This window comes from Staurois parvus, unplaced genomic scaffold, assembly GCF_062004578.1.
Source record: "Staurois parvus isolate SC_StPar_1 unplaced genomic scaffold, SC_StPar_1.0 ptg000453l, whole genome shotgun sequence".
NCBI classification, from domain to species: domain Eukaryota; kingdom Metazoa; phylum Chordata; class Amphibia; order Anura; family Ranidae; genus Staurois; species Staurois parvus.
In genome coordinates this window covers 1184701-1256789 of record NW_028318249.1, presented here as the reverse complement: position 1 = coordinate 1256789, position 72089 = coordinate 1184701, and the positions used below count along the sequence as shown (strand labels likewise).

Below are 72089 nucleotides of genomic sequence, written 5' to 3'. Positions count from 1 at the left end.
CTGAAATTTTTTGGCTGGTTCCTAGGGAGCCAGTTGATATTCTCCCTTTGTGTTGCCAGCTTTTTATCTAAGTATTTAAATCAAAGTAAGAGGCCAGAGGGTATAGGTGCAGACCAGATGGATCACTAGGCTCCATGGGGTCTGCACTGGGTTCCAATATCTGCATCATGGCCACTAGATGGCGCTGTGGAGCACAGAAAATACATAAGTCTTTGTAACAATTCTAGAGAACCATTGGTTACATTCATTTCTTAATTCCCTCTAGTGTTCTCTAGAATTGTTACATTGTATCTCTTTTTGCAAAGACGTAAAAGTGCCTGTTTATCCTATCAGAAATCCTCAGAAACCGATAACTTCCTGTGATCTCTGCTTGTGCAGACTGTTATCTGTTACATCCTTTCCTGTTCTCCTAACTTCCGGAGAGAGAGAGAGGGAGAAGGGAGAGGGAGAAGGGAGAGGGAAAAGGAAGAGGGAGAAGGGAGAGGGGAGAGGGAAACGAGAGAGAGGAAAGAGAGAGGGAAAAGGGAGAGGGGGAAGAGAGAGAGGGGGGGGGGAGATTGGGGAGAGAGAGAGAAGAGAGAGGGAGGGAAGAGAGACTCTCTCATTCTCTCATTGGAGGGGGGGGGGTAAATTTTTGTGTTGCCTAGGGCAGCAGAAAATCTAAATACACCACTGCAAATGTCCATCTCTCAACACAACCACCTGTGTGAATGATGTGGACTGCATAGGTCACCAGAAGTGCTGCAGCAAGTTGTGCATCAACAAATGTCGGGATCCTGCGGGTGAGCCAACAATAGGTAGGTCTGCCTTGTGCCATACAGAGATAAGATGGTCGTCTAATGGGGAGATGGTCATAGACTGACTGCTCATATGTGATTCTATATCAAAGAGACATTTTGGGGTTTACATTTTGTTTATAAGTTCCTGAGGTAGAGCCGTGTGACCCAATGAATGAGTTCATGGCAAATTATGCTTCTCTTTACTCAAGTTAAAAAAATGGGCAGTGTCCTCATGTGGGACTTCCTGGTACGGTCATACGGTATGCATGTAAATCAATACAACCGCTTGTGTGAGTGATGTGGACTGTGAAGGTCACCAGAAGTGCTGCAGCGAATTTTGCACCAACAAATGCCGAGACCCTGTTGGTGAGCCAATTGTAGGTAGGTCTGATATGTGTCCTATAGAGATAATATGGTAGTCTGATGGGGAGATGGTCTTAGACTGATGGTCCATATGTGAATCTATATCAAAGGAACATTTTTTGGTTTCAAATATTTCTCTAAATTCTGGGCTACAGTCATGTGACTCAACAAATTAATTAATGGCAAATATATGTTTCTGTTTCTTCTAGTTGAAAAAAGTGGGCAGTGTCCACATTTGGGGCCTCCTGGTACCACCATACGGTTTGCATGTAAATTTATCAACACAACCGCCTGTGTGAACGATGTGGACTGTGAAGGCCACCAGAAGTGCTGCAGCGAGTTTTGCGTGAACAAATGCCAGGAACCCAAGGGTGAGCCAACCTTACCCATTCTCCCAGAGATAAGATGGCTGTCTGATGCTAGCAGTCAGATGGAAGGATATTTGGCAAGGTGGTGCCAAAGGGACACCCGTGGCTGAAATTTTTTGGCTGGTTCCTAGGGAGCCAGTTGATATTCTCCCTTTGTGTTGCCAGCTTTTTATCTAAGTATTTAAATCAAAGTAAGAGGCCAGAGGGTATAGGTGCAGACCAGATGGATCACTAGGCTCCATGGGGTCTGCACTGGGTTCCAATATCCAGTCAAAGGACACTATTTAGATGATACTAATTATTTATATACATTTGTATCAGAACCTGCCGCTTACGGAGGCTTAGGGAGGAGTTAGAACAATTTTTTCCTACAAATGAAACAAAGGAATTATCACAGGCCACTATATGGGAGGCTCACAAGGCTTATATAAGAGGAATTTTGATAGCCGCAGGATAAAAAAAAGAGAGATTGAGAGAGGAAGTTAAAAGGGGTAATTGAAGAATTACATAAATTAGAACTGGCACATAAATTAAAGCAGGATCCAGATTTATATGGGAAGATTATTCTTAAAAGAGAAGAATTGAAGGATCTAACTGAACAGGAAACAAGGAACGTTTATAATAGAGTCTCAAAGGAAAGACGCCAGTGGGGGAATAGGCCTGGAAAATGTATGATGCAGAGACTGAAGGAAAAGAAGTCAAAAAATTATATAGAAAAAATTAAAGATGAAAACGGGGAGCTGCTCTACACTACCACTGGTATAGCCTGTGTATTTCAAAAGTTCTATAGTAAGCTGTATGAGGTGAACCCCATAAATTTAAAAGCCACAGAAGAAGACATGAGGAAGAGAAGGCAAGATTTTTTAACTGTAGCAGATTTGCCAAAAATTGCGAAAGATAATTTAATATCCTTAGAACGAGCTATCTCCCAGGATGAATTTATATTGGCTCTGATAAACGTGGCGGGGGCAAAGGGCCCGGACCCTGATGGTTATACAGTGGGATATTATAAAATGTTTAAAGAGCTATTGGTCCCTAAGCTTTGTAGATATATGAATGCGTTGGGAGAAGGAACGGAAATGAGAGGAGAATCTTTACACGCACATATAACAATCATTCTCAAAGAAGGGAAATATAGCTCACAATGTAATATCATTATTAAATATGGAAAACAAATTGTTTGCAAAAATATTGGCTACCAGGTTGAAGGAGTTTATGCCGGAATGGGTACATTTAGATCAGGTAGGTTTTGTTCCAGGAAGAGAGGGAAAAGACAATGGCTTGAGGACGATACTCCTTCTACAGAAAGCAAAGAGTGGTAGGCAGTCAACAATAATCCTGTCAATAGATGCAGAAAAGGCCTTCAATAGGGTAGATTGGGGGCTTATGTTAAATACATTGGAGGCCCTGGGAATAGAGGAAAAAATGTTAAAGTAGATAAAAGGGCTGTATAATAGCCCTTCAGCGGTAGTGAGGGTTAACAGGACCTTGTCTGGTACTTTTAGAATGCATAATGGAACTAGACAGGGATGCCCATTGTCCCCGTTGTTGTTTGTGCTATCTCTGAAACCTCTTTTGGCTGCGGTAAGATAGAACATTGATATTATAGAAATTAAGATAGGAGAAGTAGAACATAAGGTAGCTGCATATGCAGACAACATGCTGTTTTATACAGTGAACCCTAGAGTGGCATTGCCTAACCTAATGACACTATTGAAACAGTACGGCAAACTATCTAATCTAAAAATAAATCCTACAAGATCTGAGATTTTGAATATCAATGTGCCGAAGGTAGAAACGAAGAACTTACAAGAAAAGTTCCCATTTACGTGGAGGGATAGAGATTTAAAGTATTTGGGAATAAAACTAACCTCTGCTGTAAAGGACCTATGCCAGGCTAATTATATCCCACTAATTAATGAAATTAAAGAGGAATTGAGAAGACTCTAAAGAGGGTGGGTTTCATGGATTGGGCAGATAAATCTTGTTAAGATGGTAATAGTCCCAAAAACCCTGTATAAATTTCCCTATAAAACTACCAGGATCCTTTTTTAGGATATTAAAAAAGTTGATATCGAGGTGTATTTGGGCTAATAGAAAACCAAGAATTAAGTATGAAACCTTATGTTATCAAAAAGAGAACGGAGGACTAAACTTACCAAATATGATGAAATATTATTTGTTGTGTTATTATCACAAGTGGTGGATTGGACACATAAAGCACAAGAAAAAAGTTGGGTTAAAATTGAAATCATATTAAGTAAAACACAGTTGGAGAGGATCATATGGATCCCACAAGAATTTCAGGCATTGGATGAAAATAGTAGTACACTGACACGGGATGTATTGAGAGTTTGGGATGGTTTACACAATGTTATGGGTTGGAAATATAATTCATTATTGTTACCATTGGTGGACACAGAATTTTTTCCACTAGGGAAGGGAAACGTTTCGGGAAAATGGTTTAAAGATAGAAATGCACGTTTGGGAGATATATTAGATAAAGGGTAGTTATGCACTTTTCAAGAATTGAAGAATAAAAGGAATTTGTTTTCTGTTTTAGATAAATTGAGATATTACCAATTGGGACATTTTGTCTCAACACTTCCTCAGCCTCTGAGGATGGCGGGGGACATGCTCCCATTTGAAAGACTGCTGAGTTCAAAGACAGATTGTGGACATATAATATCCAGGATTTATAAGATCCTGGTTGAACTGGGGGGAGCTGGATCCCCGTTGTTCTTGGAGGGTTGGGAAAGAGAACTGGGTACAAAATGAATGATCACCAGAAGAGGAAAATGTTTAAGTTAATGCACGGGATGATAAACACGAATATAGTCGAGAGGAATTATAAATGTATATCTAGATGGTATTGCACACCAAGTGTGGCACATAAACAGCAAGAAGAAGTATCACCTTTATGCTGGAGAGGGTGTGGAGCAATAGGGACAATGGCTCATATATGGTGGGAATGCCCAAAAATTCAGTTATTTTGGCAGGAGATAATTCATCATATACTGGAGATTTGGGGGACATCTATCCAGAAGGATCTGTGGGTGTATCTTGTCTATAGAACAGAGTTGTCGGTAAAACAATATAAAAACAGTTTTATATACAATCTGATTGGTGCGGCAAAGGGTTTAATCCCTAGGTTTTGGAAGGCCCAGGATTCACCAACAATGAGGGATTGGATAGACACAATAGAATGTTAGTAGGATGGAGGAACTTTGTTACATGGAGAAATATGAAATGGAAAAGTTTAGAAAGATTTGGGATAGATGGTATGAGTTTAAAACATCAGAAAAATACATAAAAAAAGGTCCCCGATAGTAGTACCAGAGAATTTAAATGGTTAAAAAGATCTACATATATGATTAAATCAATAGGAGGGGAAAGAGAGGATAAGACGAGTTTGGACAGGGGTGTTTTGGGGTGGGTACGGTGATAAAGTTATACGTGTATGATGTAACAAGGTTATTGGTGGTTTTTCTGCAGAACTATGGGGGTCTCTTTTGTAAAAAAGCCATTCATCCAGTATGTACATCATTCTGTGCAAAAAAAACAAATGTTCTTTAGGCTATTTTTTTCTGAATGAATGTTCTTTTATTACAGACAGTGTTAATATACCACATGCTAGTGACTAGATGGAGCTGAGGAGCATAGGAAATAGATATGTCTTTGTAATGTAGTTCTTACCCCCTTAAGGGCTGCTGAATTTGCTGGGTCACCCTTAGTTCTGCACAGCCAGGCAACACGCATTTTTCCACAATTTCTTTCAGAGTCAGTAAAACAGTCCTTGAGCTTGTGTTTGTTGTTTTTATTAGGGGTTAACAACTTAGATGGGGTCTAGGGGTATATGGGATGGCCAAGGAATTGTAAAACTTTGAGGACAATGTCTTAGCAACACTGTACACTGTACAAAAATGTGGACCAAAAAAAGTAGCAACTGTCTCTTTAACCACTTCCCGACCGGCCGTTGTATATAAACGGCCGGACGGTGGCACTGCAGGGTCGGGTGGCCGTCTATAAACGGCCTCCCCGCACCCTGCTTGTGCGCGCTCCCTGGGAGCGCGCAGCACCGCGATCCGGTGCCCGCTGTGTCCTCCGGACACAGTGAAACACCGATCGTCGGACGGGACCTCTGTACGAGGTCCCGATCATGTGATCACTGATTGGCCAATCAGTGATCACATGCAAAGTAGTAAGCAAGATGTCACTTCTGACATCATTGCTTACTATGTGTGAAATCTGTGAATGATCACAGAGGTCACATGGTACAAGGCTATTCACAAAAGCCTTGTACCATCTGACAAGCTGTGACCAATCACAGCTCACTCAGTTCTCCTCAATGAGTGCAAGAATGCACACAGAGAGAAAGAGAAATGATTGCTTTTACATCCTATATGGGTGTAAAAGCAATCAGTGTAGAAAAAAAAAAAAAATCTTCATCACCCCTTACAAGTAGTACAGTATCACCATGGTGACGCTGTACTGCTAGGGTGACAGTATGTTAAAAAAAAAAAAAAAAAAAAAATAATAATATAAAAAAATAAAATAAAAATGTAAAAAAAAATGTTTAAAAATTATAATTTTTGCTTATAAACTAATTTGGATTTTTTTTTTTCTACTAAAAAGATAACGGAATAAATTTTGGCTAAGATTTATGATGAAATATTATTTATTTGCAAAATTTTATAAAAAAAACACTTTTTTTTCAAAATTTTTGGACATTTCATTTACATAGCAAAAAAAATACAAATCCCAGTGGTGAATAAATACCACCAAAATAAAGCTTTATCTATCTCAAAAAAATGGTAAAAAATTCATTTGGGTACAGTGTTGCATGACCGCGCAATTGTCATTCAAAGTGTGATGGCGCTAAAAGCTGAAAATTGCCCTGGTCAGGAAGGGGGTAAAAGTGTCCGGTCTGGAAGTGGTTAAGGAGCACTGATGTCCCCTTTTGGTGTACCTCCTCACACCCCAGATGAAACCTTACTCTTTCACACGGCTGTCCTGAGGGTATCCCTGAGCAAGAGATTTCAAGATCTGCAATTAAGTAGTCCCAGATGAGGACTAGTTGGATATTGCACCTGACTGCTCTCTCCCTTCTCTGGCCCAGGGGGTGTAGAAGTACTCACTGTCCTGTCCTGTTAGCTTGTTGTGTTGCAGATGCTCTTAAGCCTTATGCTGGGCTGGCTCCTTCCCTGCTGACAGAATGTCCTCCCTAGGAGAATTAGGGCACATTGGAGATCCTTCCATCCAGCACAAGCCTGTAGGCAGGCCCCCCTCCTTGGGCCCCCCTTCCAGGCTCCACACTCCAGCACCTTCTCTCAGTCCATCGTCCACTCGACTCCTCTGCTGCACAGGATCTGCCACATTTAAGGGTTGCTCTTAGCCACCATGTCTGGGCTTCTGCCTGGGGATTGGCCAATTTCCCTTAAACATGCAAATCTGGGCCTCCTTCCCTCCTCCACCCCTCATCCAGAAAGTTCCAGCAGTTTCTGGAAGGGTGTGAGGGCTGCAGAAGCCCTGACCCGTAGAGCCTTCAAGCCTTTCCTGAGGTGACCTCTCTACCTCACTCCCAGGCTGACTCATCCCAGGCTTCTAGCAAGCCTCTGACTCACAAAATTACTATCTAGCTGAACTAGAGGGCACTACAGTAAAAAAAGATATAATAGTATTTGTACAAATAGACATGCTTGCAAAGGAAAAACATCTATGCTTGTGGGTTCATACGAGGCTATATTTAGGAAATGTCACACCCCTATCCCTGCCACTTTGCTTGCGTAGTTGGAGAGTGCCAGCCATATAAATGGGGTTGTGTAATATCAGTGGTTGTTGAGGACACCCGCTGCTTACTTATCAGGAAGCTGTCAAGGGAGTCCATGCTGAATGCCGTAAATATCCAGCATTTAGAATTCAGCCTATCCCTACCTACAACCCACAAAGCTAAGTAAGCACACCTTCTTTGTGAATGGAGGAGACTTCCAACCACCTTATCCTCCATGTGTATGTTCTGGGCACACACCAATGACCGTGTCCTGGGAGCATATTTTGGAAATATATTTCAAGTTATCATTTTCCCCCCAGATTGGCAAGGCAATGTCTAAAGAGATGGTGCAATCATTTCATTATAGGAATGTTATTGAATAGCCAATTAGCCGTCATGTCTATTCTGGTGAATTCAAAGGCTTGGAAAATGTTTTTATTTGTTGCCCTCAGAAGTTATGATAGAGAGAGACATAATCTGCCCCTGTACAAAGCATTAGTAATACCTCATCTGGACTATGCAGATCAGTTTGGAACCCCAGCTCACAAAACAAGGATGTTAGGGAACTGAAGAAAGCACTGAGAATGGTAACAATATAAATAATGGACATTAAAGACCTATGCAACTGTTAAAAAAAGACGTCAGAATTAAAAAATGATTAGCTGGACTGAAAAGCATTTCCTATTTGCTGGCTCTTCCATATTGAAGTTCTTTCTTTGGTGGTCATCATTATACATGAAAAGCCAAAAACTTTAATTCCATTTTGGATTAACCCTCTTTATGCTTTTATTGCCATCTTTGTCCCTGTTGGGGAAAAGTCTCCTCATTCCTATCAGAGCAAAGTTCCTCAATAGTGACATTTCAGAAACGCGGAAAAGGAAAAGAATTTCAGAAAATGTTTTTATCGTTGTCCGTGCCTTACCACACCCTTCATGTCTTGTTCTGGTATCCTATCCCCAATCCACTCTTCCTGTCTGCCATGGTTCGTTTCTGCCCACCAAATTCAGCCCTAAATCCAAACCCCTATTGAACTCCATCCTACTACAATAATAATCACAAACTATATGCTTGATGTAGAACTACCCACATGGAAGAAAATTATATTTGGAATATATTTTAAAAATATTCTTCCCAAATATGCTGCCATATATTTAAATTGCTACAATTTTGGCCATATTCAATATATTTCTATATATATATATATATATATATATATACATTTTTATTACAAAATATATGAAAAATATTTGAAGAATATATTTTAAAAAATATTTTTTTAAATATATTTTTTTAAATTATATTCTTCACATTTTTTTAACATATAAACAAGTAATTTTAATATATATTTGTAAATGCATTCCAAAAATGTAAATTTGTAATTTTAAAGACATACAGTATATTTGAAATGTATGTTGAAAAATATTTTTCATATATTTTGTAATAAAAATGCATTTCAACATGCAGTGGATTGTGAGCGGGATGAATTGTGAGCGGGATGGATTGTGAGTGGGATGGATTGTAAGCGGGATGGATTGAGCGGGATGGATTGTGAGCAGGATGGATTGAGCGGGGTGGATTGTGAGCAGGATGGATTGTGAGCAGGATGGATTGTGAGCTGGATGGATTGTGAGCAGGATGATTTTTTACTCAACAAGAAACATACAAGTGTCAATTTATATAAAAAAGAAATAATAGCTATTTGTCAGCGAATCTGCATTTGTTTTGTACGAATTGGGCAAAAATGAATGTTCCTTAGGCTGTTTTCTCTCTTGAATGAATGTTCCTTCATTATGGACAGTGATAAAATACTGCATCATGGCCACTAGATGGCGCTGTGGAGCACAGAAAATACATAAGTCTTTGTAACAATTCTAGAGAACCATTGGTTGCATTCATTTGTTAATTCCCTCTAGTGTTCTCTAGAATTGTTACATTGTATCTCTTGTTGCAAAGACGTAAAAGTGCCTGTTTATCCTATCAGAAATCCTCAGAAACCGATAACGTCCTGTGATCTCTGCTTGTGCAGACTGTTATCTGTTACATCCTTTCCTGTTCTCCTAACTTCTGGAGAGAGAGAGAGGGAGAAGGGAGAGGGAGAAGGAAGAGGGAGAAGGGAGAGGGAGAAGGGAGAGGGAGAAGGGAGAGGGAGGAAGAGAGAGAGGAAAGAGAGAGAGGGAAAAGGGAGAGGGGGAAGAGAGAGAGAGGGGGGAGAGGGAGACGAGAGAGAGGAAAGAGAGAGGGAAAAGGGATAGGGGGAAGGGAGAGAGGGGGGAGATTGGGGAGAGAGAGAGAAGAGAGAGGGAGGGAAGAGAGACTCTCTCGTTCTCTCATTAAGGGGGGGGGGCGCAAAATTTTTGTGTTTCCTAGGGCAGCAGAAAATCTAAATACACCACTGCAAATGTCCATCTCTCAACACAACCACCTGTGTGAATGATGTGGACTGCATAGGTCACCAGAAGTGCTGCAGCGAGTTGTGCATCAACAAATGTTGGGATCCTGCGGGTGAGCCAACAATAGGTAGGTCTGCCTTGTGCCATACAGAGATAAGGTGGTCGTCTGATGGGGAAATGGTCATAGACTGACTGCTCATATGTGATTCTATATCAAAGAGACATTTTGGGGTTTAAATTTTGTTTATAAGTTCCTGAGGTAGAGCCGTGTGACCCAATGAATGAGTTCATGGCAAAATATGATTCTCTTTACTCAAGTTAAAAAAATGGGCAGTGTCCTCATGTGGGACTTCCTGGTACGGTCATACGGTACGCATGTAAATCAATACAACCGCTTGTGTGAGTGATGTGGACTGTGAAGGTCACCAGAAGTGCTGCAGCGAATTTTGCACCAACAAATGCCGAGACCCTGTTGGTGAGCCAATTGTAGGTAGGTCTGATATGTGTCCTATAGAGATAATATGGTAGTCTGATGGGGAGATGGTCTTAGACTGATGGTCCATATGTGAATCTATATCAAAGGAACATTTTTTGGTTTCAAATATTTCTCTAAATTCTGGGCTACAGTCATGTGACTCAACAAATTAATTAATGACAAATATATGTTTCTGTTTCTTCTAGTTGAAAAAAGTGGGCAGTGTCCACATGTGGGGCCTCCTGGTACCACCATACGGTTTGCATGTAAATTTATCAACACAACCGCCTGTGTGAACGATGTGGACTGTGAAGGCCACCAGAAGTGCTGCAGCGAGTTTTGCGTGAACAAATGCCAGGAACCCAAGGGTGAGCCAACCTTACCCATTCTCCCAGAGATAAGATCTGATGCTTGCAGTCAGATGGAAGGATGATACTAATTATTTATATACTTTTGTATCAGAACCTGCCACTTACGGAGGCTTAGGGAAGAGTTAGAACAATTTTTCCTACAAATGAAACAAAGGAATTATCAGAGGCCACTATATGGGAGGCTCACAAGGCTTATATAAGAGGAATTTTGATAGCCGCAGGATCAAAAAAAGAGAGATTGAGAGAGGAAGTTAAAAGGGGTAATTGAAGAATTACATAAATTAGAACTGGCACATAAATTAAAGCAGGATCCAGATTTATATGGGAAGATTATTCTTAAAAGAGAAGAATTGAAGGATCTAACTGAACAGGAAACAAGGAGCGTTTTTAATAGAGTCTCAAAGGAAAGATGCCAGTGGGGGAATAGGCCTGGAAAATTTATGATGAAGAGACTGAAGGAAAAGAAGTAAAAAAATTATATAGAAAAAATTAAAGATGAAAACGGGGAGCTGTTCTACACTACCACTGGTATAGCCGATGTATTTCAAAAGTTCTATAGTAAGCTGTATGAGGTGAACCCCATAAATTTAAAAGCCACAGAAGAAGACATGAGGAAGAGAAGGCAAGAATTTTTAACTGTAGCAAATTTGCCAAAAATTGCGAAAGATAATTTAATATCCTTAGAACGAGCTATCTCCCAGAATAAAATTATATTGGCTCTGATAAATATGGCGGGGGCAAAGAGCCCGGGCCCTGATGGTTATACAGTGGGATATTATAAAAAGTTTAAAGATTTATTGGTCCCTAAGCTTTGTAGATATATGAATGCGTTGGCAGAAGGAACGGAAATGAGAGGAGAATCATTACACGCACATATAACAATCATTCTCAAAGAAGGGAAATATAGCTCACAATGTAATAGCTATAGACCCATATCATTATTAAATATGGATACCAAATTGTTTGCAAAAATATTGGCTACCAGGTTGAAGGAGTTTATGCCGGAATGGGTACATTTAGATTTTGTTCCAGGAAGGGAAGGAGGAGACAATGGCTTGAGGACATGGCTCCTTCTACAGAAAGCAAAGAGTGGTAGGCAGTCAACAATAATCCTGTCAATAGATGCAGAAAAGGCCTTCAATAGGGTAGATTGGGGGTTTATGTTAAATACAAATACTGGGAATAGAGGAAAAAATGTTGAAGTGGATAAAAGGGCTGTATAATAGCCCTTCAGCAGTAGTGAGGGTTAACGGGACTTGTCTGGTATTTTAGAATGCATAATGGAACTAGACAGGGATGCCCATTGTCCCCATTGTTGTTTGTGCTATCTCTGGAACCTCTTTTGGCTGCGGTAAGATAGAACATTGATATTATAGGAATTAAGATAGGAGAAGTAGAACATAAGGTAGCTGCAAATGCAGACAACATGCTGTTTTATACAGTGAACCCTAACCTAATGACACTATTGAAACAGTACAGAGAACTATCTAATCTAAAAATAAATCCTACAAAATCTGAAATTTTGAATATCAATGTGCCGAAGGTAGAAAGGAAGAACTTACAAGAAAAGTTCCCATTTACGTGGAGGGATAGAGATTTAAAGTATTTGGGAATAAAACTAACCCCTGCCCAATGAAATTAAAGAGGAATTGAGAAGACTCTAAAGAGGGTGGGTTTCATGGATTGGGCGGATAAATCTGGTTAAGATGGTAATTGTCCCAAAAATCCTGTATAAATTTCCCTATAAAACTACCAGGATCCCTTTTTAGGATATTTTTAGGATATTAAAAAAGTTGATATTGAGGTGTATTTGGGCTAATAGAAAACCAAGAATTAAGTATGAAATCTTATGTTATCAAAAAGAGAACGGAGAACTAAAGGAAATATTATTTGTTGTGTTATTATCATGGATGGTGGATTGGACACATAAAGCACAAGAAAAAAGTTGGGTTAAAATTGAAGTCATACTAAGTAAAACACAGTTGGAGAGGATCATATGGATCGAACAAGAATTTTGGGCATTGGATGAAAATAGTAGTACACTGACCCACCAGGGAAGGAAAACATTTCGGGAAAATGGTTTAAAGATAGAAATGCACGTTTGGGAGATATATTAGATAAAGGGTAGTTATGCACTTTTCAAGAATTGAAGAATAAAAGGAATTTGTTTTCTGTTTTAGATAAATTGAGATATTACCAACTGGGACATTTTGTCTCAACACTTCCTCAGCCTCTGAGGATGGCGGGGGACATGCTCCCATTTGAAAGACTGCTGAGTTCAAAGACAGATTGTGGACATATAATATCCAGGATTTATAAGATTCTGGTTGAACTGGGGGGAGCTGGATCCCCGTTGTTCTTGGAGGGTTGGGAAAGAGAACTGGGTACAAAAATGAATGATCACCAGAAGAGGAAAATGTTTACGTTAATGCACGGGATGATGAACACGAACATAGTCGAGATGAATTATAAATGTATATCTAGATGGTATTGCACACCAAGTGTGGCACATAAACAGCAAGAAGAAGTATCACCTTTATGCTGGAGAGGGTGTGGAGTAATAGGGACAATGGCTCATATATGGTGGGAATGCCCAAAAATTCAGTAATTTTGGCAGGAGATAATTCATCATATACAGGGGATTTGGGGGATATCTATCCAGAAGGATCCGTGGGTGTGTCTTGTCTATAGAACAGAGTTGTCGGTAAAACAATATAAAAACAGTTTATTATACCATCTGATTGGTGCGGCAAAGGGTTTAATCCCTAGGTTTTGCAGGGCCCAGGATCCGCCAACAATGAGGGATTGGATAGATAGAGTAGAATGTTAGTAGGATGGAGGAACTTTGTTACATGAAGAAAGATGAAATGGAAAAGTTTAGAAAGATTTAAGATAGATGGTATGAGTTTAAAACATCAGAAAAATACATAAAAATGAAAGGTCCCCCGATAGTAGTACCAGAGAATTTAAATAATTTAAATGGTTAAATAGATCTACATATATGATTAGATCAATAGGAGGGGAAAGAGAGGATAAGATGAGTTTGGACAGGGGTGTTTTGGGGTGGGTACGGTGATAAAGTTATACGTGTATGATGTAACAAGGTTATTGGTGGTTTTTCTGCAGAACTATGGGGGTCTCTTTGTAAAAAAGCCATTCATCCAGCATGTACATCATTCTGTGCAGAAAAAACAAATGTTCTTTACTGTATTTTTTTCTGAATGAATGTTCTTTTATTACAGACAGTGTTAATATACCACATGCTAGCGACTAGATGGAGCTGAGGAGCATAGGAAATGGATATGTCTTTGTAATGTAGTTCTTACCCCCTTAAGGGCTGCTGAATTTGTTGGGTCACCCTTAGCTCTGCACAGCCAGGCAACACACATTTTTCCACAATTTCTTTCAGAGTCAGTAAAACAGTCCTTGAGCTTGTGTTTGTTGTTTTTATTAGGGGTTAACAACTTAGATGGGGTCTAGGGGTATATGGGATGCCCAAGGAACTGTAAAACTTTGAGGACAATGTCTTAGCAACACTGTACACTGTACAAAAATGTGGATCAAAAAAAGTAGCAACTGTCTCTTTAAGGAGCACTAATGTCCCCTTTTGGTGTACCTCCTCTCACCCCAGATGAAACCTTACTCTTTCACACGGCTGTCCTGAGGGTATCCCTGAGCAAGGGATTTCAAGATCTGCAATTAAGTAGTCCCAGATGAGGACTAGTTGGGTATTGCACCTGACTGCTCTCTCCCTTCTCTGGCCCAGGGGGTGTAGAAGTACTCACACTGTCCTGTCCTGTTAGCTTGTTGTGTTGCAGCTGCTCTTAGGCCTTATGCTGGGCTGGCTCCTTCCCTGCTGACAGAATGTCCTCCCTAGGAGAATTGGGGCACATTGGAGATCCTTCCATCCAGCACAAGCCTGTAGGCACGCCTTCCTCCTTGGGACCCCCTTCCAGGCTCCACACTCCAGCATTTTCTCTCAGTCCATCGTCCACTCGACTCCTCTGCTGAACAGGATCTGCCACATTTAAGGGTTGCTCTTAGCCACCATGTCTGGGCTCCTGCCTGGGGATTGGCCAAGTTCCCTTAAACATGCAAATCTGGGCCTCCTTCCCTCCTCCACCCCTCTTCCAGAAAGTTCCAGCAGTTTCTGGAAGGGTGTGAGGGCTCCAGAAGCCCTGACCCGTAGAGCCTTCAAGCCTTTCCTGAGGTGACCTCTCTACCTCACTCCCATGCTGACTCATCCCAGGCTTCTAGCAAGACTCTGACTCACAAAATTACTATCTAGCTGAACTAGAGGGCACTACAGTAAAAAAAGATATAATAGTATTTGTACAAATAGACATGCTTGCAAAGGAAAAACACCTATGCTTGTGGGTTCATACGAGGCTATATTTAGGAAATGATGTCACACCCCTATCCCTGCCCCTTTGCTTGCGTGGTTGGAGAGTGCCAGCCATGTAAATGGGGTTGTGTAATATCAGTGGTTTTTGAGGACACAGCGGGTGCTGGCACCTGCTGCTTCTTTATCAGGAAGCTGTCAGGGGAGTCCATGCTGAATGCCGTAAATATCCAGCATTTAGAATTCAGCCTATCCCTACCTACAACCCACAAAGTTAAGTAAGCACACCTTCTTTGTGAATGGAGGAGACTTCCAACCACCTTAACCTCCATGTGTATGTTCTGGGCACACACCAATGACCGTGTCCTGTGAGCATGTTTTGGAACTATATTTCAAGTTATCATTTCCCCCCCAGATTGGCAAGGCAATGTCTAAAGAGATGGTGCAATCATTTCATTATAGGAATGTTATTGAATAGCCAACTAGCCGTCATGTCTATTCTGGTGAATTCAAAGGCTTGGAAAATGTTTTTATTTGTTGCCCTCAGAAGTTATGATAGAGAGAGACATAATCTGCCCCTGTGCAAAACATTAGTAAGACCTCATCTGGACTATGCAGATCAGTTTGGAACCCCAGCTCAGAAAACAAGGATGTTGGGTAACTGAAGAAAGCACTGAGAATGGTAACAATATAAATAATGGACATTAAAGACCTATGCAACTGTTAAAAAAAGACCTCAGAATTAAAAAATGATTAGCTGAACTGAATGTATTCTCCAAAAAAAGGTAATTAAGTGCGGAAGATCACCTTGTGTAAATATATTAATGATTCATACAGTAAACCTGGTGCAAATTTGTTCACTTTAGGGTCATTGAAAAATGATGAGAAGGCACTCCTTGTGCCTGGAGGAAAAGAGTTTTAATCTTCTGGGAGGCACTGGCTGGTGGGATTGTGGAAGTTGTATATACAGTATATCATTTAGGTTTCTCACCTACTATCAGGACCTGGGTCACTTGCTGATGGCACTGTGGTTCCTAGAGCGGAATAGTGTAGTTCCAGTGGCCACCAGTGAGTGTCTCCCAGTAGCCAGCTGATTATAGTAGTCAGTCTCACCTGTAGAAGTTATATAACTCTTTCCCTTACTTTCTTCACAGGCTTAGTGTTTTGCCTTTGTGCCTTCTAACTGGTTCTTGATGTGCTGCTTCAGACCTTGATCCTGACTTCATCCATCCCATAATTGTCTTACCCCATTTATCTGGGTTCCCCATTTTGTATTTGTAACACCCTCCTAGTGTAGAGTAGGCTGCTAGGTAAATTTAGCTGGCTCCACTGTAGTTAGAGGAAGAAAGATTGATTGCTTAGTGCTGCTCAATGTATCGCAGGCTGCTGCTTTGTTACTTCCTCCTGTCTTCTATAGTATTCTAGAAGCATAGTGGGAGGAAGCACAGTGCTTGCAGCCTGAATATTTATAGAACTCTAGCCAATCCCTGGGGAGGTGTGTTCAGTAGGTAGATCGAAAGCCCCTAAAAAGGCTGAGGCCTGAGCAACAGGGTGCAGTATTCCTATGTTCAGTCCTGCAGGAGGAGACCCCTGTGCAGGAGCTCTGCCCCTGGGGCAGAAGTCTGGGTGGAAGCCTTTAGGAAGACGCTGAGGTCCCATCTAGGTTTAGCTGAGAGGCCTACTCACAAGCTTGAGACCAGGGATCTGGAGAAGCTCACTGGAGAGAGCCAGGAAGAAGTTGGTTTGAAAGAGTAAAGCTATTCCAGGGTAGCTCGTCCACCTTTGCTCCCCACCTGTCACTCAGCTCTCACTTGTGGCTCCTAGTAGCTGTAGCATGCACAGCAGCCACACCCTGGGCAACAGTTTGACAGGCTGGCCAAACCAGGTTGAGCGTAGTCGTTGGGTCATTGACCTTCTGTGAGATAGGGACTTGTCTATCCCGAGCATGTGAAGACAGATTCCTGCGGATTGAACCTACTAGAATAGGACATCGCTCATGAAGGTGGTCTCCATAAGTGATGTGGTACGCTAAGAGCATGGCAAGACATAAAAGGTGCCCTGGTCAACCACTGCACCCAGCCCATCTCCAACTGTCTCGGCTCTTGTCCTGCCATTGGAGCAAGATGGAGTCTGGGAAGAGAGAGAGTGAGGCTGACTATGCGCACGTCTCCCTCACTTTAATCTAATTCATGCGCAAGTATTGACTTCCCCCAACTCCCATAAATCTTCAAAGTACTGTGTTGATGGGCAAGAGATGAAGCAACAGGTGTAGATACACTAGGAGCTGTAGCCGTGGACCTACACACAGGTGGCTCAGGTCTAATGGTCGTCTTCCTGCTGACTGAAGCAACAGCTGGTTTTGGCGTCTACCTGAGTGACTGAGCAGCCCTCTTTAGGACCACACTGCTCACCTTTGTATTAAGAGGAAGGGGCTAGAAAAGGTGCCCTAAACATTGTTGCTTCAGAGAATCCTGGCCAGCTTACCGTGGCTGGGGGGGGGATCCCATTTCATGCGGTCGAGTAACAAAACTTCAAAGAAAACATAAGGTGACACCACTCACTATTGGCACATGGAACTTACACACGCTTCAAGACAACCCCTCAGCAAATCGACCAGAACGAAGAACAGCCCTGGTCGCTAGAGAGCTTGCAAGATTTAACCTCGATGTCGCGGCCCTGTGTGAAACTCGTCTAGCCAGCGAAGGTCAGCTTACAGAAACAGGAGACGGTTATACATTCTTCTAGTGTGGACGCAGCAGTAATGAACGCCGTGCATCTGGAGTTGGTTTTGCGGTTAAGAATCATCTTGTCTGCAAACTTGCCAGTCTTCCCAAGGGCGTGAACGACCGACTCATGACACTGCATTTTGCATTACCGAGAGGAAAACAAGCCACATTGATCAGCGCCTATACACCCACAATGACAAATCAGGATGAAGTAAAAAAAAAGTTTTATGAAGCCCTACTCTAATCCGTGAAGCGCACCAACTGGCTGATTCTACTTGGTGATTTCAACGCGAGAGTAGGATCCAATCATTCTGCTTGGTATGGCGTCACTGGAAAAAATTAAATCGGCAAATGTAACAGCAATGGCCTATTACTACTGAAGACCTGTGCAGCTCATGATCTGGTCATCACCAATACCATCTTTCGCCTGCAAACTCACAAAAAGATGTCCTGGATGCACCGACGCTCCAAGCACTGGCATCTTATTGATTATGTCATCGTGCGGAGGAAAGACAGACAGGATGTAAGGGTGCTGATTGTTGGACTGACTTTTCATCTCCAAATTAAGCTTTAACATCAAGCCAAGGAGACATCCGCAGGGAAACAAAGCTGTGAAGAAATGGATTAACGTCACTAAACTAAGGAACCCAAACACAGCAGCTTCACTAACAGAAGATCTTGACTACCAACTCTCAGAGCTGCAATTAGAGGGAAATGCTGAGAAGGACTGGGAACGCTTCTGGGATATTGTGCACTCTTCTGCACTAACGGTTCTCACACAGGAAACTCCAGGACTGGTTTGATAAAAATGTTGATGAGATCAAGGCCCTACTTGCTGAAAAGCACTGCCTTCACTGTGCTCATCACAATGATTCGTCGTCAGCTAAGAACACTCGCAGGACCATACAGAGCAAGTTTCGCAAGATGCAGGACACCCGGCTGAGTGCCAAAGCAGATAAAATTCAGACGTTTGCTGATAGAAACAATGTCAAACAGTTCTATGAAGCCCTCAGATCCTTGTACAGACCTTTATCCCCCAGGGAGCTCCGCTCTACTAGACTCAGATGGTGCAACTCTCATTACTGAGAAGGCTGTGATCCCACAGGGTTTGGCTGAGCACTGCCAATCTGTACTGAACCTCCCATCTTCCATCAACAATGAGGCGATCGACAGAATGTCCCAGGTGGATATCAACCACAGCCTGGACGCCCCACCAATGAAGACTGAAACCCTACAGGCTGTCAGCCAGTTGTCCAGTGGCAAGGCCCCAGGATCTGATGTGATCCCAGCAGAAGTTTATAAGAATGGCGGTGCAGTGCTTGTCGAAATATTGACTCTGCTGTTCCAGTCCATCTTGTATCAAGGATCCATTCTTCAGGAACTGAAAGATGCATCCATCGTACACCTCTACAAGGGGAAATGGAATCAACAAGTCTGCGATAATCATAGAGGAATATCACTGCTTTCCATCGCAGGCAAGATCCTTGCACAAGTGTTGCTGAACCACCTGACTGACCACCTGGAACAGGGTTTATTACCCAAGACACAGTGCATTTTCTGCAAAGAATGTGGTACTGTGGACATGATCTTCATAGCCCGACAGCTCCAAGAGAAGTGTCAAGAGCAGAACCGTGAATTGTACACCACCTTCGTGGATCTCACCAAGGCTTTTGACACTCTCAGTCGCGAAGGTCTGTGGCGCATCATGTCAAAGTTTGGATGCCCTGACAGATTCATGCTAATGGTACATCAGTTCCACGACGGCATGATGGCTCATGTTTTAGACAACGGAGAAGCTTCAGAGGCCTTTCCCATTACAAACAACGTCAAGCAAGGTTGCATGTTGGCACTGACACTGTTCAGCATAATGTTTTCAGCCATGCTGTCAGGCGCCTTCCACAGCAGTTCCTTGGGAGTTAGCCTGAGCTAAAGGACCGATGGGAAACTGTTCAACCTGAGAAGACTCCAGGCTGTCACCAAGGTAAAGGAGACTGTGCTACGAGACCTCCTTTTTGCTGATGACTGTGCCTTAATGCTGGATCAGAGCAGGAAATGCAAGCCAGTGTGGACAAATTTGCAGCAGCATGTGACAACTTCGGCCTCTTTATCAACACAAAGAAGACCGAAGTGATGCATCAGCCAGCTCTGAAAGCCCAACACCAAGAGCCCACTGTCATGGTGAAGGGACAAAAGCTGCAAGCAGTGGACCAATTTACATACCTTGGCAGCATCCTCTCCCTCGCAGTCACATTTGACATCGAGGTCACCTGCAGAATCTCCATGGCAAGCTCTGCATTTGGCAGACTACGGACCAATGTGTGGGACCGCCGTGGAATAAGCCTTGCCACAATGCTCAAAGTCTACGAAGCAGTAGTGCTAACTACCCTGATGTATGCCAGTGAGACTTGGACTTTATACAGGAGGCATGCTAGGCAATTGAACCACTTCCACATGACCTGCCTCCACAGACTTCTGAGGATCTGTTGGCAGGACAAGGTGCCAGACACAGAAGTCCTCTCCAGAGCCGGCCTGCCATCAGTTCACACCCTGCTGATGAAAGCCCAGACACTCTGGCAGGCCATGTTGCAAAGATGCCAGACCACCGCATCCCTAAACAGCTCCTCTATGGTGAGCTGTTTCAAGGAAAGCGATCGCACAGAGGACAAAGGAAGCGATACAAAGACACATTGAAAGCCTCCTTCAAGTCCCTGGATATTGACAGCACCTCCTGGAAATCCCTGGCACAAGATCGATCGACATGAAGCATGCTGATCCACCAAGGCTGCCAGACATTTGAGGAGAGAAGAACAACCACAGCACAAGAGAAGCGAGCACTCCACAAAGCCAGAGCTGAAAATGCTGCAACAGTGGTCCCCACATGTGTCTGCCTGACATGTGGCAGAACATTTCGTGCCCATAAACGCCTTACCAGCCACCTACAGACAGCCCACTACCTGTTAGAGGTCCAGGTCCTCTTCGAACACGATGGACCAACATCATCATCATTTTAATCTTACTCTAATTCAAGTTTCCTAAGTACAGCTACACTGAACACTGATACTTGCACTCGGTATACCTTTCACCTACACATGGTGAGGGGCTCCAGGATTTCTGTTATGGAAAAAACAATCTTTTTGTTTTCTCACAATCTCAATGCATCCTGTTCTTGGTCCTGGAGCCCGGAGGCTTTATAGAGCTTTGAGTGGAATAAAACCTCCATTTCTAGGTCCACATCTTACCTGTTAGCCAGACCTCATTGATTTTGCACCTTGTTCAAGAAATAATACATTCTTTGAGAACTCTGTAAATTGTTCTAATCCCAGCTAAGGCAGGGTTGGCAGGGGTTTTACTTCTTCTCTACTCTTCTCTATCTAAAAACTAAAAAATAAAAATAAAAAAATAAAAATGTTTTGACCTGAGCTATACCTTAATGATTGCATAGATATGCTCAGGTAAACCACCTACAGACTTTGGATGGTGGGCAGCCATGTACAAAGAATCCGGCATTCATAGGAATGATAATCATACTAATTGGCATGCACGCATGGGAAGAATGCCCATGCTTGTGGTTCAGGAGGAAGAAGGGGGAGCACCATATACATGTCCCCAGAGTTAGCTTCTATTGGGTGATAAGCGTTGAGTCAGCTAAGAACATCCACCCAGACAATTAACTTCTCCCTTGAAAAGATTCAGCCATATAGATGTAGCGCTACCCTCGTGAGGGCCGCTATAAGAAATGGGCCCCCAATGGTTGCCCTGACCTTGCACGCTACTGGACACCTCTGACACCCTGGGTTCAGACATAATGCAAACAGAAAACAGTTACACATACACTTGAATTCAGTAATGAAGTTGAGTTTTTACTAAAAATGATTCAGTCAATAAACAGTGAATAACAGTTACAAGAATATCTCTTAAGCTGCAAATGTCTTGCTAGAAATTCAAAACCATGACCACAGGTGAACTAGGAAGAGATAAATACAATAACTCAAGCAGGTTTCAAATATGGTCAGTAAGGGAGGCTTCTGACTTTAGGTAGGGAAGGTTAGAGGAAGATTTAATGATGTCAGCCTTTTCCCTCAGAATCCTGAAGCCAGAGACACTCTGTATATGAAATGTATGAGCTGTGATAGAAAAAAAAACAGTTTTAAATAGAATCCTGGGATTGAGGAGTATCAAGGAGAGTCCTGGTGGAAAGGATGTCCTGGGTCTTCAGCTAGCTCAATGAGGGCCCAAAGGATTGCTGTGCAATGGCAACCAACAATAATAATTATTTTATGTAGATGATTCCAGGTAAAGGTCTCAAACTTGTAAGAAGGTGTAAAGTATAAAAGGTGTCTGCATTTAGTGTCCCTTAGTGAAGAGTGTACACAGTATGGGCTTCTGCCCACTCACCAATCCTGACGATATCACGGCTCAAGGGTTTCGGGATGTCCTGGAAGGCTCCAGCAGAATCTGCTACCGGTGTGGGACACTCGACCTAGTGCCTTGTGATACTGGGACTCCGCTGGGGATGAGATGGTGACGATGTTCACACCTCAGCTCAAACATGTCTGACAACAGGAAACTGCAGATGGATGCTCTAATGGATGGTCAATAGCTCACACACCAAAGACTCCCGCTCTGTCTGGACCACGTGGCCTGCTCAGCTCTTCACAGTACCCGGGCTTGCAACTTCAGCCCATAACCTCAAGAGGAAGAGCATTCTCCCAGGTTCGGCTTATATATCATCCCCTAACATGCACCTCTCCTTCTCCAGCCAGCTGGATCCAGTAGTTCCCAACAGCATCAGTTCTTGACAAGTCCCTCCTATCCGACGATGTGCCCCACAATCCCCTGCTCTCTATGACAGCCTCATCTCTCTTGGTGTCATTGAACACAATGTGACTATTGCAATTGAAGACTAGAGGGGGGCATTAGTTCAATATAGTCATTATTATAGATGTCTGGTGGTGGTACAGGTAAGATGGCCAGCACTGGGCTATGTGCCATGCATAGGTAAGGTTGTCGTCTGATTAGCAGATGTCATAGACTGAACGCCCACATTGGACTCTATATCAAAGAGATATCTTTGGGTTTAAAATATTTTTATAAATTCCCAAACTAGTGTCCTCCGGTGGGGCTGTCTGATACCATCAAGCTGTACAAATGTCCATCTGTCATCACAATCGCCTGTGTGAATGATGTGGACTGTGAAGGTCACCAGAAATGCTTACAGAAACAAGATGGTTTCCTGATGGGGAGATGGTCATAGGTTGATCCTTAGATTTGTACAGAATATATTCTTTTCAGCAGGCTTAAACCTGACTGGTAGGGTTGTAGGAGGGGCTTTGTGGTTGGCTGATTTTGGAAGCAAAGCACAAGTTCCTACCCCCGCTCCAGCTCTGCTAGAATACTGTCCCTCCTGCTGTGGCTGGACTCTCCACCATCTTGTGCCCTTCTCCATGCCTTAGACCTCCTCATGACTTTCCGGACCATAGTCCTTCGTATCCAAAGGAAGGAATATCCACACATCACTGCACTGTGCTGGTGTTGTTCAGGGAATGACAAGACATCACAATGACATACTGTCCAGAGTCACTTGACATACACAACCAATCACATAAATTGGACGGTCTGCAGTAGTCTCAGGTGAAAGCACATGCAGCATCTCACAGCCATTTCCCTACAGTCTCTCCTGTGCCCGAGGTCATTAGTACTAACAGGACTGTGTTTTCTGTAGACACACGTCTAGCTGGATACAAATCTTCCAGGAACCCTCCAGGGAAGCAGCATCATACAGGGATCTCCAACTTGGCCTAAAAGCCCCCATCTCCTTAAGGGACAAAATGTCTGCTCCTCCTGTATACAGGCGTACTCCACCCGGCCTCCTGTCATGTCCAGTTCCCACGTGTGGAGATTACATCCTCACAGTTTCTAGTGTCTACTGCCTACCTAGCTTACATATGGGTGCTGACTCACCCCTGACATCACTTGTGGGAGGGCTCTACCTGAAAAGGACCTAACACCTAGTGTCACTACCTGCTGTACCTATTCTGGCACAGAGCGACAAAGTGGCCAACTGCACCTGCCAACAGGCTAGCACTGAGAGAGAGGAACAACATAGGACCATTCCTGAGCAGCAATGGGAAATATAACAAAGGGCAGGTTTATGGTGGAAACAAGACCTTACATGATCAGTGTGCCCTTTCCTAAATTCATTTTTATGTATCAGCGCACATAATGTACCTTTCAGGTCACTGGTGCGGTCGCAGGCAGGGTGTTAGAGGACCCTACAGCCCACAAAGCTATGGAAGAACACTATCTTTGTATGTGGGGGAGACTTCCAACTACCTTGGATTCCCATGGGGGTCTAGCATAGCTTTCAGAAACGCTTAATTCTCTCTACAGAAGATCTCTCTAATGAGATCTTTTCATGAGCCTGAACAATTGTTTTATCCACAGATGAATGTATACATCCCGAGGAAATAGTGTCTCAAAAATCAGTTGTAAATTAATCATTTTCCCTAAAGATTGGCTGGAGATAGACATGGAAAAGCGATGGTAGAAAAAGACTGAGTGGTCCATCAAGTCCATTTTTTTTTGTTTTTGTTGGGGTTTTTTTTGGGGGGGGTGTTGTTTTTTGTTTTGCTTCTTTTTTTTTGTTTTTTTCCTTTTGGTTTTTTTTTTTATAGAGTATAGATCTATGTTTGTCCCATGCATGTTTGAAGCTATTTAGCCTGGGCTCACACTGATGCGGTGCAGAATTTGCACCTGTTTGTGTACAAATTCCACACCGCATCACAATCGCATCATGTTCACCCCGAGAACTATTGCGGGTGTGTGTTAAGTTAACACCCCAAAATCAATTTGCAAAATGTGCAGAATCGGATTGCATGGGTGTGAATACCCAAGTGATCCGATTCTAGTGTGGACCAAAAAAAGGGTCCTGCACAGGGGCGCACTGACAACTCATGGGGCCCCCGGGCAATTGGGGATCATGGGGCCCCTGTGTCCTTGCCCAAACTCAAAAAAGCCTATGAAAAAGGTACCAGGGGCATCTCATGGGGCCCCCTACTGACCCCGGGCCCTCAGGCAGTGCCTGAGTTTCCAAATGGTCAGTCCGCCCCTGGTCCTGCACCTTTTTGGTGTGGATGCATGCAGGGTCCTGGGTTTGTAACACTTTAAGTTCCTGAAGTCGCTGTGTGCGATTCGTTTTGTTAATAATCAAACTTCGGACAAAAGTTTTGTTATTCGGAGGTTTGCATATACAAATTTCTTAATCACAATAGTAAACAATTTCAATGAAAATAAAATATAACTAAACCAGTTATTAGAATTTGAAAATGAAACATATTGCAATAAATACAGTAAGGTATATACTTATACTGTATGTGAAATAAGATGATGATTTCTACTTAGGCTGCAGAATAGAATAAAACAATAGACTAGAATAGAATAGAACAAAACAGAATAGAACAGCCTAGACTAGAATAAACTATAAAAGAATAGAATAGAACAGAATAGACTAGAAAAGAAAAAAATAGAATACAATTAGATAGAATAAATAAAATAGAAAAGAATAGAAAATAAAAGAATAGAAAATAATAGAATAGAAAACAAAAGAATAGAATATTATTTTAAAAAAATGAAATTTGAATTTCAGAAGAATTCGTTCTCTTCTATTCAAAGTTCAAATTTGAATTTTGAATTCAAATTTCAAATTAGAATTTTAAGTTAACTTCGGACAAATGTTTTGTTATTCGGAGGTTTGCATATACAAATTTCTTAATCACAATAGTAAACAATTTCAACGAAAATAAATATAACTAAACTAATTATTAGAATTTGAAAATGCAACATATTTCAATAAATACAGTAAGGTATATACTTATACTGTAAGTGAAATAAGATGATGATTTCTACTTAGGCTGCAGAATAGAATAGAACAAAACAGAAATGAACAGCCTAGACTAGAATAAAATATAAAAGAATAGAACAGAATAGACTAGAATTGAAATAAATAGAATAGAATAAAACAGAATAAATAAAATATAAACAAATAGAATAGAAAATAAAAGAATAGAATATAAATAAATAGAATAGAAAACAAAAGAATGGAATATTATTAAAAAAATTGAATAGAAGAGAAAGAATTCTTCCGAAATTCAAATGTAAAAGTTCAAACTTTGGACATCTCCTCCACCTAACCTCCTCCTTTGCGTTCACACAATACACCCAATCCTCCACCCACATCGATGGGAACACCCTGGACCTTGTCTTCTCCCACCTCTGTACCCTCAACCAGTTCACTAACACCCCCTTCCCTCTCTCCGATCACCACCTCCTCACGTTCTCCATCTCCCCTTCCCCTAACTCCCCCCCCCAAAGCGCCAAACCATCACCAGCCGCAACCTCCGCAACCTGAACCCGGCCCCCCTCCGCTCGGCTGGCGACCGCCTACACGACAGCATCCTCCCACTGTCATGTCCTCACCTAGCCACCTCCACGTACAACGTCTCACTGTCAGCTACCCTAGACTCTCTGGCACCCCTAACTACACGTAACATCAAACCTAGACCACTCCAACCATGGCAGAACGACCATACTAAACGCCTCACACGTCGCAGTCGCGCGCTGGAGAGACTATGGCGTAAAACCAGGTCCCCTCGTGCGTTCTCCCTCTACAAATCTGCCTTCCTCACTTACACCTCCTCCCTCCACACCGCCAAGCAGGCCTACTTCGTAAACCTGATCAACACCCTCTCCACATGCCCTCGCCGACCCTTCTCCACCTTCAACTCCCTGCTCTCCCCCCCCCCTCCTCCACTCAGTACCTCACTCACCGCCCACAAGATTGCCACTCATTTCCACAACAAGATTGACACGATCCGTAAGGACATAGTCAACTTGCAATCTACCTCCCCACCTAGCCTCCCCCCCCCATCACCACCCATCTCTCCCCTCCTCTGACCTTGCAACCGCACTGCCCCCCACCACACCCAAGGCCCCGCTTACCGTAACCCCCCCAACAATGTACTCCTTCAGCCCTGCTACCACTGAGGAAGTCACCAGGGTCTTCTCAGAAGCCCACCTCACCACCTGCCCCCTGGACCCTATCCCCTCTCAACTCCTCCGGTCACCCCCCTCTTCCCTCACCCACTCCCTCACCCACATCTTCAATCTCTCCCTCTCTACTGGCGCATTCCCCTCTACCCTAAAGCATGCGCACATCACCCCCATACTCAAAAAGCCCTCCCTGGACCCCACTGACCCAAACAACCTCAGACCCATCTCCCTGCTGCCACTCACTTCCAAGCTCCTTGAGCGCCTAGTCTACGATCGCCTAAGCGCCCACCTAACTGACAACAACCTCCTTGATCCACTACAGTCCGGCTTCCGTCCCCTACACTTCACCAAAACCGCCCTACTCAAAATCACTAATGACCTGCTAACTGCCAAAGCCAAAGGCGACTACTCTGTCCTCCTTCTCCTGGACCTCTCCGCGGCCTTTGACACAGTTGACCACCCCCTCCTCCTTAATAAACTTCTCTCCCTTGGCATCAGAGACACCGCTCTCTCCTGGTTCTCCTCTTACCTATCCCGACGATCCTTCAGCATTTCCTACAACGGTGCCACCTCCCCTTCCCTCCCCCTCTCTGTCGGGGTCCCCCAAGGCTCTGTCCTTGGACCCCTTCTCTTCTCCATCTACACCTCCTCCCTTGGCAAACTGATACACTCCCACGGCTTCAACTACCACCTCTACGCTGATGACACTCAAATTTATCTCTCCACCCCTCACCTCACCCCCATATTCTCCGCCCGCATTACTCACCTCCTAAACTACATCTCAGATTGGATGTCGCTCCATTTTCTCAAGCTTAACCTCTCCAAAACCGAGCTCCTCATCTTTCCCCCTGCCCGCGCCCCCCCCCCCATCCTATCCATCACTACCAACAACACCACCATCAATCCCGCCCCGCAAGCCAAAGTCCTTGGCGTCATTCTGGACTCTAACCTCTCCTTCCTGCCTCATGTAAAATCACTTACAAACACATGCAGGCTCCACCTCCGCAACATCACCAAGATACGTACCTTCCTTACCCCAGACACCACTAAACTACTCGTACACTCCCTGATCATCTCACACCTGGACTACTGCAACTCCCTCCTCACCGGCCTACCCCAGTGCAGGCTCTCCCCGCTTCAGACCATCCTGAACTCAGCGGCCAGACTCATCCACCTCACCAGCCGCTCCACCTCTGCCACCCCCCTCTGCCTATCCCTCCACTGGCTCCCGATTGCCCAACGCATCAAATTCAAACTAACTAACTTTGACCTACAAAGCCATTCACAACACTGCCCCTGACTACCTCACCAACCTGATTCCCAAGTTCCACCCAATCCGTACCCTTCACTCCTCACAGGACCTCCTTCTATCTTGCTCTCTGGTCTCCTCCTCCCACGCACGACTGCAAGACTTCTCCAGGTCCTCTCCCATCCTCGGGAACTCACTGCCCCAGTCCATCAGACTGTCACCTTCCCTCCTCACCTTCAGGCGCTCCCTGAAAACCCACCTCTTCAGGGAAGCCTACCCCTTCCTCACCTAACAGCCGTTCTCCTTCATTCCTCCTACCACTCCATCCCCCACAGCCACTTCCTCCTGTGCTACTACCCCCTCCCTCCTAGATTGTAAGCTCGAAAGAGCAGGGCCCTCGAACCCCTCGTGTGCTGTTTGTTGTTGCTGTTCTGTTTCTTGTATTGTTCCCCCCCCCCTCTCTTGTACAGCGCTGAGTAAACCCTTTGGCGCTATATAAACTCGATGTAATAATAATAATATACGAAACAAATCTGAATATACAAAACAAATCTGAATATACAAAACAAATCTGAATATACGAAACAAATCTGAATATACGAAACAAATCCGAATATACGAAACAAATCCGAATATACGAAACAAATCTGAATATATGAAACAAACCTGAATATACAAAACAGATCTGAATATACAAAACAAATCCAAATATACGAAACAAATCTGAATATATGAAACAAACCTGAATATACAAAACAAATCTGAATATACAAAACAAATCCGAATATACGAAACAAATCCAAATATACAAAACAAATCTGAATATACAAAACAAATCTGAATATACAAAACAAATCTGAATATACGAAACAAATCCGAATATATGAAACAAAGCTGAATATACAAAACAAATGTGAATATACGAAACAAATCTGAATATACGAAACAAATCCGAATATATGAAACAAAGCTGAATATATGAAACAAAGCTGAATATACAAAACAGATCCGAATATACGAAACAAATCTGAATATACGAAACAAATTCCAAAAAAGGAAACATTGTAACATTATGAATATGACAAAACTAAATTGTTGACTTAACGTTGAATCCGAAACAAAACAACTTTTTCTGTCATGCACATCTCTAGTTGACAATGTGAGGCCCACAGAGGTGGTACAACCATTTCCGGGTGTAAACATTGTCTGGTAGGTAGCCATAAAGTCATAAGCAGTATGGAATTCAGAGGTATGGAAAATTATTTTTTCTCCCTCTAAAAGTTATAAACATGATGGAGAGACATAATCTTTCCCGTACAAAGCATCAGTAGGACCTCGTCTGGATGATACAGATCAGTTTGGGACTCCAGTTCACAAAGAGGAATGTTGGGGAAATGGAGAGAGTGCAGAGAAGAACAACTAAAAGAATACTGGGCATGGAGGAGCCTGGCTATGGGGAAAGATTAGCTGAACTGCATGTAGGTGATTGATTGGGGGGAGGGGGGTATGATCATCAGGTATAAATATATCAATGATCTATATATAGTAAACTTGGTGTTCATTTGTTTCCTTTAAGGTCATTACAAAGGAGAAAGGGTCACTCATTGCGCCTTGAAGAAAAAATGTTAACCTGCAGACACGGAAAGGCTTCTTTACAGTTTATGTACAATAGACTTCCAGAGGAGCTAGCTTCAGACATTTCTGTAGACTGCTTTTAAAAAAAAAAAAAGGGCTGGATGTGTTTCCAAATATCCAAACTATAACTGGCTAATAATTTTAATAGGAAGCTGTTGATCTAGTGAACCAAAAAATAATTTTTTGCATGACGGAAGCAAATACGACAGTGCTTTGCCTTCCTTTGAAATACTGCAGGTGAAGGGCACATTTACTTCTTTGTGGTGAGTTAATGCGTGCTACGTTAAGCGTTGCTAAGTATCATTTAATAAAGGCTTCCCATTGAAAATAATGGGCTGCCAATGTACCCTAAAACTAAAATAAAATAAAACACATGACCATTTTTTGTAACAATGCACCATTGCTCTCATGATTTGGGGGCACCCTTCACAATTATTGGCACCACATGTTATGTGCCGCACTGCAACAAGGAAGTCTCTATGGGCTTAAAGATCTGAGGATGTAGGTTTTTAATTCATTTATTTTTGTCTTTGGTTTGAACTTGATGAACAGCTGTCTTTTTATCAACCTACCTATGACAACTGATTACCTATATGTACCTATACGCAACACTGGGTATATTACTTTAATAATTTTTCTCTTTCTTTCAGCTCCCCCAGAAGCCTAAGGATTGATGAACCTGGTCTGGTCAGATCAATATGATCACTAATCATCTCGAAATACATCCTCTGATAGCACTCTGTTAAAGATGAAGAATAAAACCCAGATTGACCCTATTCCTACATTATGTGCATTATTTATGTGTGTGTGTATATATATTTATATATATGAATATATAGTATATAAAACTATATTATACACTATATTATACACTATATTCCCAAAAGTATTGGTCGGCCTGCCTTCACACGCACATGAACAGTCTTAGTCCGTAGGGTTCAATATTGAGTTGGCCCGCCCTTTGCAGCTATAACAGCTTCAACTCTTCTGGGAAGGCCGTCCACAAGGTTTAGGAGGGTGTCTATGGGAAGGTTTGACCATTCTTCCAGAAGCACAATTGTGAGGTCAGGCACTGATGTCGGGGGAGGAGGCCTGGCTCACAGTCTCCGCTCTAATTCATCCCAAAGGTGTTCTATGGGGTTGAGGTCAGGACTCTGTGCAGGTCAGTCAAGTTCCTCCACCCCAAACTTGCTCATCCAGGTCTTTATGGACCTCGCTTTGTGCACTGGTGTGCAGTCATGTTGGAACAGGAAGTGGCCATCCCCAAACTCTTCCCACAAAGTTGGGAGCATGAAATTGTCCAAAATGTCTCGGTATGCTGATGCCTTAAGAGTTCCCTTCACTGGAACTAGGGGGCCAAGCCCAACCCCTGAAAAACAACCCCACACCATAATCCTCCCTCTACCAAACTTTACACTTGGCACAATGCAGTCAGGCAAGTACCGTTCTCCTGGCAATTGCCAAACCCAGACATGTCCATCGGATTGCCAGACAGAGAAGCGTGATCGGCCACTCCAGAGAACACTTCTCTATTGCTCTAGTGTCCAGTAGCAGCGTGCTTTACACCACTGCATCCAACAACTTTGCATTGCACTTGGTGATGTAAGGTTTGGATGCAGCTGCTCGGCCATGGAAACCCATTCCATGAAGCTCTCTACACACTGTTGTTGTGCTAATCTGAAAGCCACATGAAGTTTGGAGGTCTTTATCTATTGACTCTGCAGACAGTTGGTGACTTCTGCGCACTGTGCGCTTCAGCATGCGCTGACCCCGCTCTGTCATGTGACGTGCCCTACCACTTGGTGGTTGAGTTGCTGTTGTTCCCAGTTGCTTCCACTTTGTTATAAAATCACTATCAGTTGACCGTGGAATATTTAGTAACCAGGAAATTTCATGCATGGACTTATTGCACAGGTGGCAACCTATCACGGGATCACGCTTGAATGCATTGAGCTCCTGAGAGCGACCCATTCTTCCACAAATGTTTGTAGAAGCAGTCTGCATGTCTAGGTGCTTGATTTTACACAACCGTGGCCATGGAGATGATTGGAACACCTGAATCCAATGATTTGGAGGGGTGTCCCAATACTTTTGGCAATATTGTGTGTGTGTGTATGTATATATATATATATATATATATATATATATATAGATTAGGTATCGGGATGAAATCCTTGGACCCATTGTTAGACCCTACGCTTGTGCAGTGGGTCCTGGTGCACGACAATGCTCGGCAGTTCCTGGAGGATAAAACAGCGCAAAACATAAAAATGAATTAAAAATAACTATACACAAATCATAATGAATTCTGAGGTTTTAAAATAATGTCCAAAACCACCAAAATGGAAAAAAAAAAATATAAAATTTATGTCCAAATACAAAAAGTGATGAAACCAAAAACAAAGAAAGTCCCCTTTAAACATGCAAATAGTGCTCCAAAAAATTTAGGATAAGTGTAATACAGAGAAAAGACTCCACGGATCCACACCTTCCTGTGAATACTGATGTATTCCGCACTCACCAGAGATAAGAATAAATTGCATTTTATGCATACAATATTATCCTCCAATTCCCAGGGAAAATGTCCTCTCCATAGCCTCCTCCATATACAAGAGCTTCCTTAAATCCAACTTCAAAAGGGATTTCCCCTCATAATGATGTGTTATATAGGAAGATAAAGGAGAAAGTGCAATATTGCAAAGACTTTTAATTGAATAAAATAGTGCTCAATCTACTCACATTATAACTTAAAATAAGTCGCCAATTGACAAAATCCTCCAAAACAGACTTCCTAGTGTAAAACGGATTCCAGAAAGTAAACCAAACTGGCTGCACTGAGTAAGAGGTCAGCTCTAAGCATGTACAAGATGACCCTGGAACGCACTGACCGGAGTGCGCTCCACTCACTGATTTTTTGATTTTTATAAATCTTTTTCATTCTTATCAAGGCACAACAGCATTCACTTACAAATTTTTCACATAGTTCTTGTGGCGTAGGTTGTTTTTGTTTTAGTTCCTGGAGGATGAAGGAATTGATACCATTGAATGGCCCCCATTCTCAAATGACCTAAGTCCAATAGAACTCCTCTGTGATATCAGGTTTCGGTCCATCCGACGCCGCACCTCAGACTGTCCAGGAGCTCAGTGATACCCTGATCCAGATCCGGGAGGAAATCCCCCAGGACACCTGTCGTCTCATTAGGAGCCTCCCCCAACGTTGTCAGGCAAGCATATATGCGTGAGGGGGCCACACAATCTATTGAGTACCATTTGAGTTGCTGCAATTACATTTCAGCAAAATGGACTCGCCTGCTGCATCATTTTTTCCCTTTGATTTTTGAGGTGTCTTTGAATTCAGTCCTCTGTAGGTTGATAATTGTAAATTCCTTCAAATGATGGGACATCCTTACGTTCCTAACACATTACCCAATCCATGTCAGTATAGAGATCCAGCAGGAGATATTTCCCCATTGAGATCTGATGTGTTTTCAAAGTGTTTCTTTCATTTTTGAGCCGTGTATATAGCAAAATTTTGTTGAGTAATTAGATAATAGAAGGAGGGATTATAAGTGATTGTAAAGTTATGGGAACATTATGGGGTATTTAGGTTGAATATAGCTAGAAAATCTAAATGTTTCCAATTATGGCAAACAAAAAGTACAAGTCTAGGTAGCTCCACTTATTAAGACTGGTGTGGGAAATTTCTTCAGCCTTTCTTCACAGGAGGTGAAATTTTTGAGGGTTCACTTTTTTTTGCTGCAAATTTCTGCAGGCAATTTATGCTTTCCAAATCTTGGTGAAATGTATTGTCTTTGCGGGAATGGAGAGGGGAAGATGGGGCGTATGCATTTTAATTTAGGGTGCTTCTTCAGTGCCTTGTGAGCCCTAGGTCCTCTTTTCTCCCTAAATTGGTTTCTTCTTTTCACCTTAATCAGCACATTATACGTTTGTCTTTCTGTCCTACTGCAGTATGTCCCAAGATTTCCTTCAGTAGTTTGGATGTGGTACAAGCTGTTGCATTCATTTCTCAGCCACGTCTTATTTTTGCTGACTCACACTTCCTTTATCATTCATGAAAACCCACATAAAGGACAGCCTGTTTCTCGATCCTGCTTTTCCATTTGGGTTAGGCAGCTCATCATTCAAGCCTATAGGCTTTAGGACAAGGTTCCACCCAGGGGCGTACATACAGGTTTCACAGGGGTCGCAACTGTGACCTGGCCCCAAACTCCAGGGGGACCATGTGGCTCCTCTGTACACCTGGATCGGAGGGGTGTCAGGGTTACATATAGAGGAACCAATGCCCTCCACTTTCCTCCTGCAGCCACTGAAAGGCTTGGAGGGTATCGGTTCCTCTACATGCAGACCTGCTGCTCCTCTTATCCACCTGCTGTGATAGGGCCACATGTGACCCCCTCATTCCCCTCAAAATAAAATGGTAATAAATAATTAAAAAATAAAATAAAAATAAAAAAACTACTGACACCAGTGGCGAAACTATCAGAGTCGCACTTGCAACCTAGCCCTGGGGTTCCTCCATCATGGGGGGGCCAAGAGGGAAGGAAGGGGTCCCACTGCACAACATGCAAAAGGATCCTGCTGCAGGACTGTAATAAAGGACCCTGGGATCAGTGGGAACGACCCTGGATGAGGTCAGGGGGCCCTTTATGGTTTCTTGCACTGGGGCCCTAAAGGTTCTAGTTATGCCTTTGTTCCTCAGGCATGACAAGTGTCAAGCTAAGAGTCTGACTTCTGGATCAAACAGAAGGTTTTTAAGCTCCAGTTGCCATGTAGAACCCACTAAACTTAAACATTTGACATATTAAGCCAGTCTCTTGAGAGTCAGCATATCAGTAACTACAAGAGACATTCGTTTCTGTTGTTTCGGAACAGCTTATCAGCTTGACCCAGACTCTCAAAGCCCTTGCTGGGTTAATATGGAGATAAGTGTGTTTTCCAGGGGCGGACTGACCATTTGGAAACTCGGGCACTGCCCGAGAGCTCGGGGTCAGTAGGGGGCCCCATGAGATGCCCCTGGTACCTTTTTCATAGGCTTTTTTGAGTTTGGGCAAGGACACAGGGGCCCCATGATCCCCTATTGCCCAGGGGCCCCATGGGTTGTCAGTCCGCCCCTGGTGTTTTCACATTGCATCAACAATGTGTTCCAATAAATTATTTCTGCAAAGTCGTTCTAGCAAGTGAACCTGTTATTATATGAGGAACCTAAAATTAGCATATAAGCACCTAGTATTTAATTTATTTATTAGTGAAGCATATCGTTTTTTTCCCATCAGCTCCCTTCTTTTTTTTATTTTACAAACAGTCCTACGCCTTAGAAACAGAAGCACTTCACCACTATTGTCTCCATTCAAGCGACATGAAAACTAAGGCCATAGCCCTGGCTGCTTTTACGAGCCCCTTGAAGCACACGTGAAAAATACTAGATACAGTATATAACGTCACTGACAGAGCAAAAATAGCAACAGTGTGCTTTAAATATGTGTGTAACAACTCAATAAACTATATAGAAGTTGAACCCATTGATGAAAATGGATCCCACTGGATTAGACACCTGGCACCCTGGTGTCCAACTGCCTGATCCATTTCTCTTGCCTATAGGTTCGTGCAGATTCCCCATCCTGTCCATGAAAGGCTCACTGTGAAAAATACATTTATTCTAGTAAAAATGTTTCTCTTAGCTTAACGACCATGGAAGTACTAAGAGATATTAGGGCTTTCCTACAGATATGGCAGTCAGAACCAGGGGCGGACTGACAACTCATAGGGCCCCCGGGCAATAGGAGATCATGGGGCCCCTGTGTCTTTGCCCAAACCCAAAAAAGCCTATGAAAAAGGTACCAGGGGCATCTCATGGGGCCCCCTACTGACCCCGGGCCCTTGGGCAGTGCCCAAGTTTCCAAATGGTCAGTCCGCCCCTGGTCAGAACACAACCTAAAGTGCAATTACCCATGGAATTAAAGGGGGCTATTCGGGGCACTCCTACCACTCAAGAAGCAAGAACGAGGGATCTGTTGGACCAATGAGAACTAAACGTTTTGCAATCATGACATTTATTTGTCTTTGTGTAAAAAGCACTCTTAGGCTTCTTTCACACTGACGATAATCTGCAGTGTATTGCTTGATGCGTTTCACCACTCCTAGCTGGAATATCCTTGTGAGCAAGCAGAAGTGGTGAAATGCGTCGGTTTGATCCCCGCGTGGAAACATTTTTGTATGCAGCTACTTTGTTGACTACTAATAAATATGCCAAGAGGAGCGGAGAATGGAATGCAGCTGATACATTCATTCATATTTTTGCTGGAGAGTGGAGATAGACTACAGTGGTCAGCACCAAGATTTTCTGTGTATAAGAGGGGCAAGCCTTGAGCGGAGCTATGGAATTGGATATGTGTACAGCCTTTTTTGACTGTATTTAGGTGGACTGCAAAACTGTAACTTAGCCACTTGTTTTTACTGACCCCCTCCAGCTGCCTATGTGAAATAGCCCTTTCTGTTGGCAAAGTAAGTGAAAATCCCCTTGTCATTAATGTCATGTAAATCATGCTACTACAGCACATTTTAGGCAGCCATTGGACCTTTACAGTGAGTGTCAGGACAGTAAACACCACAACACGATTCAAAGTAAAACCAGCAGGATGCAGTAAGCCTTTTGACTTAAGTTCAATGTTATGATATTCTCAGGGATGAGGAGTGTTCTTCTGAAGCAAACTTCCCCTGGAAATGAAATCAGTTCAATTAGTCATTGTAGGGAACTCCAATCTGGAAAAATCAAGAACATGGCCAAACACCCAGCAGTTCAAGTGTGGATATCTTAGAGGAGAACAAATTAGTTGCACTGAGCTTTAGCAATAGCTGGGTAAAGATTTCAACATGGCCAACTCTCTTCTCTATCATCAGGAGATTCATCTTAGGATAGTTGACTGGTGCAGACATACCTCACATAAGCAATGGACTATACCTAAACAGGAGTTCTCTGCTCTTCCTCTCCAAGGACTGCTACAGTCCCCCTTGAAATATTATCTTCCCCAGCTAAACAGCTGACTATTGGGCCTATTTTTAGTGGATTTATATTTTCCAGAGCCTCACATCTTCTTGACTGCCTCATCTCTTCCCCCATTTGTGGACACACAGCATATCTGATATGCCTAACAGACACTGTGTGTGATCAATGGTTGGCAAAGTCACCTATTTTCTTCAAGGAGCCACATGGACCTCACCTATATATCTTCACACATTGCTCAAGTTTTTACCTTCCCTCCCCTTTTTCTTTCTTACATAGACTGATCCTGGAATGTCTAGATGGGCCCTGTCAGATAACTGACTGTGGAGCCCAGGATGACAAGGGTGGCCTGTTGCACAATTCCCATCCAAGCACCCCCAATAGTGAAGACAGCAACTGCTAGGGCAGCAAACGTGTGCAGGTGCCAGGAAGTTGGATCAGAGGACTTGATCTTGGATCCACCAGGTGTAAATATGGAGTCAGGTCACCAGCTGGGCTCGGCAGCAGCCAGGCAGATAGCCACAGGATCACGGTCAGGTTACAGGTTAGGGACAGGCAACGTAATAACTAACTGTTGGAAATAATGTTCTGAAGACCTTTGGATGTCCTCTGGCTGCACAAGACTCATTACATATATAATCCTGAGATGTAATGTTTCATACTGGTATACACCCAATGGGGTTGATTTACTAAAACTGGAGCGTTCAAAATCTGGTGCAGCTCTGCATAGAAACCAATCAGCCTCCAGTTTTTTTTCTCAAAGCGTAATTGAACAAGTTGAAGTTAGAAGCTGATTGGCTACCATGCACAGCTGCACCAGATTTAGCATTCTTCAGTTTTAGTAAATCAACCCAAATGTTTGTGCCCATCGCACACTTTGGGGTTGATTTGCTAAAACTGGAGAGTGCATGGTAGCCAATCAGCTTCCAACTTTAACTTGTTCAATTAAGCTTTGACAAAAAAACTGAAAGCTGATTGGTTTCTATGCAGAGCTGCACCAGATTTCGCACTCTCCACCTTTAGTAAAACAACCACTTTTTTCTCACTAAGAGCTTAGCCATCAGAGACCTATTTTTGCCTCCTTCCTTTGCTCCCATAAGTATCACCGAAACGTATGGTTCTGTTGCAATACACTGATGCCATACTCTCTTATTTATGTAAGAGGTTATGTTCACTTGACATATTTGACAACCTTCTCTGAATTATTAAGCATTTTTGCCATTATTCCTGCTGGCTAAGCTAGGGAATCTCTGTATTTTTCTCTCTTTGTTATTGTTGACCTAAATGAGAACATGTCATTACAATGGCTGTGGCAGTGGCTGAGGGTTCCCCCCTACTTTACTATACACCAGCCTCTTTGTTGCATCTCCAGTTGCCCTTATCTCTTTCTGGTAGTACCAAACCATTTCAGAGGCCTGACATACTGGCCCACACCTTAGAAACAGTTTGGGTTGGCATGGTACTCCTACTTTGCATTTAACCCTCTCCCTCATCTCCCTGCCTGCTACTTTACACTGAAAGTAACCCAATGTTAACTTATTTTGCTATATACCACATTGTGTCTGATTGATTCAATACTGGTACACAAGCACTGGGATCACAACATACAGTACATAGTTCTTTTAGCTATTCATGCTTTAATGCTATACCAAATAACTTGATGGAGATGAAAGGATGGACTCAGGAATGGCAGCAGGCAGGTGTGAGTGTATCTGCACGCTCAGCGAGGAGAAGACTTTTAGAGGATGGCCTGGTGTCAAGAAGGGCAGAAAAGAAGCCACTTCCCTCCAGGAAACACATCAGGGACAGACTGATATTCTGTATAAGGTACTGGGATTGGACTTCCGAGGACTGGGGTAAAGTCATTTTCTCTGATGAATCCCCTTTCTGATTGTTTGGGGCATCCAGAAAAAACCTTGTCTGGAGAAGTAAAGGTGAGCACTACCATCAGTTTTGTGTCATGCCAACAGTAAAGCATCCTGAAACCTTTCATGTGTGGGGTTGCCTCTCAACCAAGGGAGTGGGCTCACTCACAATTTTGCCTAAGAAAACAGCCATGAATAAAGAATGGTAGAAAAACATCCTCCGAGAGCAACTTCTCCCAACTATCCAAGAACAGTTTGGGTAGGAACAATGCCTTTTCCAGCAAGATGAATTATCTTGCCATAAGGCAGAAGTGATAATGAAGTGGCTTGGGGAAAAACAAATCAACATTTTGTGTCCATGGCCAGGAAACTCTCCAGACCTTAATCCCATTCAGAACTTGTGGTCAATCCCCAAGAGGCGGGTGAACAAAAAAAACCCCACAAATTCTGACAAACTCCAATCATTGATTATGCAAGAATGGGCTGCCATCAGTCAGGATGTGGCTCAGAAGTTGATTGACAGCAAACCAAGGCGCTTTGCAGAGGTCTTGAAAAAGAAGGGTCAACACTGCAAATATTGGCTCTTTGCATAAACATAATGTAAGCCTTTGACACTTATGAAATGCTTGTAATTATACTTCAGTAGACCATAGTAACATCTGGCAAAAAGATCTAAAAACAGTGAAAGAGCAGACTTTGTGTCATTCTCAAACCTTTTGGACCGAGCTGTATTCTGTCCTGAGTAACATTAGTATTATCCAGACCATCTCAAACCTTAGTGGTATTATGGGCCTGGTTCACACTACCTAGTCTATTCCCCCAACCACCCTTGATGTTATAATTACCTTTATGTGAGAACCCTCATCCTTCTCTTTTTTTATCACTTTATTGAATACTTTATGTCATGGCTTTATGGGAGTTTGAGTGATGGTGAAGGGTGCTGAGGGCTCCCCTGCCTACCAGAGGTCCGTCCTGGCCTCACCTACCTCTCTCTGCTCTTATTGTACATTTTTTTACTCCATTTAGCCTGCTTTTCTGTTGTTTAGTTACTCAGAACTGCTGTATGATCTCCCCCCTGATTCACAGTCATTGACTTATTTTAGTCACTTGGACCTGTGATGCAGCAATTGCTCTTACAGTTTAACCTCTTTTTACTTGTAGCACTACCCCCTTAGGAGATGCTAGATATTTGGGTCCCCCTATAGTCCTTCACAGCCAGGCAACCTGCATTTCCATCCAGCCTTTCACTGCAGAGACAGTAAACAGTCCTTGAACTTGTTTTTTGGATTTTATTAGAGAATTGAAACTTGGATGGAGATGAGGAGTACATGGTATGCCCAAGGAACTGTAAAACTGAGGACAACTTCCTGGAATTATGTACAAGTAGTCAGAAGGGTTTTCTCTTCTTGGAGAGCTATCCATTCTCCTTGTGTGCCACCACTCTTAACTAACGAGATCACATGTTACGATGCCAAACCTACTCAGGGATTTCTCTCTCTTCAAACTATCTCTTCCACTTTCTAACCTACAAATTATTTTTTCTAAATCTTATGCCCTGAACCTGTTTCTTCCCCCAGAAACAGTAACATATTATTAGTCCAATTTTACATTTAGGTGGAAACCTGACATATGACATATCATATCTTGGCATACAGCTCCCACTCAGACCTGTTCTCCAGGAACTATCTGCCTACCCTCTGAGACATACAATGCGATCTACAGTTCTAGAATAAACCTTTTTTTTCATGGTTTGGCAGAGTAGCCATTATCAAAATGAATATTCTTCCAAGGTTCCTCTACATAATGCAGGCAATTCCTAATAAACTGCCTCTGACTTTTTTTTCCTCGTATAGGAAATGCTGCACCAACTTTCTTTGGGGTACTAAATGTCCCAGGATTAGCTTTGACAGACTGACACTGCTGAAGCTGAAAGGAGGAATAGGTCAATATTGTATCTTCAAGATTCAAGATAAATATTGAATATCTTAAGTGTAATATATATACCCTTTATGTACATTTTATATATATTTTCTACATCAGATATTCTCTTGTTCTCTTATATAGTAACCTCATGTGTCCTGAGGAAGCGCAAGAGAAATGCATTGACCCATGAGGACTCGCAACCACGATTATTGTTGTATATGGAATATAACCAATTTTAATATGTTCATCTTCATTATGTGATAGAGTGAGCCAGCAGTAGGAAGTATTTGAATCAATATTGAGCAATTCCTGTTTTTTTAATTTATCTATGAGGATTTTAGTATGATTTTTTGTATAATAAATAAAATCTGTACTTTTTTTTATACATACTGTATATGTGTGTGTTCCCCTTCAATGCCAGCAAAGTCCAACATTTTGTTTCTTGATATATATATCTTTAGCTAAGCACTTGGTGCACACAGCTAAGATGTGTTTCTCGACACTGTGGGGCTTCACTAGTGCCCCAAAGATCACTGATTGGCTCTGACACATGGGAACATTTTCAGAGATGAAAGAACATGTCAACATAGCCCAGGACACCAAATTCACGCACACGTGGGCCTGATGGCTTCATTTCCAAGTATCTGTGGAATATACCCATTTGACGGAAGATTCTTCCCAATCCTAATCCTCGTTTTTCGAGAGTGCTCTTTCATATTTCAGCTCCAAGGATGGTGGATTCCCCCCCCCCCCCCTCTGCTTTTGTCCTTCTATCCCTCCCTTCCCCTCTCCAACCTTTCCCTCCTTTCCCCTTCTCCCCCCATTTTTCTTTCTCCCTCCCTTTTTCTACCCCCTCCCCCTTTTTTCTTTTTTGTTCACCCCAGCATTCCTCCCTTTTTTTTCACCTCTGTGACCTATTTCATCTGAACCGCCTACTAGCCCAAATCATCAGGAGCCTGGTTCTGAAGCTCTTTGTTCCATTATGACCATGTCCATGTCATCGTAAACTTGTACCCAACAGTCTTCAATTTCTCTGCCATACATTTGTTTGTATTATTATTTAATTGAGATCTCTAGCTGACTGTTCAACTTTTATTCATTTAGCTGTTATCAGCAGGCTTTGTGCCTCAATCTTGCACTTTTGTTTTTTGGCCTTTTCTGGATGTCCTCAACTTACAACTATTGTGTCATTCATTAATTAGAACCTTCATGAAACTTTTGTGAAAGACACAACCTCCTTTGAGGTTTTCACTTATTCTCCACCACATCCTGTACTCAAACACTGGATGCACCTTAACTGCCCAATGACACTACTGTGATCAGGTCTCTAATAACTCCAATCCCTCCCCCCCTCAAATTTTCTACTCCAACTCTTTTAGCCCTTCCCTGTTCTCTGTACTCCCTGATCCCCTACTTTTTTGGTATCTTGCCAGTGAACACTACCTCACACTAGGAACCATTTACCTTCTCCCACCTCTTTTGACAACCAGGTAATATACAACTACCATCCTTCTTGCCTATTTGTTATGCCTTACTGCACTGCCACAAAGTATCCTGCGGTGCACAGTGCTGTTGATCCCCTGGGAAAAAGATAAGAAGGACATCTATTCTTCACCCAATGGAAGGCCTAGAACCAGATAAATTCAAATGCCCAGTTGGGCTTAAAGCATAACTAAAGGCAAAACTGGTGACCATTAACACTGGGAGTCAAAGTGAAAGAAAATTAGAACAAGAATAGAGGGGAAATCTTCCAATGAGGCTTCAGCTCTGGTGACAATCAGGGATTCCCTCACTTTGGAGGGGTTTTTCTTCTCACTCCCTGTTTTGGCTATGGGACAGGAAGTGAAGGGAAATCTCCCCAATTGGACACAGATGGCAAAAAAACCTAACAAGGTTTATAACTCTCCCTTTCACTATCCAAAATGAAAAAAAAAAAGTTTTGCCCTCAGTTCTACTTTAAGCAACACTACTAAAACTTAGCAAATGAACACCAGCAAACAGCAAATGGCTTCCTATTGAAGGGCTCCATCTGGCTTGGGGAGTTATTTTCTCACCCAACAGTGACTCTCCCTTGGGTGGTACCCCAGTCGCAGAAACCTCCTAGAGCGGTGACATCAAAGAGGAGAGGGATGGCAATGGACGTCGTGGATTCATGGGGGCATGACTAATGAAGCAGTAGTTAGTATTGATGGAGTAAATCCATTACATGCAAGATCTTTTGTTGCTGCACTCTTTTGCCTCTACTTTTTCGGTCTTATATGCAGATCTGTCGTTGGGGGTATGGGGTTGTCATCTTTATTCTCACTATTAGAAATATTGTACTTACTATACTTGATGTCTGTGGAATCCTCTGCAATGTAAGAGGAAAAGTTTTTATGAGAATATAATTATAGCAGAGTGCCATCATTGTACATTACGTAAGAGGACAAATGTAATAAAACAAGAAAACTAATAATAAGATGTCATTTGTGTGATGAAACTCTGCATATAATAATATGTTTTTCTTTGACATTCTGCCTCCTCCCTGATCTCCTCCTGTACTGAGTCCTACATAACACGCCGTGTACGTACCAAATCTCATAGACTCCATAGACTCAACCATGTCACAGAACATCGGCGTCTTCCTCCTCTTTCTGAGCTGTGCAGTCATCTATGCTGGCTACGTACCCTACAATCCTAATCCTCCTCCCTACAATCCTAATCCTCCTCCCTACAATCCTAATCCTCCTCCCTACAATCCAAATCCTCCTCCCTACAATCCAAATCCTCCTCCCCACTATCCACCTCCTCCTCCCCACCATCCACCTCCTCCACCCCACCATCCACCTCCTCCACCCCACCATCATCCTAGAGGTGAGTCATCCATCAATGCTGAATGCTATGGAAATGGCAGAACTCGGGGCCACACTTACTTGTTTGCTTCTTGTGTTTGTTTTATTTGATGTTCACTTTAAATCTCCTTGGTCTTGCCTTCAGTCTCGTACAATTTTACAGGCTCCTGTATGGGAATGGCTTACTCTGATTTGGCTTGAGGTGATTGTAGCCCTATTAGTGCATTTGCAACAGGAACAATTGAGTACTTTCCATGATACTCTTTTTATTTGCACTAACATACAATTTTGAGTACTGCTTAGACCTTGAAGAAGGGGACATTCCCCGAAAAGCTTGTCCTCAAAATTGTATGTTAGTGCAAATAAAAAAATGATCACAGACAGTACTCAATTGTTTCTGATTTGGCTTCACACTGTAGGGTTTACACAATGTACATTATAAGCTGCAGCATGTCAGATAGAGTCTGCCTCATTATTTGGTTGGGGGACTTCCAGCATCATTTAGCTCTATCCTCACCAACCTGACTGTCCCACTCCTATTATTCATTGAATTTAAGATGTTTCAATTATGGAGGTTTAGCATTACCTAGGGTGGTCTGCTTGCAAATACAGTCTGCCTAGGAGCACCCACTACTCCAGGCTGACACCCACCCATCAAGGCATTTTGATGTTTCTGAAACAAGAGCCAGTCCACTGCTTTAATCAGGACTGAGGGCTCTTGAGAGGAGTATTGAGGCAGGGTGCTGTGATGATTTCAAGAAGCAATGTACATCACGCTTCCTGCTCCTTCCACTAGCCATAAACTGCCTGCATTGCATAGAGAAGCATAGAGACCCAGCGATTACATCACTGGGTCTAAAATATGGTATATATTATGGAAATAGAAAGGTTTTATATAAAATGTTTGATGCATCCTTCAACATATAGTCAAGGTGTGAGATCTGGGTTGAGTGCCCTCATAGGGGGCAACCTCAAGGGCAACTTCTTTAAAGTAGAGTTGTGGAGAAGGTTCAGGTGTCTCCAAGAAAAAGGTCACAAAAAGGATGAAGATAAGATCAGAAGGAGACCTCATAGGGGGTGACCTCGAGAGTATAACCACTGAAGCTTCTCTCCAGTACAACCAGTGAACAAGGCTTGGGTGTCTCTGAGAAAAAGGTCAAGAAGTAGAGTAAAGATAAGAACAGGGGGCAGCCTCATAGGGAATGACCTTGAAGATATAACCAATGGAAATTCCTTGCAGTAGAGCCAGGGTCAATGTTCAAGTGCCTCAGAGAAAAAGGTCAAGAAATCGATAAAGAACAAATAAAGATAAAGATAAGAACAGGGGACAACCTCATGCAGGGGTGTGACCAGTGGGGCTTGTCTCCAGTAGAGCCAGTGGACAAGGTTCAGGTGTCTCCAAGAAAAAAGTTAAGAATGAGATAAAGATAAGAACAGGTACCAACCTCAATGAAATGAGGTAGGGAGCTTGCCTCTAGTAGAGCCAATGGCAAAGTTTGTGTGTCTCAGAGAAAAAGGTCAAGTAGATAACGATTAGAACAGGGGACAACCTTGACGGTATGGCCAATGGAGCTTCTCTCCAGTAGAGTCAAGGACAAGGTTCAGGTGTCTCTGAGAAAAATGTCAAGATGTAGGTAATGGTAAGAACAAGGAGTGATCTCAAGGATATGACCTAGGAAGCTTGTCTCTAGTATAGCCAGCGGACAAGGTTCAGGTGTCTCCAAGAAAAAGGTCAAGAATTAGACAAAGATAAGAACAGGGGGCAACCTCAAGGATATGACCTAGGGAGCTTGCCTCCAGTAGAGCCAGGTACAAAGTTTTTGTGTCTCCAAGAAAATGGCCAAGAAGTAGATAAAGATAACGGGGGGCAGGGAAAAAATGAGGGGATGGGAGGAGGAAGAGAGACTGTAGGTGGTCTTATCTTGTTTTTTGCAGGTAGAGGGTAAAACTGTTAGTTTTGCCCCAACATGCTGAAGGGTGTTCATATTGTTCCTCATGCAGAGAGGTCTCATGAACTACTTTCTTTGTGTTTTAGAGAAGCCTGGAATCTGCGAACCTTCTCGTCATAAGTGCATGGACAAACAACCGCAAGGACAGTGTAATGATGATTGGGGCTGTCAAGGAAATCTGAAGTGCTGCACCACCTACTGTGTGCCCCTGTGTCTCCCACCTATGCCTCTAAGACCAAGACCTCGACCACGTAAGTACCTTGAAAGGATAGAATATCAGTGCTTGCAACTTGCCATAGGTCACATCCCATTCCCTGGCACCAAAAACCTTCCAGATATCATAAAGACTGATAACATTTATAGCACTCAAGAAACATTTATCTATGGAATTTCTAGCTATATAAGGGGACCAGTGATGGTCCATCTATATATTGTAGATGTGGTCTGGTGTATTCCTTACTCTGCCCCTAGAAATGTGGTATGGTTAAACATGACCAGAGCCAGCAGCAATGGGGCCATTTTATGTTTCCACTATTTCTTGGTTCACCATATTTGGCACACCACATGTGAGGACTGAGTAATATCTGTAGTGCTGGAAAAATTGTAAGCGGCTATGAAAATTTGTAAAAAAATTGCGAGAAATAATTTTTGTTTTACTGAAGAAGAGACATACTGGGCGAGATTTACTAAAACAGGTTCACTCAGAATCTTGTGCACCTGTGCATGGTAGCCCATTAGTTTCTAACCTCAGCTTGTTCAATGAAGTTTTAGCAATACATCCTGTAAGCTGATTTCCATGCAGAAATGCACGAGATTCTGAGTGAACCAGCTTTAATAAATAAACCCCACAGTGTGTTCTCTCCTGGAAAACTTCTTAAACCGACATCTTGTGCAGCACAGTGTACAATCCTGGCATCTTCTGGGTGCCGGGATTAATTAACTCCCATTCATATGCATCAGGAGTTATGTCCTTCTGGCCAGGTCAGTCATGATGGCCTAAGATCTTGAACCTGGAAGTAGCCAGGTAGAAGATATTGGCAACAGTGACGGAGCTCGACAGCAAAGCATATAGTTCCAATTTATAGAGAAAAGTTAAATGTTTTTCTATTTAACCCCTTCTTAATCCCTAATTATCCCTAATGAGCCCGTAATAACTCCATCCTCTCCTTCTCCCCTTAGCTGTTATTTTCCTGCTGTGTTTTAATTTTTTTTTACCATATAGTAGTTAAACGTTACTTTCGTTTTCATTTGTTTTTTTTTCTTTAATTTTTGTTTAGTGATGCATTTCAAAAAGTGTAAAACTGGGGAAAAATCCATTATTTTCTTTGGAAATAATTTTGCCATGCTTAGTAATAATAGATACATAATTTTAGTATCAATATAAATGGGAATATGGTAGAATCAAATGTATACTTTTATCTACAGTAATACTAATCATTTTAAAAATAACACTGTTCAAACTAGACAAAAAGCTACTTTTTTTCATTTTGGTTATATAAATTATTTTCAATCGATTGCGTAAACAAATTAATCTTTTTTTGCAATACAATATGGGCAGAACAGTGGCTAAGTGGCTAGCACATCTGCCTAGCAATACTAGGGTTGTTGGTTTGAATCCCAACCACAGCACCACCTGCTTGGAGTTTGCATATTCTCCCTATGCCTGCTTTTCCTTCGGGTACTCCGGTTTCCTCCCACACTCCAAAGGCATGCTGGTAGGTTAATTGGCTCCTGTCTAAATTGGCCCTAGCAAATGAATGTGAGTTAGGGACCTTAGATTGTACGCGCCTTGAGGGTTAGGGACTGATGTGAATGTACAATATATATGTAAAGCGTGAATGGACAGCACTCTATAAGTATCTGAAATAAATACATTTCCAGGAGAATAAAAGAAGAAAAAAGTCAGCGCTCAGTGATAATAATTAGCTGCTAGCAAAAAGTGTATATACACAAAAACACCAAAATGATACAATTATAATAGTTTGCAGTGCTTATGAAATACATATATAAATAAAAATGTAGATGAAAATAAACCACAACGCCTGTTACAATTAAGTGAATCAAAAGGAGTGAACAGTACAAATATTATCAGAAAATTCAAGGACAATCTTCTCTGTGATTTATCTTCATATGTTGGCATTAGTGATGTTTGACCTCCACCTTAATTTAAATGAACGCTCACCAGATTCAATTGCTGTCTAAATAAATAGAACAGCTTTTAGGCTAGGTTCACATCTGTGCAGGTTATTTATTTATATATATATATATATATATATATATATATATTTTTTTTTTTTTTAATTAAATATTTTATTATATTTCATTACTAAATACATATATATGATTAATATGTATTAAAATACATATTTTTTTTAATTATTTTATATATTATATATATATATTTTTTATTACATATATATATATATATATATATATATATATATTACTTTTTTTATTGCATTATTTTAATCTTGACCATAATGAACAGCTACATTATACAAATAGTACAAATATGTTTTTTTTCTGGGAACTCCACGGCCTTCTCTCTCCTGGAAATGTAGATGAAAATAAACCACAACGCCCGTGACAATTAAGTGATTCAAAAGGAGTGAACAGTCCAAATATTATCACAATAATTCAAGGACAATCTTCTCTGTGATTTATCTTCGTATGTTGGTATTAGTGATGTTTGACCTCCACCTTAATTTAAATGAACGCTCACCAGATCCAATTGCTGTCTAAATAAATAGAACAGCAAATGTGCTTTTAGGCTAGGTTCACATCTGTGCGGGTGGTGCTGCTGCGGATCCACACGAAAATCTGTGAAGCTGCACCACCCGCACAGAGGAATGCGGACCAGTAGGCGGGTGCCATTAGTTCTAATGACACGCCGCCCGTACTGGAAAACGTAACTGTGCTGGGAACCGAAGTTCCCGTGAGGGCTGCGTTTTCCAAAGAAGTGCAGGGACTTCTTCCCTGCGTGTCACGGGCACGGGAGTCCATTCAAATGAATGGGCTCTCGTGTCCGCGCAAGACGTGGCCCGCACGGCCACATGTATGTGAACCAGGGCTTATAGACAATTAAGCCTTTCTCCAAGAAAAAATACTCCAGGTGAACCACTAGCTCTTCAAACACTCTCAATTCATAGATGTGATGGCGTCATTCGTTTTCTTTTTTAGGCTTTCTTTATTCTATTTCCAGGCGGTAAGTCTGTTGTTTTTCCAAAGAACAATCTCTCCTGCAGATGTATCAGTTACTTGTTGCAGATTCCTCCCTGTTTCTGCTTCGTAGGGAGATTCTGCAGAGTGAATCTGAATGGGAGCCTATCATCTAAGGCCCCATGTACACGGGACACTTCTGAACCATGGAAACTGACTGCTGGAAAACGTAGATTAAAAAACGCCTGTTTAACCGCGTTTGCATGCCGCGTTTATGAATGTTTGCGTTTAGAAGCGTTTTTTTAAGATATCCTCAGGAGACCTTCCAAAATGCCCAGAATGCATTGAAAAACAGTAAAAAATGTACTATTTCAGACTTTTTGAGGGCAATAGAGAGAGCAGAAGCAGAGAGAGTAGTATTTGTTGAGATTAGCTGGGGGGGTTTTGTGGTGTTTGGATGTGTTCCAGCTCATTTCTGTGCAGAAATGATTGCAGCAGTGTCTAACATATTTCCTTTCATGCAAAGCCTCAAAGTATGATGTACCAGGTCCATTTGAGTACCGGGAAAACGCTTTGCATGCATTTTTCATGATGAAAAAAGGCTCTGGACAGCATCTGGAAATGGAAGAGTTAAAAAAAAAATTCTAAACACTTATAAGCGCAGTTAGCCGCATTTACAAGCGTTTGGTGTTTGAAATGCTGATAAAATCTACTTCTGAACGCAAGTTTGGTGCGTTAAAAAAAATGACTGTAAACTCAACTGCCTGTAAATGACGATGTGTACATGGATAGGAAAACAGAGAGAGTTCAGGGGCTGCTGAAAAAAATGCAGAAAAGCTCCTAAACGTGAGTTTATCAGCTGCAGTGTACATGAACGCTGATAGGGAGCAGGAGGTTCAGATTCACTCTGCAGAATCTCCCTCCGAAGCAGGGGTGGACGGACAACTCATGGGGCCCCCGGGCAATAGGGGATCATGGGGCCCCTGTGTCCTTGCCCACACTCAAAGCACACCCAAAAAAGCCTATAAAAAGGTGCCAGGGGCATTTCATGGGGCCCCCTACTGACCCAGGGCCCTCGGGCAGTGCCCGAGTGCTTAAATGGTCAGTCCTCCCCTGCTCCGAAGCAGAAACAGAAAGGAATCTGCAACAAGTAACTGATACATCTGCAGGAGAGCTTGTTCTTTTGAAAAACAACAGACTTACTGCTTGGATATAGAATAAAGAAAGCTTAAAAAAAGAAAACTAATGAAGCCATCACATCTATGAATTGAGAGTGTTTGAAGAGCTACTGGTTCACCTGGAGTATTTTTTCTTGGAGAAGAACTTCATTGTCTATAAAAGCGCTTTTGCTGGCAACACATGAAGATAAATCACAGAAGAGAAGAATGTCCTTGAATTATTGTGATAATATTTGGACTGTTCACTCCTTTTGATTCACTTAATTGTCATCGGCGTTGTGGTTTACTTCATCTACATTTCCAGGAGAGAGAAGGCCATGGAGTTCCCAGAAAAAAAAACATATTTGTACTACTTGTATAATTTAGCTGTTCATTATGGTCAGGACTAAAATAATGCAATAAAAAAAGTTATATATATATATATATATATATATATATATAAAATATAAAATAAAATATTATATATATATATATATATATATATATATAATAAAAAAAATGTTTTAAATAAAATATATTTTAATACATATTAATTATATATTTATTTATTTAGTAATGTAATATAATAATATATTTTATTTAAAAAAATATTTTTTATTATATATATATATATATAGTTGTTTTTTTTAATAAAATATATTATTGTATTACATTACTAGATAAATATATACAGTATATGTATATATATATATGGGATATATATATATATATATATATTTATATATACATACACTGCATATCCCTTATCAGAAGGTTCACTCTGAGGCCTCATATCAAACAAGGGTAAAGTCAATTAAAGTTCTTCCATATTTGTGTTGCAGCTTTTAGAGGAAATGCCTGTCCGAGGTTTCCCGAGAGTTCATGTCGGACCCCGTGGCTTCAATCACAATGCAAGCGTGACCGTGACTGCCCCTTGAACCACCTATGCTGTGACACCCCCTGTAATAAAATCTGCTTACAAGTCTAAGGTAACACTGACAACAGTAAGGAAAAGAGATCCGTATTTTTGGCTCCTGAAATTGTTGTGTGGATTCTACTGATGCAAAAGAGTTATCTCATTAGAAAATTATTTTTTAATTCTAAAAGCTCAACTCAGCAGGACCCTCATACCTCATTTCATAATAGATGATAGGTTCTAATATTTAGAGCCCTCATACCTCCTGCTCCTTATTAGATGATAGGCTCTAATATTCAGAACCCTCATACCTCCTGCTCCCTATTAGATGATAGGCTCTAATAGTCAGAGCCCTCATACCTCCTGCTCCCTATTAGATGATAGGCTCTAATATTCAGAACCCTCATACCGCCTGCTCCCTATTAGATGATAGGCTCTAATAGTCAGAGCCCTCATGCTTCCTGTTCCCTGATAGATGATAGGTTCTAATATTCAGAACCCTCATACCTCCTGCACCCTATTAGATGATAGGCTCTAATATACAGAACCCTCATACCTCCTGTTCCCTGATAGATGATAGTCTCTAATATACAGAACTCTCATTCTTCCTGTTCCCTATTAGATGATAGGCTCTTATATTCAGAACCCTCCTACCTCCTGCTCCCTATTAGATGATAGGCTCTTGTATTCAGAACCTTCATACCTCCTGCTCCCTATTAGATGATAGGCTCTTATATTCAGAACCCTCATACCTCCTGCTCCCTATTAGATGATAAGCTCTAATATATAGAACCCTCATACTTCCTGTTCCCTATTAGATGATAGGCTCTAATATTCAGGACCGTAATATCTCCTTTTTCCTTATTAGGTGATAGGCTCTAACGTACAAGACACTCATACCTTCTGTTCTATATTAGATGATAGGCTCTAATGTACAAGACCCTCATACCTTCTGTTCTATATTAGATGATAAGCTCTAATGTACAGGATCCTCATACCTTCTGTTCTATATTAGATGATAGGCTCTAAAGTGCAGGACCCTCATACCTTCTGTTTCCTATTAGATGAGAGGCTTTAATATTACAGCACCCTCATATTTCCTGTTCCCTTTTAGATGATAGGCTCTAATGTACAGGGCCCTCATACCTTCTGTTCACTATTAAAAGGTAGGCTCTATTATTACAAGACCTTCATACCTCCTGTATTCTGTTAGATGATAGGCTCTAATGAACGGAATCTTCAGAATGTTTTATAACATTGCAATGCAATGCACATTATAGAAGGTATTCGATACTGATTTTTGACTGGGACTGAGACTGGAAAATCCGCTTTCCTCTCATAAATCAGGTGGAGATATTAAGCCATAAGGTGGCCACAGATGTAGTGATTTCTGATCAATACAAACTACGAAAGAATCAATTGATGCAAAATTTAACTTTTTATGATATTGAAAATACAATCTATCAGTAATAAATGTAAAAAATCTATTACAAATGATCATTTCATTGATCTGAATTATGATCAGTTCTGACATGTGTGGGTATTGGTTCAATCGATCAGAGGCAATTGGTTAAATTCTGTGCTCATTCAAGAGCGCTCAAGAGTGCATGGTCTTGAGATTGGAGGTTCTTTGTAGGGTTGTCACCTCATCCCTTTAAAACCAAACACATATTAATTACAAAGGTCCTGAGGCTGATTAACCGCTTCCCAACCGCACTATAGCCTAAAGACAGCTACAGCACGGTTGTCCTCTAAGAATGCGCCCCCAGCGGCCCGCACCTGGTGCTGTTGGTGATTTCTGTGTCCTACAGACACAGCTGATCACGTGCTGTGGTAAAAGGCCAATCACAGCGTCTTTTTTCCATGTGATCAGCCGTGTCCAATGACACAGCTGATCACAAAGTAAATACAGTTGTCAGTTATTGGCAGCACTTTCCTCACGCTCTCACAGTGTGAAGAAAGTACTGCCGATAACTGGCAAATGTGACAGGGGAGATCTGCACTGATAATCAGGGCACTGATTATCCGTGCTGCCCAACAATGCCACCCATCAGTGCCCAGCAGTGTCGGCCGTTAGTGCCCAGCAGTGCCACCAGTCAGTGCCATCTGTCAGTGCCTCCAGTTGGTGCTATCAGCCAGTGCTGACCATCAATGCCAACCATGAGTGCCCTATGAATGCCACCTATTAGTGCCCATCATTGCTGCATATCAGTGCATCATCAGTGCCTCCTCATCAATGCCCACCAGCGCCGCCTCATCAGCGCCCATCAGTGCTGCCTCTCAGTGCAGCCTCATCAATGCACATCAGTGAAGGAGAAAAATTACCTGTTTTCAAAATGTTATAATAAAAAGCAAAGAAAACTCTTTTTAAAATTTTTTTGCTTTTTTAGTTTACAATGCAAAAAATAAAAACCCCAGTGGCGATAAAATACCACCAAAAGAAAGCTCTATTTGTGTGGAAAAAAAAATATATAAACATTTTATATGGGTGCAGTGTTGCATGACCGCGCAATTGTCATTCAAAATGCAACACCACTGAAAGCTGAAAATTGGCCTGGGCAGAAAGGGGGTGAAAGTGCCTGGTAGGCAAGTGATTACGGTGGTAATTAAACTCACTTGATGCCCTAATCTGCATTAAATTAGCCTCAAAAGCTGTGGAATTACTATGTGTTCGGGTTTAAATGGATGAGGCGGCCACCCTAGTCCTTTGGTTTCCTATTTTTGCTCAGATTGACCAGTTTAGTCCCATTGAATGATTACTCGGATGATTCTTGATGTATGTGGCAGAATTATACACTGTGAATCAGGGGCGGACTGACAACTCATGGGGCCCCTGTGTCCTTGCCCAAACTCAAAAAAGCCTATGAAAAAGGTACCAGGGGCATCTCATGGGGCCCCCTACTGACCCCGGGCCCTCAGGCAGTGCCCGAGTTTCCAAATGGTCAGTCTGCCCCTGCTGTGAATGCAGACACATGGGGGTTATTTACTAAAGCTGGTTCACTCAGAATTTCATGCACTTCTTCATGGAAACCAACCAGCTTCCAGGTTTTTTGCTAAAGATTAATTGCACAAGCTGAGGATAGAAGCTGATTGGCTACCATGCCCATGAGTGAACCAGCTTTAGTAAATAAACCCCATAGGCTGGCCATACATTATACAATTTTCTTGAGATTTTTGGTTTAGATTTACCAAAAACCATATAATAGGAGGTCAAACCTAACAAAACTTTCAACTGTATCCAATCAGGCAGGCTCTTGCACTACATAGTTGAAGGTAAATCTAAAGGAAATTGGGCAGAAATTGGACAGAAAACTGTATAGTGTATGGCCAGCTATAAGACTGCTATCCCATGTGACCTAGTTCGGCTATTCAATACCGTGCGGTGGTAATTGTTTTGGTAGAATAAAAGAAAAAATGATCCAGCCAGGGGCGGACTGACCATTTGGAAACTCGGGCACTGCCCGAGGGCCCAGGGTCAGTAGGGGGCCCTATGAGATGCCCCTGGTATCTTTTCATAGGCTTTTTTGGGTGTGGGCAAGGACACAGGGGCCCCATGATCCCCTATTGCCCAGGGGGCCCCATGAGTTGTCAGTCCACCCCTGGATCCAGCTATTTATTCCAAACTACCAGAAACTGTTTCAGGCTGTTGCCCCTTATCAGTGCATTGTATGGAAACCATGGCTTCTATGGAGGACCCAAGGAGACAGAATAGCCATACAGGTTCATTACTGTATGCAGAAAATAAAAAAGGTGCCTAGGCTGAGATGATGTCATCAGTCTGATGCAGGCAGGAGGACGCACTTCCTCAGTATCCTTTTCCCCAGTGATCAGATATTGCAACTTGAAGCGGAGTTCCAGTCAAAGTGTAAAAAAAAATAAAAGTCAGCAGCTAAAAAAACTGTAGCTGCTGACTTTTAGAAAACAACCACCCACCTGTCCCTCAATCCTGTGGTGTCCTCCCCACAGACCATTTTACTGGCCATCTTGTGTTCCCGATGCTGGTATCTTCAGTGTGGACACCCGGCTGTGACAGCTTGTGGCCCACTGCGCATGCGCGAGAAGCGCTGTGCTTTGTGAATGGTCCCGTAGTCTTCTGGGACCTGTCACGTGTCCCAGAAGACTACGGGGAGGGAGGGGGGGAGGACAACTTCTGCTCCCGATCGCCAAGGCGGTTGCAGCAGAAGTGGGAGGAGGGTATCTGTTAACCTCCCTAGCGGTTTGATTATGTCAGTATTTCTGTGCTGAAAGCGGTACATTTTTTTGCATGGAAATATGTATTTTTTTTTATTGTAGGCCTGTAATTTTTAGGAATAACTCAATGAAATCTGTCCGAACAAGAGTCTAGTAAACATTTCGGGTATGATAAAATTTGAAGCACAAAATCATAAATTATAATTTAACCACTTCCTGTCGGGACACTTTCACCCCCTTCCTGTCCAGGCCAATTTTCAGCTTTCAGCGCTATCACACTTTGAATGACAATTGCGCGGTCATGCAACACTGTACCCATATGAATTTTTTACCATTTTTTTGAGACAGATAAAGCTTTATTTTCATGGTATTTATTCACCACTGGAATTTTTATTTTTTTGCTATATAAATGAAAAATCCAAAAATTTTGAAAAAAAGTGTTTTTCTTATAAAATTTTGCAAATAAATAATCTTTTATCATAAATCTTGGCCGAAATGTATTCCGTTATCTTTTTAGTAAAAAAAAAAAAAAAAGCCAAATTAGTTTATTATATAAATTATAATTTTTAAACTTTTTTTTACATTTTTATTTTATTTTTTTATATTATTATTTATGGGGTTTTTTTTACATACTGTCACCCTAGCAGTACAGTGTCACCATGGTGACACTGTACTACTTGTGGGGGGTGATGAAGATTTTTTTTTTTTTTTTTACAGTGATTGCTTTTACACCTATATAGGATGTAAAGGCAATCATTTCTCTTTCTCTCTGTCTGCATTCTTGCAGCCATTGAGAACTACTGAGTGAGCTGTGATTGGTCACAGCTTGTCACATGGTACAAGGCTGTTGTGAATAGCCTTGTACCATGTGACCTCTGTGACCATTCACAGATTTCACACGTAGTAAGCAATGATGTCACAAGTGACATCTTGCTTACTACTTTGTATGTGATCACTGATTGGCCAATCAGTGATCACATGATCAGGACCTCGCACAGAGGTCCCCTACAACGATCGGTGTTCCACTGTGTCCCAGGGAGCATGCACAAGCAGGGGATGGGGAGGCAGTTTTTATACCCTGCACTGCCACCGTCCGACAATTTATATACAACGGTCGGACAGGAGGTGGTTAAGTAGAAAGTCACAAGAGCTGCAGCAGGGGTTGATCTGTGTCAAACATTTATGTACACAGCCAAGAAATGCCTAGGCACCAGGATTTACACGATTGTGTTCTTTCTGAGCTGGCACCTCAGTTGAGAAAGTAGATGGTGATACTTAATGACACCTGAACAAAGATGGCAATGCCGTTATGGGAAGAAAATCAAGTGAAGGTATTGTCAGGGGGAGTGCTGTGATCTCTGTGAGAGTCACTGGAAAGATTACACTGACACATTACTCCACATGCACTTAACATGAAACAATGTATCAGACGCTAGACCCACTTGTGAATGCTTAGCCCTCATGCACACGGGACGTTCTGATAAGGGGTGGACTGACCATTTGGAAACTCAAGCACTGCCCGAGGGCCCGGGGTCAGTAGGGGGCCCCATGAGATGCCCCTGGTACCTTTTTCATAGGCATTTTTGAGTTTGGGCCCCATGATCCCCTATTGCCCAGGGCCCCATGAGTTGTCAGTCCGCCCCTGATAACGATGGTAACGCTAGCTGTGTAAAGTCACATTTGCTTTTTTTAGCATGTTTGCATTAGGGCTTAGCAGCGTTTTCATGCGTTTTCCTGCGTGTTTCTGCGCGTGCGTTTTTTTACCAAAAAAAATATTTTTTTTTTGGTCAAAAAAAGTCCAAAAATGCTGGTTTGCGGCGTTTTGCTGCGTTAGAGCGTTTTTACAGCTAAGAAACACACTAGTCCTGGGTTTTTTTTTTCCAGCCAAAAAACATTGATTCCAGTCTATGTGTGCATGGACACATAGGATAACATGCTGGGGGGTTTACTGGCTGGGGAAAAAAAAAATTAAAAGCCAAAAACAGTCGCTGTAAAAACTTCCCGTGTGCATGAGGACTAAATGTTGCTATCTATCTAATTACCTATTTCTGTTCTAACAGGTTTGGCTGCTGACCAATACGGGAAGATTTGGTTCCTCCAGATAATGCCCAGCTGGGTGTATAACCGGACTTTGGGTGTCTCGCATTACATTCCGGTTGTGTATTGTATGTTTTTGACATTAAAAAATATGACAAGGTTTGGTGTATACTGGAATTTTTGGTGCTCAAGGTTGTGCGGTCTTTAAAGTGTTACTAAACCCACAACAGTAAAATCAGTCTGTATATGCAGTGAAGCATGCTGGTTATACTCACTGTGGAACCTAAGGGGTTAATCCGCTGCATTGTGTAAAAAGGCTGTTTGATCCTGTCTTCTCTGCCCCTCCTCTTGTTGAAATACGCACCTGATACAGACTGAACCCGTGGTCACAAGCATATGCTCAGTTTGGTGTGTATTGCTAGAGATGTTTTTTTTTTCTTGGGAGGGTGCATGTGATCAGCACAGGGCCAATCAGCACTATCCAGACAGAGGGTCAGAGGTTTCACATCCTTCCTTCCAACAAGCTTTAACCAGTGCTCTGCTGAAGTCACAAGACTGCTCTAACTGCTGATGAGAAAAGGTATTTAGCAGTTTATATTTACTAAAATAATTGAATTTCCATGCTCCTGGAACTATATACAAGTCTTCACTTCTTTTCTGGAGAGCTAGCCAGCATCTCCTGTTGTACCACCCCAGACCCTAGATACTCCTCTGTCTAGCTGTTCTGGGTGAATCCCTGGGCAGGGGATCCAGTGCCTGTCACTTTAAGGGACAAGACAGTCCCAGGTAGTAAACAATTCCAGTTTCCCACCAGAGTGCTCCTTCCCTTTACTGGCCCAGGGGGTGTAAATCTACTCGCTCAGTCCTCCTCCTATGAGCTGCTGGGCCAGTGGCTGCTCTCAGGCCCTCTGCTGGGCCGCTCCTTCCCCCTGCATAGGTGGTCCTCGCTCTGGGAGCCAATGAGGTCCTGAGCTTTCCTCCTTTCCAGCTCCACTGCCTGTAGGTGAGCCCCATCCCATCTGGGTCCCCTCCCAGGCTCCTGCTCTCCAGCCTCTCACTTCTCCATCTTCCACTTAACTCTCCTCCTGCTGAGCAGGCTCTGTCGCTCTTAAGGGCTTTCCTGACCCCATGTCAAGCCTCCTGTTGGGGATTGGTCAGGATCCCTCAAAAGTGCAGACCAACCACTCCTCACCCCCTCCCACTTCTTCTAGAATTTTCTCCAAAACTCTAGAGTGGGAGAAGTCCCAGAGAGCTGCTCTGCAGAGCCTCTCAGCTCTGACCTGAATTTGACCTCCCTCTGGCTGCTACTCAGCCTCTGACTAAGAATTTAGAATATAGCTCCCCTAGCTATCTAGGAGGATGCAATAAATACATACCTTATTTTATGCTCATGCTTATATCATCACTGGGTCTCTGCCCTCCTCTTGTCCCAAACTCTATTGGAGGGAAGCTCCATTGATCATACCCTTGAGGTTACTCAACCTAAATCTCACACCTTGACTATATGTTTAGGGATGCATTATACATTTTATATAAAACCACTCAGTTTCATTACTTATTTCAGACCCAGTGATGATCACTGGGTCCCCATGCTTCTCTATGCAATGCAGGCATTGTGGGTGGTGGGAGGGTCCAGCAGGGTGTTGTATATGGCTTCCTGAAAACATCACTGCACCTTGCTTCAGTACTCCTCTCAAGGGCACTCAGACCCAGGGGCGGACTGACAACTCACAGGGCCCCCGGACAATAGGGGATCATGGGGCCCCTGTGTCCTTGCCCAAACTCAAAAAAGCCTATGAAAAAGGTACCAGGGGCATCTCATGGTAATTCAGGGGCATCCCTGGGCAATAGGGGATCATGGGGCCCCTGTGTCCTTGCCCAAACTCAAAAAAGCCTATGAAAAAGGTACCAGGGGCATCTCATGGGGCCCCCTACTGACCTGGGCCCTCGGGCAGTGCCCGAGTTTGCAAATGGTCAATCTGCCCCTGGTCAGAACAGAGTTCCACTTGGTGGGTATGTCACAGATCAGCAGTTTATGGACAGATGGAATTCCTGCTGAATTTCACCCAGACGAACACTAGTTGGGTAGGATGACCTAAAATGGCTTCAAACTCTTCTGGCCTGAGTCAGAAGATCTTGCAACCCTGGGTACCTATCCAGGAACCTATGCAACCCCAGATTGAGGATGTCTGCCAGGCATGGCACATGTGTCAACCTTTCCTGTCAGAGGACAGACAGTAGATTGGTGCCATTCCACCATTACTGGCTGAAGCTGCCATGGCGTTAACCACCTCTGGGCCTGCTTCTGCTGAGCTGAAAGAATTTCTGTCTCAGTGTGGTTTCAGTGCTCTAGGCATACCAGCAGCAGCATCACGTGCCATTTGTATGTATAACTAGTTGCAGACACACCCAAAAAAAGTCATCATTGTACATAGGGTGTGTGTAGCATGACCAGTCTCTCCGCCCTGCTTCTGCCCCCCCCCCCCTTTCAGAATACAGCAACTTTGATTAATCAAAGCCGGAGATACCATATATTCAGAGAGGTTGGCAGCTCTAGCTGTCAAAAAAAGCAGTTTAAGGCTCCATGCACACTAGCGGGTTTTTTTAAGCTAAAAAAAAACACAGGAAAACCGTTGGATGAAAAATGCTGGTAATAGCATTTTTTTGTAGTGTTTTAGTAGCATTTAGAAGCATTTAGGAGCATTAGTGTTTTATTAGTGTTTTTGCAGTACATGTAGGACAAAAACAAAGCTAGAAAAAAGCTGTTAGAAGCGTTTTAGTAGTGTTTAGTAGCGTTTAGCGATTTTTCTGCTGGGAGAAGCTCAAAAAACGCTACTAGCCTAAATATTATACCAATAACCACCCACGCCTATGTTAATCAAATACGAATTAAATAGATTTACAGCTGCTATCTCTTCTCAAAAAGAATCCAAAAAATATATAACATACACCTGATAGCGCTTGCAAAACAACACTCAATACAATATGCAAAACTCCTAAAAAAAAAACTAATTTTTAAAAAAAACAATCACTGTGTAATGTCCCAATTAGTGTGTACCTTCATCTATTATAATGCCATAAAAGACATAAAATGTCCATATAAAAGTCCAAAAGAAAGTGCTCTATACACTGATCCCACCATTCAGTGTGCCGCCACCAATAAAGTGTTTAATCTCCTCACTCACCCGACTTCATTGACCTTCTTGTCATATAAAAAGACAAGTTATCCGGGCTTAGTGGTTTCCCAGGAACGAGTTACGATCTTCTGCTTGGCACTTCTCAGCATTGTTACTTACAGCAATCCAAATGAGTTTCCAATGGTGATAACGACATGAATTTCAAAAAAGAGAGAAGAGGAATCCTCTCATAGTGTAAACTATATATTTATTAAAAATGGTATCTCATAAAAGAATATGCCCATAAAAATATGAAAAACATCCTGATCCGATCAAGCAGATGCCACCAATCCTTCAGCTTGCGTTCCACAGAAGTAATGTACTGGAAGTTCCACTTGATGCGTTTCAACAGTATGTGATGTCCTCAGAATGCACCCCAAAATACATTCTGCTATTTCTCCCGAGTATGGGGGTATCACATGTGAGAGACTTTTTGACAGCCTAGTGTCAGAGCCTGGGCCTTCTGGAGTGAGAGACAATGTTTCTTCTCACTGAGCCACCTGGAATACTAGACAGCTCCTTTGACAACTCTTTGGATGATCCTGCCTTGGTCCTGTTTTCTCTTGAACCTTGAACTCCTTGCTCCTCCCATGAACTTCCTATATAAGCCATGCCTCTGCTCTTCCCCTTTGCCAGATTATTGTGCCTTCTCAGCCAATATCCCGCTTACTGGTCCTGCTGCCGTCTACATCTACGTTACCGACCTTTGGCTTGCTACTGACTATGATTCTGCCTCATCCTATCTACTACCATTGGTGACTGACCCTTGGCTTGTGACTGACTCCGCTTCTGTTGGATCCCTGAACTGTTTGATCCGTTTTTGGTTTCCAGCCTATTCATTCCCTGGTGGGGTGATCCTGAGATCTGCGACCTGGCATTCACACGCAGCCAAATCCATCTCCACCATTAGGAGCTCTGGGGAAGACCGGTGGATGCTTAGACCCCGCACCTCAGGTGAGCCTGCGTCATTCCCAGGGTGGGCCGCTGGTGTACCAATCCTGCTGGTTTTAGGTAAGCCTTGCAACTGCTGTAGCAACTGGTCTCCGAACCTGACCCAGAGCGTGACACCTAGCCACTAGAGATGAGCGAATCGAACCAGGCGAACCGGAATTCGAGTCGAATTTCAGGAAATATTCGATTCGCGGGAAACCGAAATTTTGCCTACTTCGGGTGCGCGAATCGAACATTTCCCGATCAGCCGGCAAAAGTGTCCCTGCAGTGAGCTCCGCTATTTCTGACAGTTCTCTGACAGAAGGAACACATGTTTAGCGGTTAAAACATTGTATCTATTAGTTTACATTTAGGATACAGATGTTTCAACCACTGTACATGTGAAGAAGCTGTGAGAGAACTGTCAGAAATAGAGGAACTCTGCACATACACTTTTTGCCGGCTTGGAATTATTCTTCTTTTCATCCTACTTCTTCTTCTTCTTCATCTTCATCCTCAGAAGAAGAGGATGAGGATGAGGATGAAGAAGAAGAAGAAGAAGAAGTAGGATGAAAAGAAGAATAATTCCAAGCCGGCAAAAAGTGTATGTGCAGAGTTCCTCTATTTCTGACAGTTCTCTCACAGCTTCTTCACATGTACAGCGGTTGAAACATCTGTATCCTAAATGGAAACAAATAGATACAATGTTTCAACCGCTGTATGGAAGGACAGTCCCAGAACTGTCATTAATAGTCTATTTCTGACAGTTCTATGACATTCCCTTCATACAGCGGTTGAAACAGCTGTATGGAGTGAATGTCCCAGAACTGTCAGAAATAGACTATTTATGACAGTTCTGGGACATTCACTCCATACAGCGGTTGAAACATTGTATCTATTTTTTTCCATAAATGACATTCTGCAGATACACTTAGAGGAGCGCTGCAGATACACTTTTTGCCGGCTTGGAATTATTCTTATTTTCATCCTACTTCTTCTTTTTCTTCTTATGAGGATGAGGATGAAGAAGAAGAAGTAGGATGAAAATAAGATTAATTCCAAGCCGGCAAAAGTGTATCTGCAGCGCTCCTCTAAGTGTATTTGCAGAATGTCATTTATGGAAAAAAATAGATACAATGTTTCAACCGCTGTATGGTAGGACAGTCCCAGAACTGTCATAAATAGTCTATTTCTGACAGTTCTGGGACATTCACTCCATACAGCTGTTTCAACCGCTGTATGGAGGGAATGTCATAGAACTGTCAGAAATAGACTATTAATGACAGTTCTGGACTGTCCTTCCATACAGCGGTTGAAACATTGTATGTATTTGTTTCCATAAATGGATCCATTTATGGAAACAAATACATACAATGTTTCAACCGCTGTATGGAAGGACAGTCCCAGAACTGTCATTAATAGTCTATTTCTGACAGTTCCATGACATTCCCTCCATACAGCGGTTGAAACAGCTGTATGGAGTGAATGTCCCAGAACTGTCAGAAATAGACAGAAACTGTCACAGAACTGTCCTTCTTCTCATCCTTCTCCTTCTTCTCATCCTTCTTCTCATCCTTCTTCTCATCCTTCTTCTCATCCTTCTCCTTCTTCTCATCCTTCTCCTTCTTCTCATCCTTCTCCTTCTTCTCATCCTTCTCCTTCTCCTTCTTCTCATCCTTCTCCTTCTTCTCATCCTTCTTCTCATCCTTCTCCTTCTTCTCATCCTTCTCCTTCTTCTCATCCTTCTCCTTCTCCTTCTTCTCATCCTTCTCCTTCTCCTTCTTCTCATCCTTCTCCTTCTCCTTCTTCTCATCCTTCTCCTTCTCCATCTTCCATCCTTCTCCTTCTCCTTCTTCTCATCCTTCTCCTTCTCCTTCTTCTCATCCTTCTCCTTCTCCATCTTCTCATCCTTCTCCTTTTCCTTCTTCTCATCCTTCTCCTTCTGCTTCTCCTTCTCCTTCTTCTCATCCTTCTCCTTCTTCTCATCCTTCTCCTGCTTCTCATCCTTCTCCTTCTCCTTCTTCTCATCCTTCTCCTTCTTCTCATCCTTCTCCTTCTTCTCATCCTTCTCCTTCTTCTCATCCTTCTCCTTCTCCTCATCCTTCTCCTTCTTCTCATCCTTCTCCTTCTCCTTCTTCTCATCCTTCTCCTTCTCCTTCTTCTCATCCTTCTCCTTCTCCATCTTCTCATCCTTCTCCTTCTCCTTCTTCTCATCCTTCTCCTTCTCCTTCTTCTCATCCTTCTCCTTCTTCTCATCCTTCTCCTTCTCCTTCTTCTCATCCTTCTCCTTCTTCTCATCCTTCTCCTTCTCCTCATCCTTCTCCTTCTCCTTCTTCTCATCCTTCTCCTTCTTCTCATCCTTCTCCTTCTCCTTCTCCTCATCCTTCTCCTTCTCCTTCTTCTCATCCTTCTCCTTCTCCTTCTTCTCATCCTTCTCCTTCTCCTTCTTCTCATCCTTCTCCTTCTTCTCATCCTTCTCCTTCTTCTCATCCTTCTCCTTCTTCTCATCCTTCTCCTTCTTCTTCTCATCCTTCTCCTTCTTCTCATCCTTCTCCTTCTTCTCATCCTTCTTCTCATCCTTCTCCTTCTTCTCATCCTTCTCCTTCTCCTTCTTCTCATCCTTCTCCTTCTCCTTCTTCTCATCCTTCTCCTTCTCCTTCTTCTCATCCTTCTCCTTCTCCATCTTCTCATCCTTCTCCTTCTCCATCTTCTCATCCTTCTCCTTCTGCTTCTCCTTCTCCTTCTCCTTCTTCTCATCCTTCTCCTTCTCATCCTTCTCCTTCTTCTCATCCTTCTCCTTCTTCTCATCCTTCTCATCCTTCTTCTCATCCTTCTCCTTCTTTCTCATCCTTCTCCTGCTTCTCATCCTTCTCCTTCTCCTTCTTCTCATCCTTCTCCTTCTTCTCATCCTTCTTCTCATCCTTCTCCTTCTTCTCATCCTTCTCCTTCTCCTTCTTCTCATCCTTCTCCTTCTCCTTCTTCTCATCCTTCTCCTTCTCCTTCTTCTCATCCTTCTCCTTCTTCTCATCCTTCTTCTCCTCATCCTTCTCCTTCTTCTCATCCTTCTCCTTCTCCTTCTTCTCATCCTTCTCCTTCTCATCCTTCTCTTTCTTCTCATCCTTCTCCTTCTTCTCATCCTTCTCCTTCTTCTCATCCTTCTTCTCCTCATCCTTCTCCTTCTTCTCATCCTTCTCCTTCTCCTTCTTCTCATCCTTCTCCTTCTCATCCTTCTCCTTCTCCTTCTTCTCATCCTTCTCCTTCTCCTTCTTCTCATCCTTCTCCTTCTCCTTCTTCTCATCCTTCTCCTTCTTCTCATCCTTCTCCTTCTCCTTCTCTTTCCTCATCTCCAAGGGCATTTAAATTAAAGGTACAGTGTTCTGCACTAATTTAAAGGCTCTCTGAAGCCTAGAAACCCTTTTTATAAGTCATCTTCGTAGCGAAGAAATTCGCATCGAATCGAATTTCACACTGGAATTCGCCGAATCAGCCGAATCGAATTTTTGAGAAATTCGCTCATCTCTACTAGCCACATACAGGTCCCCAAAATCCAATGACCACCTTCAGGCTTTTAAAGGGTATATTTCTTCATATCATTCCTCACTACCTATCACAGTTTTGGAGGACCTAAAATGCCAGGATAATACAAACTCTCCCCCCCCCCCCAAAAAAAAATGACCCCAGGCATTTGATAAGAGGCATGGTGAGTATTTTTCAGATATTATTTTTGTCACAGGGTTTTAAAAAAGAAAAGAGAGAATGCATTTTTGTTTTCTTTCTTCATTTTCCAAAAACTTGTGGCAGCAAATGAGATCTGCAAAATACTCACCGTGCCCCTTAGCAAATACCTTGGAGTGTCTACTTTCCAAAAAGAGGTCATTGGGGGGGGGGGGGAGTTGTACTATCCTGGCATTTCAGGGCCAACATTAGAAGCTTATGCCACACATCATCCACCTCTTCTAACCCCTTTTCTGCCACTTTTTGTTTACATGAAAAAAAATTTTTTGCTAGATTACTTTGAACCCCCAAAATTATATATTTTTTAAAGCAAAGGCCCTAGTGAATAAAATGCTGGGTGTTGCAATTTTTTTATGTCACACAGTATTTGCGTGGCAATTGTTCAAATGCTAATTTTGTCGAAAAAATACACTTTTTTGAATCTTAATGCACAAAAACACAATATATTGCCCAATTGTTTAATTTTTTTTTTTAATTTAGATTTTTATTTTTTTTATTTTTACATTTGTCCCTTTCCATTTTTCTTTTTCTTTTTTTTTTTATCACTTTTATTGTTTTCACAGGGAATGTAAATATCCCCTGTGATAGCAATAGGCAATGACAGGTAATCTTTTCTGAATAATCTCAGGTCTATTAGACTCTAGATATCTCCTCTGCCCTTAAAGCATCTGATCACACCAAGATCGGTGTGATCAAATGCTTTCAAAATTTTAAAAAATTGTTGCTGTTAATATGCTCAGTATCCCCCGTGGGAAGGGAGAGCCCAAGAAAACCATGGAAGGCGGCGGGGGATCCCTTTCCTCTGCTTGTAAGAACAGTCCAGCAGCTAATTAGCCACTAGGATTGCTTTTACATGAAAGCCAACCACCAGCTAAAAAAAAAAAAAAAAGTGATATCAGGATGATGCCTATGGCTGCAGGCATCATCCCAGTATAAGCACTCAAAATCCAGCAATGTACCAGTACGTTGCTGGCCCATGTTGGGCATATACAGTATGAAACAGCAGAGAACACAGGCGTATGATAAATCTGGTCTGTAAACCAATAGGACCGCGATTCATTCTTTTTTGTAATGTCCATGTTGAGGGTTAGGTCCAAAAAAGTTTTAAATTCAGAAACTGTGATAGGTTTCCATGCAAATTGTCTGACAAGAGCTGAATTTGGGTGTGCGGCTGTGTATTGTGCATATAAATTGCTTTGGCCCACAATCAATTGATACAAATCTTCTGTGAAAAACATTGGAGGGGCTAAAGGATAGTGCTGGCAGCGACCGGGGCTAATCCTGCTAACACTGCATTTTTTTAATTTACAAAGCAGTATTTTTATTTTTTTTTAACATTTTTTTTTATTTAAAAGTGATTCTAAAGGTTATTTTTTTTTTCTTGGAAAATAACAAACATGTCTATACATACCTGCTGTGTGCAGTGATTTTGCACAGAGCAGCCTGGATCCTCCTTTTCTCGACTCCCACACAGGCTCTCCTGGCTCCTCCTGTCTGTCGGGTGCCCCCACAGCAAGGAGCTTGATGTGGGGGCACCCGCTCCTCCGTGTGTCCATTCACACACAGAGCCGTAGCTTGGCCCTGCCCCCCCTCTCTCCTCATTGGCTGACTAGCTGTGATTTACAGCAGCAGGAGTCAATAGCTCCCGCTTGCTGTCTCAGCCAATGAGGAGGTAGAGACCCATTACATCCGAGGCTTTCATTCACATCCCTGGATTGCGATGAGTCTCAGGTAAGCATTGGGGGGGCTGGAGGAGATGCTGCACATAGAAAGTTTTTTTTACCTTCATGCATAGAATGCATAAGGGTAAAAAACATTTCAGCTTTTACAACCACTATACATACTTTTATCAGAGTAGTACAATGTTACCATAGTAACATTGTACTACTCTGGGAGGGTGATAAGGGGGTTTTTTTGCACTTTGCTTTGCAGATAGAGATTATTGCAATGCAAAGCTTGCTTTGAACTGTTATGAATGAGTTAAGTTCATGACAATTCAAAATAACAGTGATCTATGATTGGCTAGAGCTGATCACATGGTACAGGGTGATGTGATTGGCCCCATGATACACATGGTACAGGGTGCTGTGATTGGCCCCATGATACACATGGTACAGGGTGCTGTGATTGGCCCCATGGTACACATGGTACAGGGTGCTGTGATTGGCCCCATGGTACAGGGTGCTTTGATTGGCCCCATGATACACATGGTACAGGGTGCTGTGATTGGCACCATGATACACATGGTACAGGGTGCTGTGATTGGCCCCATGATACACATGGTACAAGGTGCTCTGATTGGCCCCATGATACACATGGTACAGGGTGCTGTGATTGGCCCCATGATACAGGGTGCTGTGATTGGCCCCATGGTACACATGGTACAGGGTGCTGTGATTGGCCCCATGGTACACACGGTACAGGGTGCTGTGATCGCATGACCACCGAGTCCTGTTCACTGGGATCTACATTCCACTGTGTCCACCGTGGGGGGAGCGCTGCTTCCTGTGTTGGTACAGCCAGAGCGACGTATTCGTATGTTGCTTTGCCTGTAGCTGCCGCCTGTCCGTTGTGCATTGCGGTTGGGCGGCAAGCAGTTAAACAGGACAAATTTTGTGAAGTTACATAGTTAGTCTGGCTGAAAAAAGACAAAAGTCCATTCAGTTCAACCATAAAAAAAAAAATTTAAAAGTTATAATCCTATACCCACAGTTGACCCAGAGGAAGGCAAAAAACCCAGCAAAGCATGATCCAATTTGCTCCTGCAGGGAAGTAACACTATTTATTTTTACACTAACACTGCTTAAAAAAAAAAAAGGTGTTTTTGTTTAGTTTTATTGTCTAAGGAGTGCGAAAAAAAAAATCATTGTTGCAAGACAATGTCACAAAGAGAAGGTCTTGTTTGTACTTAAAAAAAACTATGTACTGTATCTATTACCTTATCTTTAGTAATGAGAAAGTTATTGCCGAATACACAGGTCCATAGCAGAAATGTAAATGTCTCTGGTCCATAGGGAGTGAACAGGTGGGAGAGGAGAAGTGGTCAACCTTAGTTTATTATATTTTTCTAAACAAAATAGAAATGGGTACAATCCATGGTGTATCAGGAATACAGAAATTAAAGAAAAGACAGATATACAAAATATACATGTCAGAGGAGTATAAGATATTATAATGAGTATGAAAATGAGAAATATACATTGCCCATCATGTATGCAGAGTAATAATAAAGACATGACATAATTAAAGGCAAGAGTGTGTAGAGCAATGATTTGAATGATACATGAAGATCAGCAGAATATACAATGAGAGGAGATAGTAAGGGGCTAGGATAATAATAACCACTCTATATTCCAGTAACTGTACCCAATAACATTGGTTTGGAGCATAAACGGATCGTAGAAGAAAGAGCTATGACCTGAGGATAGCCTAAGACAAGAAAAGAAGAAGAAAGCGGAAGAAAAGATTTTTGATGTTGGGCTTGATGTTCGAGTTGAATGTAAGTTTGACTCGAACATTGGCCGTTCGGTGGGTAAGTTTGACTCGAACATTGGCCGTTCGGTGGGTAGGTCTGACTCGAACATTGGCCGTTCGGTGGGTAAGTCTGACTCGAACATTGGCTGTTCGGTGGGTAAGTCTGACTCGAACATTGGCCGTTCGGTGGGTAAGTTTGACTCGAACATTGGCCGTTTGGTGGGTAAGTTTGACTCGAACATTGGCCGTTTGGTGGGTAAGTTTGACTCGAACATTGGCCGTTTGGTGGGTAAGTTTGACTCGAACATTGGCCGTTTGGTGGGTAAGTTTGACTCGAACATTGGCCGTTTGGTGGGTAAGTTTGACTCGAACATTGGCCGTTGGTGGGTACGTTTGACTCGAACATTGGCCGTTTCGGTGGGTACGTTTGACTCGAACATTGGCCGTTCGGTGGGTACGTTTGACTCGAACATTGGCCGTTCGGTGGGTACGTTTGACTCGAACATTGGCCGTTCGGCAGGGTGTTCACCTGCCACACCCCACAATGCACTGAGCTCTGACAGTGCATTGTGATTGACCAAAGCAATGCACCTGTCCACAGGTCAGGTGCAATGCTCTGGCCAATCACAGCGCATGATGACATCATAAGAGGCCAGGGTAACATCACCAGGTGGCCCTGCCCCTTAGATATTTAAAGCAGAGTTCCACCCAAAAGGGGAAGTTCTGCTTTAATGCTTTGTCCCCCGCTCCCCATTAAGGATTGGCACCTTTTGGGAGCGGGTACCTGAATTTGACAGGTACCCGCTCCCACTTCCGCTGCGATCCCCTAGGCAATCAGAAGTGGAAGTTGTTCTCCTACACCATAGTCTTCTGGGACATGTGACAGGTCCCAGAAGACTACGGGGCCATTCACGAAGCGTAGTGCTTCTCGCACATGCGCAGTGGGCACCCGGCTGTGAAGCCGCAAGCTGTCACAGGCGGGTGCCCACACCGAAGCCACTGCTGGCGCCAGGGAGAGAAGACGACCAGTGAAACCAGTGCTGGCGAAGACACTGCTGAACTGAGGGACAGGTAAGTGGCTGTATTTTAAAAGTCAGCTGCTACAGTTTTTGTAGCTGCTGACTTTTTTTTTTTTTTTTCAGCTGGAACTTCGCTTTAAAAACTGTCAGGCCAGCGTAGCTGTCAGACTGCCAGGAGCCAGCGTCGAGTGCGGAGCGGGTTTTTTTTTTTTTTTTACTTTTTTTCAGGTCAGCGGTGGCTGGATCTACCTCAGGGGACATTTTTTTTATTTTTGTTTTTAATAAAGAATTTTTTTTTTTTTTTGCGAATGAGTAGCAGTACCATTTACCCCATACTCATTCACATAGGGGAGGACTGGGATCTGGGGGCCTCCTTGTTAGAGGTGGCTTCCAAATTCCGATAAGCCCCCCCCACGCCTGCAGACCGCCACAACCACTAGCCACGGTTGTGGGGGAGAGGCCCTTGTCCCCATCAACATGTGGACAAGGTGCTTTGGGGGGAACACTTTTTTTTTTTTTGGAGTTTTTTAATTGCCAGCAATTCTTTTTACATACAGCTGTCAGTGGGGAACACATCTGACAGCAGAAACATTAAAATGTTTTTCCTGCTAAAATACCACATGACTTAATATTATAACTCATGCAATATTTTAGTAGCTGTGCGGTATCTTACCACATACTTGGATGTGGTAAGATACTGCTTAGTGAATTGTCACGGTTCGAAGTTTGCTGCTGAACTTTCATAAGGTTCAAATGTTTGACTGAGAACTGAACAGGGGGGCGGTTGGCCCACCACTAAAGATTTGTGTTAGAGAACAATGAAGAGAGGGAAGGGAGGGAGAAGACTGAGCCCCACACCATCTCCAAAGAACCCCAACAGCCAAGTAAGAAAAAACTGACAGCAGATGAGTTATGGTTGCTAAGGACACAGCGGCCGCCTGCTCCTTAACAACCAGTTAACGAATCAATTCAAATCATTTGTTATTTCGGATGCTTCAAACATCTGAATGAAACAAATGAATTTCATTGCTTTGTTATAATTTATTTTGGCTTAGTTTTAATTTGTTACTATCAGAAAGTATTCAAATCTCCAAATAATGAAAATCTTTTCCGAATTTAGATTCATAACAAAACAAATCGCTCATGTCTACTGTGGACACAGAGGCTGCTCTCCCCTTCATGGCTGCACGGGAACTTCTGCCTACCCCTGCTGACCTGCCACATAGGGTGATGAGAATGTGGGTCTTATTCCCTATTGCTATTTGCCGCTATTGGAAGAGCTGTATGGGGGGGGGGGGGAGTGGTTATTGGGTGCACTGTACATTGTAGCGCTTTTGCAGACTAAACAGCACCTCCATAATGTGGTGCTGCGCTGCAAACAAAGAGCAGGCATTGAGGTGACACAGATTCACAATGCTCTGTCTGCTGCTGACCCTGTAAAAAAATAAGTAAAGACATAAAACAAACTCTGTGCTTAGATGAAAATCAAATATTATTTATTATTATTATACAGGATTTATATAGTGCCAACAGTTTGCGTAGCGCTTTACTAAATGAAGGCAGACATTACAGTTACAATATAATTTGGTACAAGAGGCAACAGAGGGCCCGGCTCCTTAGAGCTTACAATTTAGGAGGAAGGGTTGAGTGATACAAAAGGTAATAGTTGTGGGGGGGATGAGCTGATGAAGGAAATAAATGGTGGTTTACTACCATGTTTCCCCGAAAATAAGACAGTGTCTTATATTAATTTGTGCTCCCAAAGATGCGCTAGGTCTTATTTTCAGGGGATGTCTTATTTTTCCATGAAGAAGAATACGATACACATTTATTGTTAAATGAAAATAAAGGAAATGTATTACCTGTATACGGTACGGTAGTTGTCAACACAAACCAAACTGTGAATCCTACAGTATCAAGAATTAACTCATTTGTTCAATGACAATCATGTCATCATCTTCTGGAACATCATCATAACAGGCAGTGTCACCAGAGACAGACCAGCACTCACCACCTTCGCCGCGTCCCGTCCGCTCTGATCCTCCTGTTCTTCTACACGCATCTGCGAAAGTCTCCTCCTCTCTCCTGCCCCGCGTTCACCGCTCACTCCGACCTCCGCTCCGCCTCCACACAGCAGTGAGGTCAGGACTCCGCGTAACGTCACCGGTTGCTAGACGCCAGTCGGGGCGCCCCTAGCAACCAGTTTACGGTAAATTAATTTTCATTCCGTGACAGAGCCTAGGGGGGCCTTATTTTCGGGGGGATGCCTTATATTTCACCCAGAAAGAAGCCTGTAAGTAGGTCTTATTTTCGGAGGTTTTATTTTCGGGGAAACATGGTAGGTAGAAGCAGAATTATTATTATACAGGACTTAGATAGCGCCGACAGTTTGCTCAGTGCTTTACATTATGGAGGGAGACAATACAGTAACAATACAAGAGGGATTTGAGGGCCCGGCTCCTTGGAGTTTACAATCTAGGAGGGAGGGGCTAGTGGTACAAGAGGAAATTAGCTGTGGGGGATGGAGTGGTAGGAAGAGTAGAGGATTCCAGTACTAGCTGGGGTCGGGGTAGGCTTCCCTGAAGAGATGGGTTTTCAGAGTGCGCCTAAAAGAGAGCAGAGTAGGTGATAGCCTGATAGATTGGGGTAGGGAGCTCCAGAGCATGGGTGAAGCCCTTGAGAAATCCTGGAGACGAGCATGGGAGGAGGAGACAAGGGAGCTAGAGAGTAGGAGGGCCTGCGAGGAGCGGAGAGTACGGTTTGGGTGTTATTTAGAGACAAGGTCGGTGATGTATTTAGGGGCAGTGTTATGAACGGCTTTATATGTCAGTGTTAGTGTTTTGAATTTTTTTCCGCTGGACAATTGGAAGCCAGTGGAGGGATTGGCAGAGAGGGGTGGCAAATACAAAGCGGTTAGTGAGGTGAATGAGTCTGGCAGCAGCATTCATGATGGACTGGAGTGGGGATAGCCTTTAAAGAGAGAGGTTTTCAGGGATCGTCTAAAGGTGGATAGATTAGGAGACAGCTGGACAGATTGGGGTAGGGAGTTCCATAGGATTGGAGAAGCTCGGGAGAAGTCCTGGAGGCGAGCATGGGAGGAGGTGACGCGGGAACTAGAGAGCAGAAGGTCTTAGGAGGATCGAAGAGAATGGTTTGTTTGATATTTTGAGACCAGGTTGGCGATGTAGCT

General features: G+C 42.7%; 1 long non-coding RNA gene across 1 annotated transcript; it reads left to right on the top strand.

Moving 5' to 3' along the window:
* The first annotated feature begins 42918 nt into the window (after positions 1-42918).
* On the top strand, positions 42919-56725 carry LOC149453063 (uncharacterized). The gene is made up of 4 exons (XR_016314735.1): positions 42919-43178; positions 45192-45356; positions 50264-50410; positions 56589-56725. It is a non-coding gene; the product is annotated as an uncharacterized LOC149453063 (long non-coding RNA).
* Positions 56726-72089: the final 15364 nt, after the last annotated feature.